Source organism: Urocampus carinirostris, chromosome 3 (assembly GCF_059441175.1).
Source record: "Urocampus carinirostris isolate Australia breed hairy pipefish chromosome 3, RoL_Ucar_1.0, whole genome shotgun sequence".
NCBI lineage: Eukaryota > Metazoa > Chordata > Actinopteri > Syngnathiformes > Syngnathidae > Urocampus > Urocampus carinirostris.
Window position 1 is genome coordinate 37,959,346 of NC_142351.1, and position 72,089 is coordinate 38,031,434.

Consider the following 72,089-nt stretch of genomic DNA (forward strand, 5'->3'; position numbering starts at 1 on the left):
AATTTACGAGACGTCTTTATTTGCGCTTTACAAGGACTTTAAATATCTCCCCCCCTTCCCTTTGTTAGCACTCCGATTAGCATATGAAAGAAAGCCCAACGGGACGTCCTTTGCATATTTACATCTGATTTTGGACGTTAAATGAACATATCAAAAAGAGCTGCCGTGGGTAGCCGGTTTGTATAATTAGCAGTGGGGACATGTAACGTCGCCAAACTAACAAAATAAATTCAAACGGCTTTCATCTGTTGCCGTTCCTTCAAAAATGGCCTCCAGACCTCAACGTTAGCTAAATGATAGCTCCCTTTGAACGCTAAAGACAAAAATATGTATCGTAGCTATGCGCTAACACTTCTTAGCCGCCAGTGACACGAGGTCTCCTGAAATTCCATCTCTTTCACATCTGAAGCCGGTTGCATATTTTTAGTACGGATTTTAGGTTCAAGGTTTTCTTTTGTTGAAAAAAAAAAAATCTTTCGTCTTAACCTCAAAGTGGCGCTACGCTAAAAGCTAACTGTCATTCTAGCTGACAGCTAAACGTCTGCCAGTTGAGATCATCTAAAAGCAAATTTAGACTTATTATTGTCACATGTTGATGAGGGGAGGACTTGGCGATGCTTTTTTTTTCTGACATGTTGATGTGACGCGTTTTTCTTTTTACTAGTTTTGTCTCCCTGCTGTCAAACTAGACCAAATTTGGGATTTTTTCTTGAAGTCACCGTTTGGCGTTAGGATTTTCCCGTTGCGATCAATTGTTTCCCATTAGCTGCTAGCATCACTTTTTGTAATTGTAATGTGGTCATTGCGGCTATCATAGCTGCTAGCCACATTAGTGAATAGCATTGCTTTGTCATAGCTGCTTGCATAATTTTTATTTATTTAATGCTAAATAATTAAGCCGCTAACAACAGTGTCATTGACCTTAACTATTTGTGCTAGCATTGTTGAAATGGCTGTTAACGGAAGGGCTAGCCACATAAGCAAATAGTATTGTTTTGGTGGCTAGTTTCACATTAGCGGCTTGCGTCACTTTTGTAGTTAGTTCCAAGTAATTTAGTGGCTCTAATGCCAGTGTTTTGGACCTCAACTATTAATGCTAACATTATTGAGATGGCTGCTAACAGAGCTTCTAGCCACATAAGATAACAGCATTGTTTCAGTGGCTAGCTTTCCTTTAGCTGCTAGAATCCCTGTCTCTGGCCGATCAACTATCGCCTTTAAAAAATATAAATTAAAAAGGGAAGCTCTGTTTAACTCAATGGATGACTTTAAATAATCTTGAGTTTTATGCCAAGACCATATTGAAGACTGGCAAGCATCTCTTATGGCCATCTGCAAGCAGAGACAAGTTTTTAGGCTCTGTGCCAGCCACATTTGAGCAAAGGACAACAAGGTCGATTGAAGGTTGATCAAATATGCAAAAGAAGCTCCCAGCTTGTGGGCTGCACGCACGTGCTTGCTTGCTTTTAATAGTCGACTTTAAATCGCTGACAACTGCTCAACTTGTTGGTTGCCTGACAGCAAGCCAGGCCATGGACCTTCACCTACGCTGTAATTTTAATGTTTTTTGTGTGGTTACCAAATACCACCTCGTGAACAGTTGTCGACAAGAATCGATTATAGTCGACAATTAATTCCTTTGTCAACTATTGTCAAGTCAAGTCTCAAAGGACTGCTCAGGTTACAATTACACCAACCCCTGATCTTAAACCATCATGCGGGCAAGGAAAAACTCAAAACCTCAACACGGGCAAAATACGAAACCTTGAGAAGGGGCCTCACAAGTGGTACAGACGCTCCCCTACTTAAGACAATTCGACTTAAATAAAATGGTTGATACAATTTTTTTTTCGGGATGTCGAAAAATATCAGGACATGGCTGTAAGTTAGATTTTGTATTGTGTGCACTTTTTTTCCGAGTACAAGACAGTACTGTAGTGCCGCTACCGGAATGTGGCGCTGTGAGAGGTCACCCAGTATCCACCTGGAAGTAAAAAAAAAATCTGCTTCCTCTTCCTAGTCTTTTTGTAAAAATTCTATACTGTCTATGTCTACACTATCTTCAGCGCGGCAAGAACTTTGACATTTTTATTGTTTAATATCTCGTGCATCCATTCAATATGGTTGGTGTAAAGTGTAAAGAAGAGGCGAGCTGTTTCTTTTTAAATGAAAGTGCAATAAGAAAGCTTGATGTGGTTGAGAAAATGGTTGGATCGCTTTTTTTTCGTCCACTTTTTACCAAAGAGGAGGACCTCTCGAAGTGCATCTTCCAAAACCTTATTTATCTTTGTAGAGCATATTATTATAGTAAATGTTTTTTTTTAGTACAAAACAATACAGGTTACTTATACAAGCCTTAAACATACTTATATGTTCAATCCAACCATTTACCTATGTAGTAAGTATATCCATGCGATTTTGTGGTATTAGACACAAGAGGAAAGAAGGATTTGTAAAATGTATTTAATAGGGAAGATAAAGGGGTAGGGAAAATAAGCATCTTCTTCTGACTACCCCTTTTCGAACATGTTATGTGACATTATTTTGTTGTTGACTCATTGTTTTTGTCCTGTTTTTATTTTAATGTTCGAAATAAAGTTTTCATTCATTTTCATTCATATATAAACCTTAAATATACAAATATAGCACTGAAGCAACTTAAGAAATAATTAAACTTACGAACAATCGTCCGCTCGTCTCGTTCGTAAGTAGTGCAGCGTCTGTAAGTCCCCCTTCCAGGATGACCATTTAGCATTGTCACCAGCAGGGTTGGTAGAAAAATGAAAATAAGATGCTGTTTAGTAACGTAATCCAAATACCATTATATTAAAGTAATGTTACTTGATTACTTTAAATTAGTTTTGGATTACTCAAATACCAAATAAGCTAATAAAAAAACAAACCATAATTAAAATTGATAAACTTTGTTTATGATAGTGAACAATTCTACCTTGAAAAATAAATGATGGAAACCAAGGTCAGGTTGTTGCCTAAAAAAATAAAACAAAATTAAGGTTCTAGAGTGGCCTAATGAAAGTGTGAGATGTGGTGTGACCTTAAAAGAGTACTTCATGCCAGAAAACCCTCCAATATGGCAGATTTGAAATTATTTTGCCAAGAAGAGTGAGCCAAAATGACATCACTGTGTTCTGAAAGACACATGAGCAATTATCATAAATGTTTGATTTCTGGTATCGCTGCTATTAGGTTCAGGGGCAATCACATACTCTGTAGGATATTAGAATTGGTTAGATGATCTGAAACTTTTGATACATATGCAAAAATACAAAAATCAGGAAGGGGGCAAATACATTTTCCCGGCACTGTACTGTATGGTTCATACAGTTGCTTGAAATCCGTAAAAATGCTTAAATTTTAATATTGTGTTTTCAAGGTTCGAAATGTGCTTGAATTTTGGGTGAAGTGCATGTAAATGCTTCAAATTGTTGCCATGTTTCTCGGCAGTCTGGCTCGATAGACCACACATTAAATGAAAAACAATAAAAGGTGTTTGCTTATAAATTAAAGATGAAGAAGGAAGAGAATATTCGAGCGCATCTAAGAAATGCACGTACTTGCACAATGCACATGCATCATATTAGCTACCTGAGGCTGAAATGACGACAAAAGCCAGGAGATGGCGGCGTTAGGATCAAAGTTCAAAATTCCGTACAGCTCCCTTTAAACTTTATAAAAATTGACTTTCCTTGGCTTGCCAAACCTTATATAGATTGTCAATGTTGGTGGGATCAATGATATTAATAATTGGTAACAGCAAATAATCAATAATCAACATCCGTCCATCCATCCATTATCCGGACTGCTTATCCTCAGTAGGGTTGCGGGGGTGCTGGAGCCCATCCCAGCTATCTTCGGGCAGTGGACAGGGGACACCCTGAACTGGTTGCCAGCCAGTCGCAGGGCACACAGGGACAGACAATTCGCTCGCTCATTCATACCTAGGGACAATTTGGACCGGCCAATTAACCTAACATGCATGTTTTTGGAATGTGGGAGGAAACCGGAGTGCCCGGGGGAAACCCACGCAAGTACGGGGAGAACATGCAAACTCCACACAGGAGGTTCGATCTCATGAATCGATAATCAACAATCAACAATGATACAATAAAAGCATAATGTATTATATATTCTTTGAAGGGTACTGGTGAAATTGTAAAATTGGCATTAACTTAAAAAGTGCTTGAATTTGGCCATAAAAAGTGTGTGTACTGTTTATATTTATGTGTGTAATATTTAGTGCCTTCTCGTGGTAAAAAAAAACACAAATTTCGAAACTAGGCAAAAATAAATGAACTGCCATACCAATGTTAATTTTATCAAAAATTATTGATTGAGAAATTTGTATTTCTCTTACACTGTGGAATCTCCACCTAAGTTTGTCTGGTATCTGATTGTGATGCTTTGCCATGTAACCCTGAGCTTCGCTCAAACCAGACAGCTCAATGCCATCTAGTGGTCAAATATAAAACAGTGGGGCTTTAATGTTTGTCATATTTCTCCTCCTACAGAAACCCTATTATTTTCCGTTATCAAACATTTTTGAAAAAGCACCAGGGAGCCACAAGAGAGTGCCAAAGAGCCGAATGCGGCTCCAGAACCATTTGTTGCTGATCTCGGTTGAGCCGAATGCAGAACACGATGTGCAATTAAAATCCACAAAGTAGCAAAACTGCAAAAATTAAACCAGGGTACAGTGAATATAAAGACCACTTGCAAAATTGCAAAGCAAACCTTGCATATCACGGCAGTACCTTGGTGATTCAAGAACATTCAAAGATAAAGATATTGGCGAGTTGAACGAAATGGAGTCTGACTTGCCTCAGTAAGATTCAAGTTACGTTCAAACCAAAACGGTTTTGATGACATGCATTGTACACTTTATTACGCGTATATTTCACCTTAAAAGGGTTAGAGCGTTATGCCAGACTGTGCCTGACAAATCTATTGAAATTAAATATATGCATTCCTAAGAACAAACCTCACCCTAACGTTAAAAACAACAAACTGTTTGATTTCAAACTGTTGAGAATGCACCTCACAAAATGCAAATCGTATTTGTTTTATCTACTGTTCTACTGCTGCTAATGTGCCTCTTAGTTCACGGGGATAAATAATGTTTACGTGATTTCGATTTATTATTTGTCAGTACTGACAGAGCACTGAGCCTAATTGGTTTCAGATAGGGCAGTTTTAGTGAATTTTCGTATGAATCGGAAGAATGTTCAATAAAAGATGTATTTTTCATTGTACCCTTTCTTGTGTTATCATTCGCCACATTAATACATGAATTTCATGCCTAATTCAAATATATATTTTTAATCCGATTATTCAACTAATCACTTCAATAGTCGGTGACTAGTTGACTGTCAAAACAGTTGTTAGTTGCAGCCTTAATATAAGGTAGAATGGGTGAGGTTTTTATGTTTATGTGTACATACTTTGATTTTTGCAGTTGTGCGTTTGCCTTCAGGCTCCTCCAGGCGTGTAAAGGGAGCAGGTAGAGGGCACCTGCCATCTGAGTTTCCTTTTCACACCCCTGGAGCCAAACAATGGTTTTGTGATTTCATCATAAAGACTCTTGTCGATGCCAACGACGCGAGCGGCCGACGCATGCTGCAGTGAATTTATCTTAAGACTTTTGCTAATAATGAGTAAGATCCACTGAACGTGTCTCCAAACGGTTAAATGACACTCCTAGTTAAAACAGAAGCGAATAAAAAACTGCCCAAACAAAGGTTACACTAGCTTAATGCTAATTAGCATCCGTTACTGTGATGGCAACTTAACTTCATTACTGTTAAAAAAAGTTTGAGTCACAATGTGTTGGATACTAGTTATTTTTTAACTATTAAAGACAATTGCACGGCAAAACACACCCAAAGAAAAACCTTGCTAGCTTAATGGAATGCTAATTAGCATCTAATTCAGTGAAGACGAGCAACCTCCGCTAGAATAAAATGCTAATTTACCTAACGATACATCAGATTTGAGTTGTTTTTTTAAATGAAAGGGTACTACAAGGGAGAAATATTCAAAGAAAGGTGTTACCAGCTTTGTTATCATGATCATTAGCATAGTTTACTGTGAAACAAGTAACGGCTGTAAAAGTATAAGAAATATTTGTATTGATTCTCAAAACATAATGTTACTTCATTTTAAATCAAAGATTTCTGCAAAGAAGGGAAAAAGTTGTTTTTTGAAAAGGGATATAACAACAAGAAGAAATAAGAAAATCAGGCAAAAAGGGACTAAAAGGAAAAGTACGGGGAGAGAAAGCAAAAAGAAAGAGAAAAACAAAGAAAAGAGAAAGAAAGAAAATAAATGAACTAAAGAGAAAAAGACAAAAACAAAAATACGCAATTATCTCTTTTTTTTTCCCTTTTCCTTTTTTATTTTTCGCTATTGTTTTCATTTATTTTTATTTTCCTTTGTTTCCTGAGCATTACTTTTTGTCTTTTTAATGTTTCTCCTTTCTTCTTGTCCTATCTTGGTTTCAAAAGTTCTAAGGTGGGCAGCAAGGCGGCGCAGTGGTTAGCACGTGTGCGGCACAGTTCTAAGGTCTTGGGAACCTCCTGTGTGGGTTCAAATCCAGCTACCGGACTTACTGTGCGGAGTTTGTATGTTCTCCCCGTGCTTGCGTGGGTTTCCTCCAGGAACTCCGGTTTCCTCCCACATTCCAAAAACATTTGCATTTCAGGTGAATTGGCCGGTCCAAATTGTCCCTAGGTGTGAACGAGCGAGCGAGTTGTCTGTCCCTGTGTGCCCTGCGATTGGCTGGCAACCAGTTCAGGGTGTCCCCTGCCCACTGCCCGATGATTGCTGGGATGGGCTCCAGCACCCCCGCGACCCTACTGAGGATAGGCGGTGCAGCTAATGAGATGAGATGAGATGGGAAGTTCTAAGGTGGTCACTTTGATTCTCCGTATTTTTTTCTTCCGATGTGTTTTTAGCCCCTGTTTTCGGTGGCACGACAGAATACAGCGACATGTTGAGGGAAGAATACAGGTATACACACTGTCCCATTATCTTCCATATTAAGGCGGGGGCCTCCAACTGTCATCTGGGGGCAGTGAGACCCCTGTGCTAACCTCTATTGTATACGGTAACCTATTGTCTTTGTTCCTAAACATCCTTTTTCAAGCAAAGATTTGATTAGAAAATATAACTTGGTATTATTTTTGAAATATAGGAAGTCATTCTAGTACCTGTGTTATACCTGTAAATAAAACAATGTTTTTTTAGGTTTATAGTGCGAATAAAACTAACCAATCACAGACTGCCCAGTCCAAATGTGTGACTGGATAGATGCTGATTATTCGCTCGAGCGCTAAAAGGCGCTAACAGATGCTAACGGAAGCTCACAAGGGACCAACACAAGCTCGCTGAAGGACGCTATTTTAGTTACTCGGGTTTTTAAAATTCAGGTCAGCAACGAAAAGTAGAAAAAGGAAGCTTCACATTTCAAATTTTGCTGACTGTGAGTTTAACACTTTTGTTGTTTTTACGAGTAAAGTTACAGTGTGTATTATATTGTGACCCCTAGTGGTGTAAAATTTACTTCATTTAATAATAATAATAATATAATAATAATAATTTCCTTGTATTGTCATTCTGTGTAACAATGTACACAGAACGAAATGTCGATTGCACCTGACCCGTTGTAGCGAGCCGATGCAGCCGCAGCCAACAGAGGGCGCCGCCGACCACTTTTTAAGTTAACACTGTTGATTTAAATATTGAGTAAAAACTCCTGTACTATCTTTTAAGCAACTTTTTGAAGTCTTGTTAATTTATAAATGTGTTATTGTATTACACAACTTACATTTTTGTCCGGAAAGTGCATGACAGCAACGACGCAGCTTCCCATCTCTGCCAGCTGGTCAATGCAGGCGTTGAATGCTTCGGGGAAGTTGTTATTCAGTTTTGCATGGCCGAGCAAGCGAACTTCGCTGAGTCCGTCATCCAGGCGAGCGGGGCTTTGTTTCCCAATGTTTCCTTCTCTAGCCACTCATGATAGTCATTTGCTACAAGCAACTATAGTTATTGTTAGCTGCTCTTGCTCTATTTAGTGTCCCTTTTCTTCCCCAGGTTATGCAAGCGAATGTTGTTAAGTCCAGTGATTCATAAAACTGGTGGCTGCCATCCTGGAGCTTTTTTCACAGTTTCCTTCTCTAGCATGTCACCTAAGCTCTGGCTCACCGTGAGGGAAGTTTGTGAAATGAAATCCCTTGATTTCTATGGTGTGTCTTCATTGAATGCACATGTTTCTGTTTAATTGTATGCTACTTCAACCTCTAGTAGTGAATTATTACACTGTCACTTTAAAACAATCAAAATGCACCTAATTCGAAGTATTTGTTCTTTTTAATACTGACTTACTAGTCCGGAGACGCTATATTGTCTTCAGGTTTCTGTACCGAAAACAATATAACACAGCTCATGACTTCTTTTGTCGCGTCTGTATGTTCTTCATTTCTCAAAATATTAATCATAAAGACGCGCATCACAAGTCTACCAAGGGACCACTTTGCGTTTCTGATATTTGAACTGCGGAGACAGAGACATGACTTCATGTATCTTGTGATGTAAGTATTACAGATTCAAACACTCAAACGTCCATTTGAACGTTGAGATGTCGCCCGAGAGAATAATGGCCCATTTAATGGCCGTCACCTCATCAAGGACCCCCTTAAAAACGAGTGGGAAACTCACAAGAATGGGTGTAGCTCATAAAAAAAACACAACAGAAATACAGCTATTAATATTTAAGCAGATATCTTTCTAATTTAGGGGGAAATCTATTGCTTGTTTTTTTTTTTTTTTTTTTCAAAACAAAATTACAATCTGGATTTTTGTCATACTTTCAACATTACCACAAAATAGTATATTTTGGACGATTTTCCTTTCATGTTTTACTATTTTACTACAAGGAAAAATCCAAAACCTTTTAACAATTTTTTTACAATAATTTATACAAAGACACCAGAATTAGCGACTATCTTCTGTGCACACAATGCTAACATCAAAAAATAAGGACAGTGACAACCGCAGTATCTGTAAAATTATTTGTCATTAACTACAAAAATAATGCTAGCTGCTAAAACGAAGCTAGCTGCCAAGGTGATGCTATTAATCGATTTGGCTGGTGTTAGAATACTACAATGTGTCACTGAGTAGGTTGTCACTCTCACATGAGTTTTTAGCTATATTAGTTTTAATATCTAATCAGCACATCATTACTTTAACAATCGCATTATCAATTCAGTTGTCATAAATCCACCTTATGTTTATCCACATATTTTACTTCTTGTGTTCACTTGATATTTTACGGATTCCATTAATTGAGGACTTTCCCAGCCATCTTTTAAGTGTCTTGGAGTCTGCCATAAGTTATCAGAACACCTGCGAAAGCCAGTTAGAGCCAGCCTTAACTAAGTTCTGTTTGTGAAAATGTGACTTCTTCTCTTTGCCGTTTAAGTTTGAGTTTCCATTTGTCAAATCCACGCCTTTTTCCTATAAAACAGGGGGAGAAACATTCTTGCATGCCTTTTGAAAGAAGAACGTTCTCCTGAACAATTGGTCCGGAGTGCTCATTGTTTTATTTTATTTTGTAACTTTGTAACAAAAGCCCCCAACTAAATCGCGGTCTTCAGCGTTATTTTCTCTTCATTCAAATACTCTGTCAATTCCCAGAAGTTGAACACGCGCCGTGACACTACCTAGCAGTTGTGTTGGCAGCCATTTCTACAACGCTAGCAATAATAGTGAAGATCTGTGACTCGTATTAGAGAATCAGTTGTTTAGTATTTAGAACGTGAGCGATGCTAGCCACCAAAGAGATGATATTCACTAATGCAGCTAGCACCTATGTTTCCAGCTGTTTCAACAATACTAAAATTAATAATTAACATCTATGAAGTTGGCAATAGCGGATACATTGTCATGTATTTACTTTCTGCTAAAATGATGCAAGCAACTAAGCTAAGCTAGGCAATTAATGATACTATTCTCTGATTTAATTACAGTTTGGGAGACAGCCGTCTCTACAATGCTAGTATTAATATTTAAGAGTTGTGACGCTGGCATTAGCTGATAAAATGTTTAGTATTTTCTTTTTAAGTGATGCCAGCCACCAAAGCAATGTTATTTAGATCCGTGACATTGGTATTACCCGCCAGATTGTATTTACAGCTAAATTGATGCTAGCTGTTAATGGAAGATTAGCCGCCAAAACAATGTTATTCACTAATGCAGCTAACAGCTATGTTGGCAGCCGTTTCAACAATTCTAACATTAATAGTTGAGTGCTATGAAAAATACATTAGCTGCATTAGCTGCTGAACTGCTTAGTATTTACTGCTAAAGTGATGCTAGTGATGCTAATGCGAAAATAACTACCAAAGTAATGCTATCCGCCAATGCGGCTATCGGATGTGTCAGCATAAATACGTGCTAATTCCAAGCGATGGAAATGCTAGACCAAAATAAAAAAAGGCCCTTCTCTTTCAATTTTTAGACATTATGAATTCCCTAATTTCTTCTATGGAAATTAAAAAATGACCTGTGATGAGTTTGCTTGTTAAAATATAACCAGCGTCTGGAATCTGAATTTTGCATGAGTGTCCAAACATACGCTGTCCCAATAGTGCTGTTTGGAGCTGCTTCCTCAGGGCATCTTTTTCTGTTCACATTGCGAATACAAAAAAGGCGCCGCTCTCGTTATACAAGCCGGCCGCAACACAATAAAGTGCAGAGGTCAGGACGTGCGGACATACATTACTTCTCAGCTGCAGGGAACAAATAGAAAGCTTAGTCCTGAAGGAGAGAATATATTCATGCTTGAATGAAATTGAGGAAAATATTTTCTCCAGAAAGTCAACAAAAAATATTTACATGTCATTAAATAGCTGCTAAATTTTTAAGCATGTACGACAACTAGACAGTCTGTCGGTTGGTCTGTCGGTCTTCCGTTTGGGTCAGTTGGTCTGTCGGTCTTCCGTTTGGGTCAGTTGGTCTGCCGGTCTGTCAGTCCCTCTTTGGTGCCCCCAGAACACAGAAACCAAACCTCAGCCGCAATGGGTGCTAGTTCGGCGCAGGGCTTTAAAGTCACAAAAATAGGTTTTCACTGTTGCCTGGGTTTTCCAGTTAAGATAGACGATTATCCCCAGTTGAGGTCAATGCTAATGACTCCACGATAAGAAAGACACTGGCGAAAAATGGTATCCACGAGACAGTTAGCAGACGAAAACCACTGCACCTCACATTTGCCAAAAAAGCAGATTGATTATCTTCAAGACCTTTGGAGAGGCATTCTGTAGACTGATGAGTCAAAACCTTCGGAAGGTGTACAGCCCAGCGTAAAAATGACACAGCATTTTACAGAAAGAACATGATGCCAACAGTAATACAGGTATATGGTGGCGGCAGTGTGTGGTGGCAGGTCTGGGGCTGTTTTTTTTTTACCTCAGGACCGGGATAGCTTTCTGTGGATGACAGAAAAATTTATTCTGGTGTTTACTGGAAGATCCGAAAGAAAACATCTGGCCATCGGTTTGTAACCTTAAATTCAAGTGGTCTTGAAACATGGAGCAAGACAACGATCCAAAACACACCAGCAAGTCCACCTCTGAATGGCTTGAAACATAAAAAAATGAAGGTTGTCGAGTGGCTAAGTAAATGTATGCATTTAAATCTAATTGATATTCTGTGGTGTGACCTTAAACGGGCAATTCATGCTAGAAAACACTCCACTAAGACAGATTTGGGAAAAAAAAGTTGCAAAGTAGAGTGGGCCAAAATTTCTCCATAGCATTAGACTCATTATCAATTATCGTAAACATTTAATATCTGTTTTGCTGCCAAATGTGGTCAAGCTTGCATTTAGGTTCAGGGGGCAATTTTCACATAGAGCCAAATAGGTTTTGATTATTTTGCGCGTTAAAAAACAAATCAACATTGCAAAACGGCATTGTGTATTTCCATTGGTTTTCATTGTATGAAATTAAAATTGGTTTTATACTGTATATGAACCCTTTGTGAGTGACCAAATGCAAAAAACACAGAAATCAAGAAGATACACTTTTTTCACAGCACAACAGATATATTTATATATATATATATATATATATATATATATATATATATATATATACAGACAGACAGACAGACAGACAGACAGACAGACAGAGAGCAGTGTGTTATAGTGATAGTAGGCTAGCCAAGGTAGATTAATACCTGGGATGCTAAAAAAGCTAGCTTTCTTACCCAATTACTGCATTCAAGGGCGATAATGAGGCACTCTACCAGAATTTCTAAAAGCTTTTAAAATTATTTATTCTTCATGCTTTAGTTTTCTCAACAAAATAATATCCTATTCACTTTAATCATACATCAGAGAAGGAAATGAAAAAAAAAGAAACGCGTTTTGTTCATCACCAAAGAAATTGAGTCTATTGTAGGCTTATCCATTCTCTTTTTATGCGTCGACCGTCTACACTCTACACACAATTTTATCGATGTTATGTTTGATGTCTTTACTGAGATCAAGGGGCGAGGTTAAGTGATTACAATGATTTTAGATGACAAGAAATAACATCAGAAGAAATAGCTTTAAAGACGGAATAAAATTGATTTGTACCAGTCAGGATAATGCTCTTCATTGTTTTTAAATCCATGTCATTGTACCTAAATATGAGACAATCTTCGTTAGAATTAAAAAGATGTAGTTCAAGGGTCATCAACCTTTTTAACCTTAGAGCAACTTTTTCTGAGAGCTTCTTCAGTATGCATTTATAAATAACTTATAATTTTATAACTGTGCTGTTAGTATTTTATTTGTATGTTATTACTATGTTATCACCAGGTTGTAGTCATTAGAAGTAGAGTTAAAATAGGGTCATTATCATGCTAGTTCGAAATCAAATTTCCTAGAAAATCACAATGGCCCTTTAGTGGTGAGCAACATTTTTAAAGCTGAGAGCTAATTTTTTCAGGAGTTACTTCAATTTGATGTATGTTTCTTAAACTACAACTTATATTATTACAATATTGTTCCTATGTTACTACTCTGTTATTGGTTAGTTGGTTAGTTTGTTGGTTGGTTGGATCCCTCAACAACTTGGGTTGTCTGGGCACCGTTTCTTCTGGTTTGTCTTGGGCAAGTACAGCCGAGTGGCGTCCATCCCTCTCCAGGACAGGTTGTAATTATTAGAACATTGAATATTGACTGATTTAATTATGCTCCTATTGGGATTTTATAGTTATTATTAATGTGTATATTGGGTTACCAAATGGCTATTGGGTTTCTATCTATATTTATTCTGAAAATGTATGTTTTTTTTTTTTTGTGAAATAATGACTTGATGCTCCAAACGAAGTTTCGTTGTTCTTTCACAATACATTTTCTGAACTTCGAACTTTTAGAAGTAGGGTTATACTTCCTACTGATGTCTGTGCAGTTTCCATCCATCCATTCCATCCATTATCTGCACCGCTTATCCTCAGTAGGGTTACGAAAGTGCTGGAGCCCATCCCAGCTATTTTCAGGCAGTGGGCAGGGGACACCCTGAACCGGTTGCCACCCAGTCGCAGGGCACACAGAGACTGTCATGATTACTGATGCGGGGCACCTGTGTCTGCTTCGTTGGAGCCAACAGCCGTGGACGCTGATTGGCTGCTTCCTCTTTTTAATCCCCCGCCTTCCTGATAACACTCGTCGGATCGTTTTGTGAACCTACGCTACTCGCTAGGCAAACTTTTGTGACTCCTGACTCTATCCTGCCCTGTTCTCTGTCTGATTCATGTTGCCGATGTTTTTCTGGACCCGTTTATGTGTTTGCTCCTCCGCCCCGGCCATCGACCTGTTTTTATCGCTGTCAACGACTACCCCCGCTCAACACTATTTTTGTAGCATTGTGCAGTATTTCTGCAGGAGGACTTTTGTAGCATTTCCACAGGAGCTTTTTTGTAGAAGTTTCTGTAGTATTTTTGTGGTATTTCCATTGTAGATTTTATTTAGTATATCAAGAGTATTTTGTAGTATTACTGTAGTGTTCTTTTATTACTATTTCTTAATTATTTTTTAATTTTAGCGTAGTTGTATCTTTATAGCATTTCTGTTGTAATATATTCGTAGTAGTTTCAATTTATTATTTTAATACTGTATTATTATTTTTGTAGTACTATCGAGGTATTTCTTGTTTATAACTTGCATATGGTCCCTATTTTGAGCACTGACTTTGATATTTTGTTTTGTAGTATTAAAGGAGTTGTACGTTTGAGTTTTTTGTAATATTTCTACAGCCTGTTTTTTTAATATTGTAGTAATATCTGTTGTATTGTTATAATAGTACTCTAGTTTTATTTTTCCGTTTTTTTCTCTAGTATTCCTGTAGTATTTCCATAATATATCTTTGTTGTGTATATGTAGTACTTTTATCGTATTATTAGTTGTATTTTTGTATTTCTGTCATAATCATCCCGTAGTCTAATTTTAGTATTACTGTAGTATTATTTGTAGTATTTCTGTAGATGTATTTTGAAGTATTTCCAAAGTTGTATTACTTTAGTAGTTTCGTAGTATTACTGGAGTGGTATTTTTACAGTATTTCTGTTGTAATATTTGTGCAGTAGTGTTTTTACATTATAATAGTACCGTAGTCGCTTTTTGTACTATTTATGTTTTTAGTACTTTATTTAATGTTATATGTATTGTTATTATATTTTCACAATTTCCCTTTGGCAGGCCGATTGAAAAAAACTGAAGGGCCGTACGTGGCCCGTAGCTTGCCCAACACTGGTTTACTGCGGTACTAAAGAATTAATAATACCGTTAATTAAAAAAAGTCGTGCAGGCTACGTGTGCGCATGCGTAGCAGGACTGGTGTGGCGTCGGTCAGTGAGAGCAGCATCTGTTGGAACAAGTGCTGCCTCCGCCGCCGCCACCGCCGAGATTCGACATGGCAGTGGCGGCTGTGGTTTGGTTCGAACGCTCGAAAAGGATGATTAGCCCGGAACTGACTCGAAAAAGCGAACATTTCTTGCCTCCAAAGCTGTCCTAGAACGGAAAGCGGTCCGTTCCTCCCCGCCCCTTCACCCTTAATCTACGTTTGTTCATGGTGGATCTGTGGCCAAAATACAAGGTAAGATAATTTAGGGGTTGGTGAGTTATTTATTTCCCTCATTAAAAAAACCCCAACAATATTACTTTCATTATTATACTTGAGTGTTTTTGATTCGATTCAAAACGACCACTTTCAGTAAAATAACTTACACGCGAAAGTGAGATTTACGAGTGGGCGTGAACGCAACGCAAATTTCCCTTTTCAAACACCGTTCTCAAGTTGGCACCAGTTGATATTAAAAAAATAATTAATAATCGTATTTTTTTCCTGTCCACTTCGAACGAGAAAATGTCTACATATTTCATTCATCTTGCTCCCTTGTATCTTTTCCAGTGCGACATGATCAGCAGCAGTAGCAACAGCAATAGCGTCTATGGTAAGCTTAATATGCTTTTCTTCCCTCGTCACATTTGTAAGACATCTTCGTTATTATTATGTAAACACAGATCAAAATAGAAAAGTATGTATATATATGGTAAAACTTTCATGTAATGGGATCGCTACGTATTGTAGGGCCACGCATTAATTGGACGTATAATTCAAATCTGAGCAAATGAGGCAGTTCAACCTTTTGCCTCACCTATGTTTTTAGGACACTTTTTGTCAACACAACGCTGAAGTAATAATAAATCGCGGTATAAATTTTATACATTTGAATTAAGCGGTATATAAGATTCACATTCACATTCCTTCTTATTGTTTTCCGTGGCAAAATGATTACGTTTACGAAAACTGTTGTTATTCTGTAACCAAAGACCAAAATTAAACTACATTCATTTATACAAACTTAGAACTGATTTAGATTTCTAAGTTTTGTACTCTGATGCTTGAATTTGCTCTATGATTTAAAACTATACAAATAAGGAATTCACCCTTCGCCTTTTTAGGACAGTTTTGTCAACACGCTGCTCAAATTATTAACAAATCACAATATACGTTTTTACGATTAACTAAAGCGATATAGAACATTCCATCAAATTTCTTTTCAGTTGCAAAATATTTAGTTTTACAAAAGCTATTTATATTCTGTCACCATTCTCCAACCATAACAGGAAATTAATAATAAGGATATATATATATATATATATATATATATATATATATATATATATATATATATATATATTAGATAAACGCTCAAATGATCAATTATTAGCGTTATACTGTATTGTCATAGATTGGATTCAAACGTTCCCATTCCCGCTAATTTTATTTCTGTATCAAATGTATTAATTAAAAAATAAGCTATTCATTTCAAAAACATAACACTTCTCATTATTTTTGTTACATTTATGTAATATAAACACACAAATTACCAATAAAATGCACTACCTTGTTTTACATTTGACTCAAGCATTATAGCACATTCCTTCTAATTAGTTTCAGTAGCAAAATCATTATTAAAAACTTTTAATTTCAGAAACATTTACATTTATATTGACATTGTTAACTCAATGCTAAATCATTAAATATCACACTGTTATTACCAGAGTTCCTCTCACTGTGTCAATTAAATATCTTCCACATTTTGATTGTAAAACCAAAAATATAATAAATGCTGATAAAATTGAAGGTGATCAGCTGGAACAGTTGCTGCATTGAAATGGTTGTTGGATTTTTCGTGAAGTCCCATTACTTGCACTCGGTAGTGTCATTTTATCCTGAAACATATTTCCAAGAGGTAATTGTTGCAATGTTTGTATTGGAAAAGCACAGCTCTCGCCTTTTACTGCTGAAATGCCGAAGCAATCCCCTGAGTGTTGTTTGATATTGTATTTGTAATGTTTTTCTTTTATTCAGTTAATTTGTGTTTGCCAGTGGCTATAAAATGCCGTTCCTCATACTGTTGCAATATTTATATATTTAATCTTGCGCTCTCACAAGTCTGCTAAACGGCAAGTAAAATCCGACGGGAAAAGTGTTGTAGAAAAAGCTCTGCTGCGCCTGTTTTATTCCTTGAGAAGATCAGCCAAGGTGTTAACGGGACTCCCAGTGGGGCTATATAGATAAATTATGCTGACACTTTCTATCAGTCTGTAATGTTTACCATTAAAAGCTGTTTTATCATCTGTGCTTCTGCCTTCCCACGGGACCCCTGACAGATGTAAAGCAGTGCATGTGCATTATTTTGTTTTGGTTTGTACTCGCGGCCTTAAATGAAAATTCTTCTGGTCTTAGGAAAATATAAATGACTGTTAGAGAGGATACTTTCGCATCCTGTAACCTGCAAGAAGGCCAGCTTGAATGCAAATTTAGAAGTCTCTCTCGGTCTTGTAGTGATCCTCTTTATTTCCTGCTCATGTTACATTTGGCCAAAAACAAGCTGGTCTTCAGTGGAGCTTGCTTTTGTCGTCTTCATATGCTGTGCATGAACGGGTTTTGCACATCTTAAGGGTGTGACATCCTGATACCCTAGCAAGTACCAACCAGATGCATTGTTTTTATTTTATTTTTGATGCAGAAGGTTTTCACTTAAGATGCACCAAATGAAAATTTTGACCCTAAGGTAAAGGTATATCGCCTCCTGAACACAATTGCAAAGTATTGGTTGAGCCAGTGTTGTGGCTGTGAGGGAGCTCTTAACCACTAACACCAGGGATATGGATAACATTCTAAAGGCATCACGTTTAATCAATTATCACACTATTCTTAGTCACAGTACCAGAGACAAGTGTCAGAGAATGGTGAAAACCAAAAGTTGTCCTGAGAGATATAGATAAACACAAAAAAGCAAGACGAAGGAAACAATTTTATTATGTATTTGAGAATTGGATTTTGAATGACATTATACAATTACATTGTAAATTTTGTGTTAGCATTGTGTTTATAGTTTTCGTTGACAATTAGTGATTTTAATCATGGCTACACATATTGAACATTTGTCACTTACAATGCTTAATTTGTGATGAGAAAAAGTGAAACTTTTTTTGGTCAAAAATTAGGTGTGTGGTTACACTCGAGTGTGCGTTTCACACAAATAGATATAGTACGTGTTTACAAATTGTAACTGCTCAACTGCATATAGTAAGTCTGGTTTTGTTATGTAAACACACATCCAGCTGGGGGCTGAAAAACTTTGAAGCAGAGGGGCACACAAACTTTTGAAAAAATGAATAAAAAATAAATAAGCAGCTGCCTCGTGCACAAACTCGCCCCCAAGTAAAGCCAGCTTCGAATAGCTCGCTTCACTTTAACCATGACGTCATCACAACCTCGTTCTTTCGGAAGCCTTTTTTTTCCTGAAATTTATTTTCGGTGCCTCCCAAAATTAGATTTAACAAAAAAATAGTAACAAAAATAAAATTATAATATGCAGGAACTTCTGATTCTTAGAATATCTGTAGAACGTAGGAAAGTTGTTTTGTTTTTGTGTTGTTTAACGGGAACTAATGTGATGAATTGACATAAGGAAAATTGACTTGGTTTGTGACTTGGTTCATGTTTCCGTAGTATAAGTTTTTCTCCCGGAGGCCAAGCAAGAGTGCAGATTTGTAACCGCAAGACGGAGACATGCACAAGCCCGTCCTCTTGCACCCTTCTCCCCTATATGATGCATTAATCATGAGCAAGGAGGAGGATTCACGCATGGTATTGACTTTTGAGTAGGTGTATGCTTGTCCACTTGCCACAGTGTTATAGCAGAGGTCACAAGAGCTGCAAGAGTTGCAGCTATAAGATTGTTTTTCAATGTTAACAGCCAAAGCTTTTCGAATAATTACATTCTCTAAACTCTTGATCTGCCTTAAATTGATATTTACCAGGCATAAAAGAGAATCTTGTTTATTACAAAATGTCCACAATACAGTATTTCCACTTCAGATTTCGGCAAGAATCTGTAATGCATGAATATAATATTACAAAATACCCATTCAAATTGTGTTTTAATTGAGGCAATCAATTGTTTGTTTGGAAAAATGCCCACTTAGAATTAGAATTGTCTTTATTGTCATTGATTACAACATCGTGTACATTCGTTACAATGAGATTAGATGTGGTACTCTACGATAAACATGTAACAAAAGAGTTTAAAGAAGAAAATGATATAAAAAAAAATAGATTGGCGAATTTTCAAGTTAGTGCTTGCTTAAGTTGTAAATGTGAAAATAGTTCGACGAGATTTAAGGATCAAGTATAAGATAACTATAAATGTTTCCATACATAGCCAAGAAATCCTTTCTCACCGTTTTGTGTGCTTGTTCAGGGCAATTATGGCTCTTGGGAAGACACAGCCTGTTTGTCTTTTGTTTTAAAGAGTCTGTAGTTTGATGCCTCAAAGCACTCTGGACTTAATAAAAAGACAAATAGTCAATGCAAATTCCAGCTTACTCACAAAAACCCTCATGTGTATTGGTTGATTTCTCAAGGACATTTTCAATTTCATTTTCTGCCCATATGGAGAAAATCCCCACAGTTGTGTTCATCAATATATAGTGTAAGTCTATGCTTCTGGCAAACTCTGTACAAGCACACAGACAGGACACTGCCAGGAAGCACACTTTTTGACCGAGGAGCAAACAAGCGTTACATGAATGAAATGATTTTTTTAAATGTCAAAGGTTAGATACAGAAATCTGACATCACTCGTTCTTGCACCCCTGATCAGGTTGTTCGCAAGCAGCCTGTACGCGGGGTTATTCCTTTGTCTATCAACATATAAATGATTTGTTTCTATTGTGCCCAAGAAACATCAGGCAGTTTTAAGTGTGAAGGCACTTGTAAAGTAACGGGGTATTTCGGCAAAGTATGCATTTATCCATAGAACCCATTACCGTAAGTTCTCGTTTACAAAGCGCACCCAAGGATAAGCTCCGTTAAAATTTCGATGCAATTTGAAGTCATGTTGGTTGTATTGACATTTTTATTTATTTAATGAAAAAAGAACATCTGGCTGCTATTTAAGTTTTTATGTACCTTTTATACGAGTTGCTGCTAAGCCCATTTTTATTTCCTGCACTTTTTTGGTCTAAGTAAAATATTAGTTATGTTAGTTGTGTTGAAATTCAAAGTTATGTACTCTACAAGGTTTCAGAGAGCTATTGAAGTTTTAGTTGAATTCCTAAAAAAAAATATTTGTTTCTTTTTGGATTTTTAAAATTTTCTTACACGATATTTTTAAGATTTCACAGTAAATGAATATCGGCTATAAATATCAGTTATTGGCCTCCTCTCAATAATCTGTATCGGTCTGAAAAACCCATATTGGTTGATCCCTAGTCATCATGGTGTTTTGTATTTAAAGCTCATGCGTTGTCAAAAAAAACAGCCCGCCTTTTCCTTGGTATCATCTCAGAAAAAATAGAATAAGTGGCAGCGTATTTAAGGCCGCAGTGTTTAAAATGTAAGGAAAAAAATAAAGTAGCGACTTGTGGTCCTAAATTAATGTTCATTAAAAAAAAAATCTGCGATGCACCACAAAATCGAATAACATTTGGGAAAAAGCTGTTTCCAAGTCATCTGTATATTTATATTAATAAAGAAATAATCCATGGTGATCAGTAGCATCTTGCTAAAGGGACTCATCTCTGTGGTCACTAACATATATTTATCCTCTTCACACCACATTCCTTAAGGCCACTCGCTTGGCTGCTCGGGAGTCCAGATGACATGCTTACTAATGCGGGCTTTGTCCTCCCAGCCTCACAAAGCACGTTTACGATCAGCCCCATTGTGGCCGCGCTCGCGTCAAATGCTCAATTCTGAGAGAAGCTTAGTATGTGCTTCCAGGGGAAGTGTCAAGTGCCCAGGCATTGAAAATGTTTAGGGGAGGGGGATGAGGAGGCTGTTTGATGACAGGGAGAGAAACTAGGTGGCCGCTGTCAAGCAAATCCATTGAGCCGTGTGAATAGCTCATTCATATTTTTCGGACAATTGCACAGATGCCATATTGTTGCCTCAAAAATGGGATTGTCGCAGCTCCTTGAATCGAGCCAGTGTGGAGATAGTCTCGCAGAGTGCACACAGGGGACGCAACGGGACAGTTGGCTTTTTAAACGTTACGGTGCATACAAGATCATTTTGATCTCGTTTTCATGTTCTCTGAATGATGTCGTGCCCTTTACCCTCATCCCTACAAATTCTGAAATGTCATTATTACAGAATAAACTCTACTCCATCGGCTTCTATTTCAAGCGAGGTTGCTGATAGTTTGCCATGGGACTCACTGGCAACAGGAATGTGAACATAACATAAAAAAGAGCCTTGGGCATTCATATTGTCAAATTTGGTCTGTTGAGAGACAATTACCTAATTACGATTTTTCAGACCTGTATTGCAATTTTGATGCGATTTTCGAATACAACACAAGTGCATTTCTGAGCTTTTTTTGTTTTTTGGTGAGAACTTAAACATAGTGACGTCCGAGTTTACTTTGAGATGATGTCCTTAGAGGCTGAAAGAATACGACTATAAAAAAATAACTATAGATCTACAAATAAAAACAGAGTTGCAGTTCAATAAATAGTCTTTATTGTCATTATACAGTACAACAAAATTGGAGGGGCTACTCCTTCAGTGAAAGAAAACGATTTAGAGAGAGGCTAGCCAGCTGCACGCTAGCGTCGACCTCCCGACTCTTCTGCACGGTCTTTGTGAAGATTAAATTACAAATGTCACAAATGTACTGGTTTTCCACAAGTAGTCGCCCGCTTCGTGGGTCATGGATCTGGTGTTGGTGACTACCCGTGTTTTGCAATGGTGGCTTAAGAGTTGTTAGCCTCGCTGTTAGCTTTCCCTTCTGATGCCACCACAGTTATTCCCGGATGCGATACAAATCCAGGCAGCACCTGGTGGTAAACACTTTTTCTTTGTGCTTTTCTTTGCACTTTTCTGACTTTCTTCAGATGTAATTAATTACTTTATTGTCGATGTAACGAGGTACTAAAGCTTTGGTATTTGTTTTGCTGCCCAGTTGCGCAAGAGCTGTTTGACTGGCATCTTACACCCCTCTATTAAAGCCGTGCAATTACGTCTTGCAAACTTTGCCTCACCTTTATTGGTTGGTGACATTAAAACCTGCTTCTGAATTGGCCGGCACTGTTAAATCCCGAAATGTGACAATTTTTGTTGGCCAAACACTCTATCACTCATATAACACACTGGAACACTGAATCCTTACAAAAAAATGCAGTGTTTTGCGATTACACTATCACACAACGTCACACCGCGATATTGATTTGATTTCAGTTAATCGTGCAGCTCCATTTCACACTATAAGGCGCACAAGATTTTAAGCCTTTTGTGATGCATTTTTTATATATACATAGCTGCCCTACTTACCAACGAGGTTCCGGATGATTCTTTGTAAGTTGAATTTGTTTGTAAATTGCTTCAGTGCTATATTTTGTATGTTTAAGGTTTATATAAGTATGTTTAAGACTTGTATAACTAACCTGTATGGTTTTGTACTAAAAAATAAACATTTAATGAAATGATATGCTCCTTAAAGATAAATAAAGTTGAGCTTAACTTACTTTTGGAAGATGCGCTTCAAAAGGTCTTCCCCCGATGTAAAAAGTGGTCGAAAAAAAGCGTCCCGACCCTTTTCTCAACCGCATCAAACTTTTTTATTCCACTTTCATTTCAAAAGAAACGACTTGCCTCTTTTTTACACTTTACACCAATCATATGGAATGGATTCATGAGAAATTAAACAATAATAACGTCAAAGTTCTGAGCGTGTTGGAGATTCAGTACACGTAGCACTTTATGTGTATACACGAACTAGGAAGTAGAAGTCGGATTTCTTCTTTGGAGTGGATGCTGTGTGATCTCTCACAGCGCCACCACACGCCAGTAGCGGCAGAAAGAAGCACTACAGTAATATTTTGTCCTCGGAAAAAAGTGCATTCAATACAAAATTTAACAGCGATGTCCTGATATTTTTTGACATCCCGAAAAAAATGTTTATGTCTACCGTTTTACGTAAGTCGAATGGTCGTAAGTAGGGGAGCATCTCTATGGCACATTGAACTAATAAGGAGCATGGAATTAAATCTACAGTAAGAGATAGGGTTGCATACAAATAAAAAATAGATTTACATTAAAATAATTTTATGAACATGACATCAGGTTTTACCACTCAAATTAATTTAAGCTACAAACAATTAACATGTTTACCACAAGAATGCACTCGAAGACCACTCCATATGTTCCTCAAAGAACACTTACCATATGCATTAACATTTATAAACAATTCTAACAAGAGTACGTCAATTTGTCCAAAACATGACCATAAAAAAAATCATTATTCAAGTAATCACAATATGTTTCATACTTATAGGGAATTATTCTACAAATCAACAACAAAATAGTATTTGCAATAAGCTTTTTGAAAAATGGCGTCCTAGCTAACGTCCATGTTGGGCTCCTCTTTTGTTTCCTTTTAGAAACAAGGAATTAACATGTTAATTAACACAAGGACACTCAAAAACACTCTGTATGATTCTCAAAGGCAGAACAGTTACTATATGCCGTATTATTTAATTTTAATAATGTATTTCCTATTTTTGTCAGTGTAGCTTCTGGTATATAGGGCTCCCTGGAATGTGAGCCACCCTTTAAAATTTCTGGCCAAATTTGGGTCTTTAGGTGCGGCTCATAGTCCAGAAAATATGGTACCTTCATACGAGTAGTTAAGAAACTGCAAAAATCAAGGGAATACTGTCTGAGATTCTTTGCAAGTGCATACTTGTGAAGTTGATCTGAGAAAATTGGATAATTAAGGGAGAAAAGCTTGATTTGTGTTTGCAACCCAACTTTTGATATGGTGGGAATTTATGTAGCATTAGAATTCAAATTTAGAATTTCAACAATTACCTAGCCAGCACATTTGATTTTTTAATTCAAATTATTACAGACACTTTAATATTTTCCCATAAAAACATAAATGACTACTTATTTATACTAGAAGTAGATATGTGTTGAGTATTGTGATCACTCAGGACTGTGCACCATTGTCTATTCATTGTAATTGTTAGCATGTCTATGGTGATCTCCTTTGTATGTTAGCATTAAGTAAGCATGGAAATCCCAAGGGCAAAAATGATTCATGGTTATCTATACAAGACATTGAAGAGCTATGTTTTCATTTTGATGTTTGCCAATCAAGGAACAAAGTAAAAAGTTTTTTAATGATTGTTTTTTACTGTATTGTTTCTGTTAGAAGAACGGACAATCAGCATTATGCAAAATAAAAATAATCATATAACTATCAACAATGACCTTTTATTCTCCAGTTGATGGCATAGTCAAATTTTAACAAGGGGGTAAAGGGAACCTAAGCAGGATCTCCTCATTTAACCTTCTAAACATAAATTACGACCATGAGATAGAATAATTTTCCTTAAACATTTTCTTCATAACGAGATGGTTTTCTATGGTCTAGTGACAAGAATTCCGACACATACCTCTTCACCTGTTAAGAGCATCAATAGAAGTACAGCCAAAATCCCTTTTGATGTGTTTATTACATATTAGCCCAGCTAGCTAGCACCTTCAATGGTAAATGCACCAGCAAGGTCCAACTGCTGATTGTCCTTCTCTAGAGATCAGGTTGCAGCGCAGAGGCTGATCAATACCATTTGTTCACTACACTGCAGGCCCAGGAATCCATTAAATTGTGCCTTTTATTGAGTAATTAAACGGCTATTAGTGTCCCGTGCAGCCAAACAATAAATGCGATCAGCCTCTTAACAGGGAAAATAATCCAGATGGTTTAAATTTACAGCATGCGAGGATACTTTGCTAAATTCTGAAGAAGGATTATGGAAACCGAGAAGTTCCGAGTACATATTTCTTTTACCCAGCAGCCTTAACAATGATGCAGCCATTTTTTTATAAGGATTTACTTTCTTATTTTTGCTTCTTTTTAACTCACACAAAAAATGGCTTGTTACTCGTGAATCATTTGCTGAACCTTTTGTTAAAGCGTCAACTTTTCCTGTTCACCTGAAATATTTTTACGTATTTTGTATTCATTCGTATAACAGGGTTCCTGGGGATCCTTGAAAAGTATTAAAATGCATTGAGTTCATTATTCTAAAACCAAGGCCTTAATGTGTACAAGGCACCATGTATTGTGCGCAAGAACTATTTTTGTTTTGCCTGTTTCAATTTTGTGGGTTTTTTTGTTTACCTGGTCTTAAAGTTGATTTCAAATAGCATTAAAAACATTCTTAAAAGTCTTGAATTGAACCTGCCTTAATCTGTAGGAACCCTGTATAGAGCACAATTTTGTATCACGCGCACCCCTAATCTTTTTCATACATATGGGTATGAAATGTTTGTTTACTTTTGGGTAGCTCACATGCTAAGCATTGGGAGTGACAAACATTGCTGATTACGTGTGCCCATAATAAAAATTATTTAGCGAAATCGTAAACTATGAAGAACACTATGTTGGTTGGTTGGATCCCTTAACCATTAGGGTTGTAGGGGCCACCATTCCCTGTGGTGTGTCTTGGGCAAGTACAGCCTGGTATACCAACATGAAATTTACAATCTATTTATTTAATGTCCTTCAATATCTGATTAATCATCAGATACACCAAAGAGTTGGTGTATCTGCTCATGCTTTTTTTACGTTTTTGTCTTTCAGAACGACTTTGTGTTTTCTCCATTCTCTAACATTTGTCTTTGGTACTGTTGCATCCAATTTTTTGCGACTGTGGTCAATGACTGATCAATCATTGCACAAATACAACAATGTACTTCTGTACAAAAAACAAACTTGAAGTTCTCTTTTTAGGGTGACAAAAATATGAGCCATATACTTGAAAAAATTCAGTAATTGCACAATAGTTGACACGCACCCTCATCATACATAAATCGCGTCATGTCAATTAAAAAATGGCACCGGCAGGGATTCTTGGTGAACGTAAAAATGAAAACGCAAATATCAAATTCAGACTCAAGAATTAAGTTACCGTATTTAAAATATTGACCACTTTTGGACTGGAGCGCATCGGCACTTTTCTGCAACAGGCGGGAACTAATTATTTTAGAATTATGTATATGATGTCGGCTGACACATAATTAATTGATTAGCTGTTTTGCTAAGCACATCAGTTGTTAAACAGATTAATTTAAGAGCTTGAAGTCTGGACATGACAAAATGGAGCCCACTTAAAATCCAATTTATGTAATCTGTACAAAGTAAATGTTTATTGTTTTATTAATAACTGTAAATAACTCCTAGTTCATTAGGATTATCAAAGCTCGGCCAGCTTTGCAGTCTAAAATTCAATCTTGTAATCCTTTCTTGTTGAATTGTTTTAGCACGGATTTACACTGATCAATTAATACCTTTTTCCCTGGAATTTTTTGATTCATCTGTTCCATTACCAATTGCGGAGTTGTGATCCATTTTAACCGCAATAAACGGAGGATTTTTTTTGTGTTATGCTATTTTGTATATAAAATATATATAATCACTTTGTCACGAGATCGGACCAGAACGGAGGCAGGAGGCAGGAAGGGAGAACTCATTTGTGTTGACGATCAGAACTTTTTTTTAGCAAAATAAAAGTCGTTCAACTCTCAAGGACAAAACAAAACAAAAACAGGCTTACAGGCAAACAGGAACTTAGTCTAGGAATACTAACAAATAAAGCTTTTACTCAAAACGTGCAAACACAGGTTTCCTCTGACTCAAACAAAACAGGACAGAGCAAAACAGAACAGAAAATGTAGACAGAAAATGCAATGAGCCAGCACCTGCAAAACCCAAAACCCCCCTTAAGAAGCAAACGCGCAAATTAGGCGATCTGCTTCAGCTGGTGCCCAGGGGGCGGGGCCAGTCGGTCGCCATGGCGACCATGCTGGACACAACAGAGCCCCCCCTTTAAGGGACAGCTCCTGAAGTCCCAAAAAGAAAAATTATTACCTCGCACCCCGGAATAGTTCGACGCTCTCGATTGGGGCAACCCCGCTTCCTCCTCCGAAGACGCAGGAACGGGGAGAGGCAGGCGCCATCGGCGTCGGACGGATCGGACTCGGCACTCGGCAGGGGGGGGTCGGACAGGCGATCGGCAGCGGAGTCGGAATGGGTCAACGCTCTTGATTGAGGCAAGCCCGCTCCCTCCTCCGAACACGCAGGAACGGGGAGAGGCAGGCGCCATCGGCGTCGGACGACCGGACTCGGCGCTCGGCAGGCAAACAGGACAGGCGAAATCAGACGGGCCAACAGGACAGGCGAAATCAGACGGGCCAACTGGACAGGCGAAATCAGACGGGCCAACAGGACAGGCGAAATCAGACGGGCCAACAGGACAGGGGAAATCAGATGGGCAAACAGGACAGGCGAAATCAGACGGGCAAACAAGACAGGCGAAATCAGACGGGCAAACAGGACAGGCGAAATCAGACGGGCAAACAGGACACGCGAAATCAGACGGGCAAACAGGACAGGCGAAATCAGACAGGCAAACAGGACAGGCGAAATCAGACGGGCAGGCAGGGGAGTCGGACTGGCAGGCAGGGGAGTCGAACAGGCAGGCAGGAGAGTCGAACAGGCAGACAGGGGAGTCGAACAGGCAGGCAGGGGAGTCGAACAGGCAGGCAGGGGAGTTGGAGAGGATCGTCCGCTGAGTTCATTTCTTGGCTGGTTCATTCTGTCACAAGATCGGACCAGAACGGAGGCAGGAGGCAGGAAGGGAGAACTCATTTGTGTTGACGATCAGATCTTTTATTTAGCAAAATAAAAGTCGTCCAACTCTCAAGGACAAAACAAAACAAAAACAGGCTTACAGGCAAACAGGAACTTAGACTAGGAATACTAACAAAACAAGCTTTTACTCAAAACGTGCAAACATAGGTTTCCTCTGACTCAAACAAAACAGGACAGAGAGAAACAGAACAGAAAATGTAGACAGAAAATGCAATGAGCCAGCACCCTCAAAACCCAAAACCCCCCTTAAGAAGCAAACGTGCAAATTAGGCGATCTGCTTCAGCTGGTGCCCAGGGGGCGGGGCCAGCCGGTCGCCACGGCGACCATGCTGGACACGACACACTTGTTTTAAGAGGAGTCGGCGAAACGAACTCGCGAGCCGACTTCACCTGCCCGGTGTTTTTATGCCTCTGCGGCCCGGTCACAGCTTACAGAGGTACAGCTTCCCACTCCACTGTAAAAGAAGCACCGCCCAGGGCGAATTGCTACGGAAAAAAAGATGACCAGCCTCACCAGTTCTCACCAATGAGCGACGCCTATACACACACTGCCTCGGTTCAATGGCCACTTGTAACTCCCACGTTTAATCCAAAACAGCCCCCAAATAGAATGCCCGGCAATGCCAGTCCATCTTTATCAATTTTTGTTGGTATTTATTAGGGGTGTCTGGACGCAAAACATAGCTATGGACAGCTTAAATTAGATAGATTAGATTTAGTTTTAGATATTAAATGATCTACCAATGCCATGACTGCAGCAGCCGAATGAAAAAAAAAAGCTCAATATCCGGTCTTTTGTGCTTTATATTTCCTAATACATTTATGTGAGTGAGTCGCACAGCTGAAGCTTTTTGAGTTTGTGAAGTTCTAAAGTTATGTAGGAAATCTTAGCGGGGCATAACTGCAAATTCTTTCTCAATACCTTTTTCTGGCTTAAAATTTACACAAGCATAATGGTCCGAGCTTTTTGTTGCTGGGAATTCTACCTGAGCGAGGTGTTAGGAGCCGTGGTTTGTGGAAAAAGCGACTGGGAGCCACTAGGGAGGCCCAAAGAGCAGTATTACCGCATGCAGCTGCACAGCATTTTGTAGACGAAAGCAGATGTTTATCAATTTTGTTGGTATTTTTTGGGGTTGCCCTGACACGAAACCTAGCTATTTAAGATATTTCAAGAAGCCTAAAGTGCTACTGTGTAAGTTTTGATTAAAATATGTTTGGCCACATACAAACACACGCAGGCGAATCAGGATTTATACAATGGTCTAGATCAGGGATCTCCAACCTTTTTGGAGTTGAGAGCTATTTTTTGTTGCTCATTAGCTCATTAGCGCAAAGGGCACCTTGTTAGATACAAATTGGTAAATTAAAGACTTATCATGTAATTACTATGTTGTTACTATGTTATTGACAGGCTAATTATTGGAAGTAGGGAAACATAGACTGCGTAAACCACACACAAAAAAATAATTTTACTAGAAAATAAAAATAAAAAAACAATACCAGTATGTGAGATACTTTCAGAAGTGATCGACAGACACCCCAAGTGTCGACAGGGGGCCCCCTGCTGCGTTGGAGACACTTGGTCTAGATACAGTAATTTCTAAGAAATCTTGATTTCTCAACCAAAATAACATTCATAAATGGTTATCACATGTAGAAATATTTTATTGTATTATTATGAATTTCGGATTTTATTTACTGTATTTTTGGATTATAAGGCGCGTTTTGTTATTTCTGGTAACTTTTTGTTTTTAGATGCCCTTATAGTCAGATAACACGATAATTAATACAAAATCTATGATGCACCGACGAATCGAAAGTTGAACTGCAAAATAGCGAGGGAATAGTGTAGAGTCAACTAAAACAAGATCAAGACCCACTATTTTTTTTCTTTAAACTATGTATACTCACCATAATATAAGTAAAAAGCAGGCCCGCTCTGTGTTCTTAACATTTTTCCTCTGGTGTCTCTTTGTGATCCAGTCTCTCTTGATGTGCACATCAAATGAATGGCGGCTTTTTTAGTGAAGGCTCAAGTCACTTTTGGTGGCTTTGTGGACAAGAATCGGGCCTTGTAAAGGGACAATAAAAGCCACATTGTCCAGTGACGAGCGTGTACAGTTTCTTTTATTTGTCCATAAATGGATTTTCATGCTCATCAAGAATGAATAACTGGCCAATGTGGAATAAGCGTCTTGTCACACAAAAGTTTGTATGGTCTATTGAGGGTGCTGCTGTATTTTCTTTTCATACAACCATTTTTTTCCAATTATGAATTACCATAGGTAATAAGTACACATTCAAAATCTATTTAATCTATTCTAGTTTAACTCAGGCATGATTGACTTTCCACCAGAAGCCTTAAAGTTTAGATTGGATTCTTTCGTCTGATTATATATTTAAAATGCTTCATTGAGTTGTGTTGTATGGAGAGTAAAACAGAAAAAAAATACACAAAGAAAATTAGTTTTCATCTGAATATTTTGTTGTGTTTAGGCCCACTAGTGCATCATCTGTGATAATTGTTGAGTACAATAAATCCTAGGAAACATGTGACCAAATTACAGCCAAGGGACCGTTTGCAGCTCTCTGACCATTTTTTAGTACATGCCCAAGACACACAACAGAAAATGGTGCCCCTCCGACCCTAGGGGTCAAAGGGTTCAACTGACCAACCAAAAACTAACCAACCAAACAACCAATCCCTCGATTATATCGGTTAATGGGGACCAGAACTGGCGTTGGTAAAATAAAGGCTCCACAGGGGTAGCTTGTGAGGGTTGTTATGTAGCTTAGCCATAGCAGTAGGTCAGCCTCGCTATTCCCTTCTCTCCCGATGTCGCCTCAGTCCCTTCCCGGACCCCTTAACAATCCACTGAGCACCTACTGGTGAACACCAATTCTTTGCGCTCTTCTGACCTTCTCCTGAGTTTGATTTGGTTGAAGAATTTATTTTCAATGTAACAATCCGCTTAAAGCTAGCTGTCGCTGTGATTCCCAGTTTGATTTGGTAGACACATTGACTTGTGCGCCCCCCTACTGTTTGACTGACAGCATACATTAGGCTAACACAATATTGCACACAGGCACTCACACCCATCCAAAACACACACACACACACACACACACACACACACACACACACACACACACACACACACACACACACACACACACACACACACACACACACACACATAAAACCTGCCCTCCTGATAGCATTCTCTGCGTGCTGTCTGCTCAGAACATAATGCACAATACGTTGATATCAATAACAATAAAGACAATTCAATTTAAATAAAAATCCGCAAAGCAGTGAACCAGTGATAACAGAAGCGCGAAATAGTGAGGGATTACTGTATTTTGAAAATAGATGGCTCTTGACAAGGTCATCAAAGTTCTGACTGGGCCACATACATACGAAGTCTGCAACAGTTGTTACCTCGGTTAGTTAGTGACTATTATAGATTATCTCCAACAGTTGGTGTCAAACCAGAAAAGGTATTTCAACCCTCGCATTCGTTTACCAACGGTAGATGTGATTACAATCGATGCTAAGACGATGACACCATGTGGATAGCTAACACCGGAGGAGAGATTTTGTATGTGCATCCAGATGCTAGGTAGCGAGGGTGTGTGGTAATGCGAGATCAGACGTAGCCTGTTAGTCGCGGCCTGGCATCTGCTGTCAGACGCTCGCTCTAACTCCGTTAAGGATGTTATTGATTGCTCATTACGGGCCCGTTCCCTGAAAGACGAGCGTCCCTTATGATCACATTAAAACCCCCCCACCATCCGACCCCCTCCTGAGATACCTTATGCTCATCAGCTCACATCAAGTTTCTCCTCAGAGATCTAATATCAAGCAGCCTGACACCCTTTTTTTCCTTTCCCTTTTTGATTTACTCCAAAATAAATCATTTTTTATTTGAAAACGCACATGGTAATTGATGTGTTTTTGGTCTCTGGTATGTAAATTAGTCAACACGAATAACACTAAAAATATAACCCCTTTCATATTTATCTGTCTGATAAGAAGTTTAATGTTTGTGATCTGTGTTTTGTTGACTGCGGTACGAACAAAGAGGCGATAAGAAGCAAGACATTTTTCAGACACTTGTCGTTGTTTCTTTTAATCAGTGGTAATAGACTAGTAACTTATAGCAATGCAAATATTAGAAAAAAAACATATTTATGTATAACAAGCATTTTTTTTTAATGTTCGGGAACGTTTGTGGTCTAGTGGTTAGGATCAGTGGTTGGCAACCACCTGGCCGTAGACCTGTACTGTGCTGTGGGTTGTTGGTTCTGATTCACACAGAAAAATATTAACCTGCCTTAGTTTTGCTCTTACTGTATTTATTCACGTATACACTCATTTTCCTATGCCCACAATAATCTCGAAGTTTGGGTACACGTTACACCGAGGTTTTACAGTAGTATATTGTTGTATTTGAGAAATAACAAATCAGTCAACTAATATTGTGACCTTATATGCTCAGCATTGCATTCAACGAAAAGGAACCCATATTGCGGCTATAAGAGCCCCAAATGGCCCGAGCCACAAGCACACCAGGAATTATTATTTTCACTCATGCCCCCGTTGTAAAGAAACATTATACGAAATAGTTCAGCCAAAACAACGTTGTACAACATGGTACTGTGAGTAAAAATAGTGTGATCATGAGATAAAATCTAAATCTTTTTCCTTTGCCATCTAGATCCTCAGTGGTATAGTGTCACACAGTGGACTGTGGCTTATTATTATTATTATTATTATTGTTGTTGTTGTTGTTGTTGTTATCCATCCATCCATCCATCATCTGCACTGCTTATCCTCAGTAGGGTCGCGGGGGTGCCAGAGCCCATCCCAGCTATCTTCGGGCAGTGGGCAGGGGACACCCTGAACTGGTTGCCAGTCAGTCGCAGGGCATATGATTATTATTATTATTATTATTATTATTGTTATTATTGTTCCTGTTATAATTGTTGTTGTTGTTGTTGAGCCGGGCCGCAAGAATATATTCATAATTGTACCGGTCAGTAGTACAAAAAAGTTTGCCTCCCACTGATATAGGTGATGTATGAAAATACATTAGATTTTATCTCCTGATCAAACTCTTTTTAATAACGGTACCAGAGAGAAATGGAGAACACTGAAAGTCGTCCTCAAAAGATATAAATATGCGTGAAAAAAACAAACAGTAGCAACAACTTTTTGGTGTACTTTGTAGATTGTAAATGTTATGTTGGTATTGTGTTCATAGTTTATGTTGTCAATAAATGATTTTAATCAGGTTTATAAAGTACAGTACATTATTTCTTTAAACAATTACTGTAAAGTAGGTTTGTTCTTTGGGTTCAATGTATCATAGAGTATTAGAGTAAATAAAGTTTTCTACTTTGCGAGTTTTGACTATTGCGGGACTTCTTTGGAACGTAATCCCCTCGAAAGTGATAACTTCATAAATATCCGTTGACAGTCTGTAAGGCAATAATCATCCACTCACGTTTACAGCACCATTGTTCATGATGTGCTTTCAACTCCCGACAACCAAAACGTGAAAGGGGGGTCGCTGAGTGACCCCCGGAATGGTTGTTTTGGATAAATCTCATCCAACACTTCTCTCCAAGTCGCCAATAGATTGCTACTTCCAGAAATGAGTCACGGCTCACCGGGCCGCCGTCGCCATACAGTGTATGATAATGGATAACCATTACAACCCACACTCCACGCACACAATATGGCATCACTTGAAATATGATGAACGCAGTACGCTTAGCGAGCACTTAATGTCCAAAAGAAGCACATTTTCCGAGATTTACAAGATGGGGGACAGTGAGGTGACGGTGCCATGAAGGTGGGGTTAAAAACGACAATGCGTCAATAATTATCTCATTTTATTTACAGCGATTAATAACTCCGGATGAGGTTATTAAGGGGCTTTCTCTATTATCCGCTTTCATCCGTTCTTTTTTTAGAAGACGCAGAATCAATCTAAATTCTTCAAGGATTAGGCTTGCGCTCATAAAATCTATTTTAATTAGCCAACACGCCGGTAAACAAAGTGGTTCCCAGGTATGGATTTGGCCATTGGTGAGAGTATTGGCAGTTTGTGCCCTCTCTCTGACTGACCCTTAGGTCACACTGAAAAAAAACAGTTATTAGCATTTTTTTTGTATGGGTTGGCAGAAGTTGGAAAGTGATTTGGAATCATTAGCGGAAGGTCATCAGTTCTGGTTGTATTGATTTTAAAAAAATGTTTTATTTCTAATTAATTTTTTCAGGTTTTACAGATATGGTTGTATTGATCAGCAGTTTTTCATAGTCTAATTTGTGTTTAAATATAAAAACTTGACGGGATAGAAAACCAAGATCCTGATGTTGACCATCTTATCTATGACTTCATTTACATGCAGGGAATAGTTTGACCAGGATCCGAAATTGGACTTTCAGAACAAACAAATAACCCTGTTTACATGGCGTTTGCAAGTATTCCGATTACTAGGGTGAAGCGAAAGCAACATCTTAATGCAATAGACTTTTTTTTTGCATTTAATTTTTTTACAACAAAGAAAGGATAATTTTATTCATGTCACTCACCAAAAACAAAGAAGTACAGTGCTTGTTTGCTCCAAAAGTGTGGTCCATTGCTCATACATTGTTTGCCTGAAACAGGGACCTACAATATATATGGGTGGCTACAACTGTGACATACACTATATGTGAACTGGAACCTTTTCACTGTGGGGCCAGAAAATAAAACTGAAGTGTCCTGTTGAAATCAACCAATACACATAAGGCTTTTTAAGAAAGTAAGCTGAAGTTTGTGTGTATCAATTGTCTCTTTACCTCAAGTTCCTTAATACTTTTGGGCATAAGAATATCGCGGATTACGGAAACGGTGCGTGCGCACAAAAAAATTGGATTACTCGAATGCTGAGTCATGCATGAATATTTGAGAACAAAGGACTTAGCCAACCAATGCAACCAGAATACTTACAGACTGACTGAGAACTTAATTGGATTTACGTGTGTGTTTACGTGGCTCTATAGAATCAGAATACTGGAAATACTCCATTTCCAATCTGAGATCCTATGACATTCAGGAGCCAAATAAGTTTTGTAGTACATGGCGCTTACATGTTCAACCATGAAGACGTATGGCACAGGGGGAAAAAAAAGAACTTAATATGGTTCAAACGCACCTTCCACCATTAGCCTTTCTTTTGCTCTTGGGACCAAAACAAAAGCAATAAGAAATGCCCTTGGTGTTTTTATAGCGTCATAATTCTAGCTTGCTTTTATTTTACTACCTGCCGGCAATGTCCACTCTCTAAAGAACCGGTTAATAATGGATTTACCAAAACAGAAAAAAAATATATGTATGATATTTACTATATATATATATATATATATATATATATATATATATATATATATATATATATATATATATATATATATATATATATATACTGTATGTGTTTATTTTCTATTCATTCGTTTTGTATACAGACATTATTCCCCCTAAAGCCTTGAAAATGCCAATTGGTGCTTTTTATTCAATTGAATGTCAAGCAAATAGATGGAGAAATGGATGTATGCACTAGTTTGTTAACATTTCATTGCTTTCAAGATGAATAGCAATACAAAAGTGTTTTAACACTGAATTCCAAAACAGATTTGATTTCAATTTGCAAGAGTAAAATTCAATCCCATCTCCAGTTTTGGGTGATTCACTTCAATTTGTCCAATATTGATCGATAGACATGTATCCATTTATTATATTCATCCTATTTACAATACAGAGAGAAAAAACATCAGATATTTCATTACTACTATTTGAACTTGAACAATAGAAATCAATAAACGCAAGTGCTATATGCATTTACTTTAAAATCACTGTGAACAGCAAATTCAAGAAAATATCAAGATTAAAAAAAATGCTCCTTTTAACAAAGCGTTTTTGATTGTATGTATTATAGAATACACATTTAGATTACAATTGACCCCCGGGAGACAACATTAACCTGTTCTGGTGGGGATCGCAAACTGAAATTGTCTTATAGCGTGGCATAGAAAACCTATGGTAATGCATAGGTAATGCATTCCAAAACTCCAGCACCTCAGGTAAAAACATTAAAATAAAGAAATAGTTAATAGAACCTACTAATCTGTTATACACGTGTATATGATTAAACAAGGGCAGCATGGTGGCGCAGTGGTTAGCGCGTGTGCGGCACAGTTCTGAGGTCATGAAATCAAACCTCCCGTGTGGAGTTTGCATGTTCTCCCCGTGCTTATGTGGGTTTCCTCCGGGCACTCCGGTTTCCTCCTACATTCCAAAAACATGCATGTCAGGTTAATTTGTCCGTTGATGTGAATGAATGAGTGAGTTGTCTGTCCCTGTGTGCCCTTTGACTGGCTGGCAACCAGTTCAGGGTGTCCCCTGCCCACTGCCCGAAGATAGGGATGGGCTCCAGCACCCCCGCGAACCACTGAATGAATGATTAAACAATCTTATTAAAAAACATACATGTAAAGAAAAATAACACTCTATCGACCTTTGTTGTGATGTGAATTGACCTGGAAAAGTGTAGTTAGTCAGTGGATGCAGAGGGGAAAGGAGAAGACGGATTTTCATGTCTTTAGAAAACGTTGTTGCTTGAATCTCATCATTATTTTAAATAATGGTCACGATTGTAAATTTTTTACAGCCATATTCCTCAATAGGGGTAATGATTTGTGTGGCTCCTTGGTATTTCTTGATAATCGCAAGCTTCGTTTCCATGTCTGATAACATTTTTGATTCTTCCTTCAGCATAACCGTAAGTCTTGGTACCCGTAGCTAATGCATACACTACGAAAATATTTTATGTGGTACAAACTCGTGATTACGGAACAAACAAGATTTTGAACTGAATGAAGGAAGAGAAAAGCATTGTGGGAGGTCGTTCAGCCAAAAGCATATCTGCATTTTCATAATGCTGTGATGCAAACCAATAGCAGACAAACATTTCATACAACGTCAAACAATTGATAGGCATTATAGAGACGTAAGCCAATATGAGCGCACAAAAGAATTTGTTGCTGATGTAGGAAAATCCACTACAAAGGGGCTGAAAAAACATCGTAAAATAAAAACCTCAAGTCAATTCATGTATATTTTTATAGCCCTCAAACACAAGAAGTTTCAAAGGGCTGACAGACTACAGACTATTATTACACTGATGATCTAAACCTGATCTAAAACCTACATGAGGGCAGGAAAAAACTCAACCTCAGTAAGCCGGGGGTCTACCATACAAAGTTTTTTTAATCAATTAGACTATGAAAATAATTCAATAACAAAATATTCGTCTTTTTACGCAGCTCTTCTGCACGGGGTTTGTACAGGTGCTTGGAATCATTGAAAATGCTTGAATTTTAATGTGTGTGTTTTCAAGGCTCAAAAGGTGTTTGAATTTTGAGTGAAGTGCTTGTAGATGCTTAAAATTATTGCCATGTTTCTCAACAAGTCTGCTTAAAAATAACGCCTACCATGCTCTCAAGAGGCTTCACTTTGCCATTGTATTGTTTGTCTCGTGATTAACGGCAGCTGGCATTAGTTTGCATGGCATCATTGAGTCGCACCCAAGAGCCTATAGGGGGCATGATACACATAAACAGTGAAATGAGGCGCACCGGGTTATAGGGCGCACCCCGAAAAAACAGTTTTTGGTCCTATATTTGACATACATAAGGCGCACCGGATTATAAGGCGCTATAATGGGAAAGTCGACAAAACAGTCAGATACTTCAGTGAAACTTATTACCCCCTTAACATTCCGAAAGCTTGCAAAGACGCAAATACGTGTGGGGAACACGTGCGGATGCGGTGTCCGTACGATGTCACTCAAATGCATCATTCCATCATTCGGAAGGTTAAAGTCTTGGGATTCAAGAAATGCCAACCATTCCTTAGTTTCTATTTTCTTTTTCACTCGCAACTTTACTGTGCATATGACAATAAACACTTAGAATTGAGTTTAATTTAAAAATAGACACTCCATTCCATCCATTATCTGCACCGCTTATCACAGAATCATCGAGTTCAGTCTGAAACAAGATACAGGGAAAATATATAGCCAGAGTAGCTCACCGAAGTCGTTGTGTTCAATAATAATGTGCAGCCATGGTCCTCTTATATCCGTGAGTTTAGTAAATCCAGGAGAATAAAATATTTACAAATACAGAATACCGGTAGTAAAAAATGCTTTCTGTATGCCGTCAACCACGTGCTATACACATTCATCTTTTTTGGCCAATTGCAGGCTTTGTTTTGCCGCTTCAGCCTATGCCAGCCTGTAAATGATAAAAAGGATCCGCCCCTTGACCTCCGAATAACTTTAGCCAATAGTGATCGATTCAACTGATGATTGACACATCTTTTTCGGCCAATTGCAGGCTTTGTTTTGCAGCTTAAGCCTATGCCAGCCTGTAAATGATAAAAAGGATCCGCCCCTTGACCTCCGAATAACTTTAGCCAATAGTGATAATGATGATTGACACATTGGTTAGCCAATGAAACGCTGGTAAATAAAATCCCAGCATACACCGCGGACTACTTGGCGTTCAGGGGAAAATCTAGTCGGCGGCTGCAAATTAGTTGGAAGACTTTGCGACTTAATATTGATCCATAAATAAGGCGCACTGTATTATAAGGCGCATGGTCAGCTTTTGAATTAAATAAAGGCTTTTAGGTGCGCCTTATAGTGCGGAAAATACGGTAATTATGAGCCATGCTAAAATTTAAGGTAGTGTTTCCCAGTGGTAAATTGTAATCAGAAGAACTTCCTTCAACTAAAAGTTTAAGCCACTGTACATATTGCTGTCATTATTATCCAACACCTATAGTGGGAGGGGATTTGTCTCAAAAACAAATATATTCAGGATTTACTCAAGATCTAAAAATTATGTCATGATAAAAGCACACACAAGATTAAAAAATGCACATGAAAATTGCGGATATACTTGTGGCTCTGGAAGAAAAATGATTCACAACGTTTTTTTTATTTAAATGTTACTGGAGAAATGGGAATAACCGGCTTTGAGAATCCTGACTGCTTGAATTTGGCCATGAAAACAATGTACACTTGTATACGACGTACGCCTGTATATACATCCCAAATAACTATGCATTATAGCAGAGATGTTTATTATTTAACTAATTTTTGTGCTCCAGCAAGCAAATATTCCCAGGGTCTGAGGTTCTGTAATTTTGCTGGTTATTCTCAAACCATGCTGCGCTATTTGCAATAAAAGGAAAAAACTGGACAGGACACCACCCCTCCCTCTCTTTCCATCTACTATTTACACTCATAGACACACATGCCCGCTCACAAATACACACTCTTAAGCTCCAGTTCCTCTCTGTCTCGTCTTGTAATGCCAAACAAAGCCGTGCACAATTTTCTTGATCCGGAGCATTTGCTTAACTGCGCCCTCTCCGTTTAACCCACCCACTCACGTTGTCTGTCCCGTCCAAGCAAATTTACCTCATTGGTGTCTTAAATCTTTTGTTGTGGTTCTGAGGCTGCCGGCGATTGACAGTTATAGTGTTTTAATCACGTTTGGGTTTAAAAATAGAAGTGCGCCTCTTTTTAAAAGCGTTAAATAAAGTCGAGTATTATTGAAAGTGACACCAATTTGTTCAAATATTTGTATGCTAATTTGGAGCCTAGAGAAACTCCAAAGTAATGCATTGGGGAAAATAGAAAGTTCATCTAGCCATACTTGTTTTGTCAAAAGGAGAAAATTCACACAAGAATTGGTATTTTTTATTTTTTTATTTTGTTGTCAATGATTTCACAACCAGTTTAACTAGATCTTTATTAATTTTTTGCATATGTACCATGAATTCTGAACTTTAAGCCGCTACTTTTTTGCTACATTTTAAACACTGTGGCTCTGAATATGGTGCGTCTTATTCTTTTTTTTTGTCCTTGGTGGCACAGAGGAAACAACGAGCTGCTCTTTTCCACAACGCACATGCTCTCAATACAAAACACTGGTGATGTCTGGAAACATTTATGACGTCCTTCAAGAAAGGAGTCCATGTTTTTGCTAACATTCGTCATATAATATATAAAGGTAAAACAGGAGATTTACCAGTACTTTATTCAATGTGTGCAAGATACTCCCAATATTCAACTTTTTTATCCACTATTTAAGTCCTCAAATTATATATCCGTATTGACCAGCAGCAGTTATCTATCAAAAAACGCTACACTTCTCTTTCTGCATCACTGGCACCACTGTGAAGTTGCTGAAATGTTCCTGTAATCCTCGAGGAACGATGACAAGCGAATGCAATTTGGTCCACTATGGCGGCAACCACAAATGACAACGACACAAAAAGACACATCTATGTTGCAATATGGCACTATTCTCCAAAGTGAGCTTGCCCTGGCGCTGTCATCCGGAAATTATTTATGTAACACAGCCATTATTATTCTTTTGTTGCAGTAGTAAAACCGTGCTTGTCTTTGCAATCGTCATCTTATATGGTCAAATGATCTGAAAACATGACGTACAGTGCATCCGGAAAGTATTCACAGCGCTTCACTTTTTCCACATTTTGTTATGTTACAGCCTCATTCCAAATTGTATTAATTCAATATCTTATCTCAAAATTCTACACAAAATACTCTATTATGACAATGTGAAAAAGTTGTTTTTCTACTTGTTTTGAATTTATTGAAAATAGAAAACTAAGAGATCACATTTACATAAGTATTCACAGCCTTTGCAATGAAGCTCAAAATTAAGCTCAGGTGCATCTTTCTACAGCTTAATTGGAGTCCACCTGCAGTAAATTCAGTTGATTGGACATGATTTGGAAAGGCACACACCTGTCCATATAAGGTCCCACAGTTGAGTGTACATGTCAGAGCACAAACACCAAGCATGAAGTCAAAAGAACTGTCTGTAGACCTGCGAGACAGGATTGTCTTGAGGCACAAATCTGGGGAAGGATACAGGATTTTTTTTGCTGCTTTGAAGGTCCCAAGAGTACAGGGGCCTCCATTATTCGTAAATGGAAGACATTTGGAACCACCAGACTCTTCCTAGAGCTGGCCGGCCTTCTAAACTGAGCAATCGGGGAAGAAGGGCCTTAGTCAGGGAGGTGACCAAGAACCCGATGGTCACTCTGTCAGAGCTCCAGCGTTCCTCTGTGGAGAGAGAAGAGCCTTCCAGAAGGACAACCATCTCTGCAGCAATCCGCCAATCAGGCCTGTATGGTAGAGTGGCCAGACGAAAGCCACTCCTTAGTAAAAGGAACATGAAAGCCCGTCTGAAATTTGCCAAAAAGCACCTGAATGACTCTCAGACCATGAGAAACAAAATTCTCTGGTCTGATGAGACAAAGATTGAACTCTTTGGTGTGAATGCCAGGCGCCATGTTTGGAAGAAACCAGGCACCGCTCATCACCAGGCCAATACCATCCCTACAGTGAAGCATGGTGGTGGCAGCATCATGCTGTGGGGATGTTTTTCAGCAGCAGGAACTGGCAGACTAGTCAGGATAGAAGGAAAAATGAATGCAGCAATATATAGAGATATCCTGGATGAAAACCTGCTCCAGAGCGCTCTTGACCTCAGGCTGGGGCGAAGATTCATTTTTCAGCAGGACAACGACCCAAAGCACACAGCCAAGATCTCAAAAGATTGGCTTCAGAACCACTCCGTGAATGTCCTGGAGTGGCCCAGCCAGAGTCCAGACTTGAATCTGATCGAACATCTCTGGAGAGATCTGAAAATGGGCTGTGCACAAACGTCTCCCATCCAACCTGATTGAGCTTGAGACTTATTGCAAAGAAGAATGGGCAAAACTGCCTAAAGAAAGGTGTGCTAAACTTGTGGGATCATATTCAAAAAGACTTGAGGCTGTATTTGCTGCCAAAGGTGGATCAACAAAGTATTAAGCAAAGGCTGTCAACACTTATGTAAATGTGATTTCTTAGTTTTTAATTTTTAATAAATTCAAAAAAAGTTAAAAAAAAAACTTTTTCACATTGTCATAATGGAGTATTTTGTGTAGAATTTTGAGATAAGAGATTAAATTAATACAATTTGGAATGAGGCTGTAACATAACAAAATGTGGAAAAAGTGAAGCGCTGTGAATACTTTCCGGATGCACTGTATACAGGACAAAGACGACCCTAAAATGACGCAGATGAATACAGCGTCAAGTGTGTTGGAGCACGGTGTCGTTGGCGTCCTGTAGCCAAAGGCGCCGATGCAAAATTCCCCACACGGTTGGCGCCAGGTGTGCACCAGGATTAAAATGTAAGAAATGCACGTGAATTAATTCATTTCTATGGCTTTTTAAGCCTTTTGCTTAAAATATGATTGTAGAAATTGAGTTTCGTTCTCAAATTAAAGTATGTGGCTTTCAATCAGGTGTGCTCTGTAGTCCGGGATTTATGGTACTTGGATATGAGATAAAGAATAAAGAAGTATGCTTTTTATATGGGTTGCCTTTGTTTTCATATGTAAATTTTATTTTTGAATGCCCAGAAAATATGGAAACTTATGGCCTTGTAAATGGTAAATGGTCTGCATTTATATAGCGCTTTTCAAGTCAATGAAGACCTCCCAAAGCGCTTTACAATGTGCTTCACACTTACCCATTCACACACACTCACACACCAATAGGGAGTCAGCCATGCAAGGCGCCTACCTGCTTATTAGGGGCATTAGAGATTCAGTGTCTTGCCCAAGGACACATTGTTTACCCCCTTGTACATTTCTGGGGAATCGAGACTACTGAACTGAAAACACATAAGAAAATTAGATACTTGTGAAAATTTCCTTTCAGATTTTCAATATACGTCTTAGTTTCAACTGTAGTGTTAATATGTGAATCCAATGAAAAAGTAATGGCATTTATTCATTGCCTTTGTCAGTTGATTTTCATTTGTGACTATTTGTTGCTCAGTATCTAGCAAAAAAAAACATTTAAAGATTTAAAAAAAAAAAAAGCTCACATTGTGCTTTTTTTTATTGTGCTCATCTGCACATGTACATTTATAAATGCAGATTACAATAAGCATCTTAATACGATGGCAATTGGGAAAATTAAGATAACATTATATCAAAACTATAAACCAAAAATATTACAATATTATAGTTTTAGCACAAACGTTAAATTTGCCCCATTTAGCGTTAGTAAATTTATCCTATTTAATTTAGCAACTAATGTGCACAGCTCAGATAATGCCGCTTGATGTGAATGAGTCAACGCCAAATTGGCCAGAAATGTGAAATTGCGCCTTATAAACCAGCGTGCATTATATGCCAGAGAATACAGTGGCTAACATTGGAAATGCATAGTTACAGTTAAATGATACTCCATCCGGTAACTGTTCTGCCTTAGAGAAACACCGAGTGTCTTCGAGTGACCTCTTGTGGTTAACATTTGAGTTTAAATGTATCTCTGAAAATGATTTATACAACCTTAACTCTGACTATAGTTTTAATTCCACGCGCCTTAAATGTGCATGGTTCGTACGGGTACTTGAAATTCTTGAAAATGCTTGAATTTTAATGTTGTGTTTTCAAGAGTTGAAAATATTTTGGAGTTTGCGTGAAGTGCTTGTAGATGCTTGAAATTGCTGCTATGTTTCTCAACAAGTCTGCTTTACAATGACGCTGACACTGCTTTCTGGTGGTTTCTTCTTCCTTCGTGATTAACAGCAGCCGACATGAGTTTGTACAGCATTGTCCTATGAAGTGTCATCACCACCTATATGTCACGCCTAAGATGACAGGTACATGCTACACCTAAACACGGCACTACAAAATGTGTGTTAGAGCAAGGATTACGTATCAGTTATGGATATTTATTATGGGCCATGCAAAAATTTAAGGTTGTGCTCCAGTGGTCAATTGGAACAGGAGGAACTTCCTGCAACTGAAAATGTTGGGTACTTATTACCATAATTTTCCCAACACCTATATGGGGGGAGAACAAATATATCTGCGATTTACTCAAGATCTGAGAATAATATGTCATGATAAATGCGCACGCAAGATTAAAAATCACACGAGTAAATCTGCAAAATACATTATTCACACCAGGTTTGGCTTTGAAAGTCCTTAAAAGTGCCTGAATTTGTCTATGACAAAGGTCTATGAAACCTGTATACACATCAGTACATTGTATGTGAAAAATGGATCACAAAGGACTTTACTTATAGAAAATATGGTCATCGTAAACAAAAGTAGTCAAAAATAGAAATTTGGGATTTTGCATGTTTTTCTATTTTTTTCTCCAAATATACCATGCAGTAAAAAAAAAAAGTTATCGGTTATTTATATTATTGGTTATTGGTATTGGTAGGAAACAAGACACTTTTTATGCATCCCTAGTTTTTTCAATGCTGCTTCTAAGTGTAATTGTGTGAAATCTACTGTATATTTCTGTCCCTGCTGTTCATATAAACACATTTTCTGGGAGATTTAACCAGAATGTCAATGACATTTTCCACCTGACAGCAAAGGAGGGAAGTAAAAAAAAACAGTTTAGTGAGTTTGACTAAATTTAGCAACACGGTTAACAAAAGCGTTGTGGATCGTCTAATGATATTTTAGATTTGTTTAGAGCCAGTAAAGCTGTCAAAGCTAATCCTCTGATGCTGTTGCTGATTGCAGTTTGATGGTCACACCCTGATGCCAAAGAGCACCGATCACCATGAAGATTTGGTTTTTTTTTTCCTTAAAAGATGCTGACATGTGTCAAGTATCTTTCTACTGCCAAGGCGAGCTGTCATCTTTTACAGCAGCCGAGCTCCAGCAGCCCTCACTGTCTTTGAATTAGTGACAGCTCATTTCTTCGGGTCAGCGCTCCGTCGTCGGAGACTTTGAACTCACGTTGTTTACTTCCCTCATTTGTTGTTGTTTTTGCTTTTGACAGACTACTTGTCATCATTCCCGCTTCAAAGTGCATTTGGATTCCGCTTTGGTTTTGTTTGGGAGGAAACTGATGTACGGGTAGTCATTTTATAGACATTTAGGAGCTCTGAAATTGAATACTCTGGGATTTTTAGTTGTCTTCACTGGAAACATAATGTCAGACAAAAACAATTGTCAAAACTCCAACCCCTGTTTGAATCTTACACTGGGGGCACTAACAGGGAAAAAAGGATTTTGAAATATTACAGTTGTGTGTCAAGCCCAAGTGTGCATGTGCTACCGCATGGACAGGCACCAGATAGCCCCCTTAGGACACCTAAGTAGCCCGAGGTTCCGGTTCTGAAAATAACTTATAAATGATGGGTCATTGGGATTTTTTAGTGAATTTGTTTTATAACTCGCATAAGAAAATCATTGACATTATCAGTGTCTTTAAGGACGAGATCAATTCTTCCAAAATGATTGTTTATATAATTTAATATATATATATATGTAAATCCCTCAGCACACAAATGCAAGACAGAAATTTTAGCTTATATTCATTCATGTATAACACGCATTTTTTTATTATTTGTTTTAAAAGGACTTCGAAGTTTGGGTGCGTGTTATGCATGTAATTTGTTAAAGTATTTGTGCAATGATTGATCAGTAGAAGAATATTACTGACCACAATCACAAAACATTAGATGCAACAGGAATTGGACCTGGGTTGCCGGGGTGAGAGCACCAAATCCTAACCACTAAACCACCATTAATATAGATGACAAATTAAAAGGCATTTGATTTTATCTCATTATCACACTATTTTTATTCACCGTACCAGAGACGAATGTTAGAAAATGGAGAAAATCGAAATTCTTCCTGAAATATATAAATGAAAAAAAGTACGACAAGGGAAAGAAGTGTTTAATGTATTTGATGGTGAATCAGACATTGAAGGTCATTAAATTATCTTCATCATTGCTGCACATATTGAACAATGTTTGTTTCTTACAATGCTTAAATTTAGCTGACTACACATAAAAACTTCAAACAAGGTGATTGTTATTTTTTTTTTTTTGCTAATAAATTATACGTACAGTGGGACCTCGCTACTTCGCGTTTCCACGTTCGCGGGTTCAGAGCTTCGAGGGTCAAAAAAATAAAAATAAAATTACATATATATATATGTATATATTAATGTATATGTGTGTGTATATGTATATATATGTGTATATGTATATATATATATATACATATATATATATATATATATGATTGCTGGGATGGGCTCCAGCACCCCCGCGACCCTACTGAGGATAAGCGGTGCAGCTAATGAGATGAGATGAGATGAGATATATATATATATATATGTATATATATTTATTTATTTATTCTTTTAAAGCATTTTTGACGGGGCGTCGCTACTTCGCAGATTTTCACTTTTTGCGGGTGGTTTTGGTCACCATTAACCGGGTCTAAAAAAAATGATAATAAAATAAAAAAAAGAAGTAAAAATTAAAAAATATTTTATTTATTTATTTATTTTTTTTTTTTCTGAAAAGCAGTCCACCTTGCTGCCAGAAGGTGGTTTTGGTCCCCATTAACCGCGATAACCGAGGGATTACTGTATATAATTTTTTTCATTTCCTAACACTACTGTTAGATTGAATTTGTATCATTTTTGCCTTATGGGCACGAAATACAGGGAAATGTCACTGAGCAATCAACTAATACACTTGAGGCTTTTTAAGCGAGTAAGAGAATTTGCATGTATCATTTGTCTCTGTACTACAAGTCCCACAGAGCTTTTTGGCATAAAAATATCCCTGATGAAGGAACTGCAGGTACGCACAAAAAATCGGATGGATCAAATGCGTATACTTACATTTTTTTTTTTTTTTTTTGGTTTGAACAAATTTATTGACACTAATAACAGAAAAAACAATCATGACAATCTCAACAGCAATTAAGCACATTCACAATATTATATTTCAATATGACTTTTTTAACAGCAAGCACAATGTGAGGTTTGAACAACCCTTCTCGAAAATCTTAATAGCAATCAAGCATATTCACAATTTCATTATATAACATCTTTGTTAGTGTCAATAGATCTGTCCAGGCCAAAGTCGATGTGGTTTTTTTGGTCTGAACAAATTTATTGACACCAAAAACAGAAAACAATCATGACAATCTCAACAGCAATTAAGCACATTCACAATATTATATTCCAATATTACGTTTTTAACAGCAAACACAAAGTGAGGTTTGAACAAACCTTCTCGAAAATCTTATTAGCAATCAAACATATTCACAATTTCATTATATAACATCTTTGTTAGTGTCAATAGATCCGTCCAGGCCAATGAGTTATGTTAAGGAGTAATTACAATCCATTGCAATCGAAATACTCTCAGTTGGACTTTTAATCGGATTTCTGTGCGCGTTTACATCAGGGTTCCCGTGGATCCTTGAAAACTCCTAAAAGGCATTGAATACATTATTATAAAAATAAGGCCTTAATTGGCATTAAAACACCTTAAATCCAAATTTTGAAAGTCTTAAAAACTTGAATACAAACATTTTGTAATATTTATAAATTGTCCACATCAAGGAAAGTACAAAGTGTTTGTGTTTTTATGATGCTACACTCAAAATGTGTCATGAATATTCAGTAGCAGTGTTATATTTTTCTAAAATGTTTGGCACTTGACCAAAAAGTTATTTTTCACTTGATAAAAATGCGTTACGGATGTAGCAAAAGAGTTCTTTGAACTCAGTAGTTATTTGCCAGTGTTGACTGAGGATCCATCAAGTACTGTAAACATTCTTTTTACTTAGTGTTTTCCATGTCTAAAACTTTGGAGGGTTCTGTTTTTCAGACTGAAAATTTTCAACTGGACCAAAATATGTCTTTAAAAAATAGTTTTGTTTCAAATTGCCTCTAATTCATGTGGCTTTTTTTTGTTTTGTTTATTTCAATTGTGCTTTTTTTGTTGATTTGGTATTAAATTTGATTTAAAATGGCATTACAAAAGTCTTAAAAACTCTGGAATTTACTTGCCTTAAGTTGTCGGGACCCTGTACTTGGGTTTATATAATCGTAATAATTGCAGTAGTCTGTTTCCAATTGCATTATTACCTGCATGTAAAAGTACCCAATTTCTATTTTTGAAATAGTAAAACTTTTGATTTTAAACAAAAAACTCTTAAACAAGAAAACGTGCTTTCAAAAAATGAATACAGGATAAAGATGCATCCTGCGTCACTATACCTTTTCAATTCCATACACTTTATAGAAAATGTCTCTAGGGAGAACACTGCGAAAATTGCTGTTTTTGCTGCTTTCATAAGATCAACTGCAAAAACTGGCTGTTTACCAATCTGGGTACATATTAGTGTTGAGGGAGATAGCAGACATGTAAGGCATCAGCACCACACTGAGCGTCTGACAGGCTTGCTGGCCCCTGCCAGACTCCTCTTGGCTGAAATGTTAGAAATGAATCCAATTAGCAAATTACCAATGTGCTAATTAGCCACTTGCGGCTGCAATGAGATGTTTGGAGAGGAGAGTCGCAAAGGAGAAAATAGTCTGGGGACTTATGATTGCTGTCCTGAACTGTTGCTAAACATACTAGAGAATGTGGCATTATATTTTTAATTTGCTGAAATTTAAGTGAATCAGTGGTCCCTCAGAATTGTTTCACAGTTGTCCCCCGCAGTAAAACAATAAAACATGATTCCGTTTTTAAGTGGGTGTAATATTTCCCGTGTAGCAGTGGATCTACCTATGGTAATTAGCTCCGAACCCCCACCACCCCAGATAAAAACATTATTACTGTATCTTTTATTACTATTTTATTTCATAATAATAATAATAATATTTGGAATAATAATTTTATAATAAAAGTAATACTATTTTATTACTATTTAATACATTATTACTGTATCTCAGTCTTTACAAAGCACACTCGATTCTGAACTGAATAAGGGACAAGGCATTGTAGATGAAAGTTCAGCCAATGATTTATCTGCATTTTCATGAAGCGTAATGCAAACCAATAGCAAACCATTATTTTATATGACGTCAACCAAACGCAGGCTGGCGTTTTAGAGATAAAACCCTTAAGACACACGGGTACGACAAAGTTTGAATTTTTCCAAGTAACCAAAGTTTGAAGGCACACTACATAATTTGTTGTTGATAGTGTATAGGAGTAAAAATGCTGTAAAGATGGGCCTAAAACATCTTATTCCACTGAAAACATAGTAAAGTAGGGTTGCTGTAGCCTGGGGGTCTACTGTATCTTTACTGTACTCAAGGTTGAAATCTGCTTTGATTTATTTCCACAGCCTTTGATTGTCTGATTCTTCAGACCGACTCGGTGGCAGTGTGTCCATGTTTACAGATGGTGCTGGCTGGGATTAAAGGAAACGGTCCCTCACCAACCTTTCCCGAGGCAATAAAAAGGGCCATGAGGGAGCAGGTGAAAGTAGCCGGAGATGAGATAGAGCAGAGGGAAGGTGGGGAAGGGTGAGTAAATAAGAAAGGTGCGGGCGATGGCTATGAATTGAGATTAGAAGGGCTGAAAATGAAAACTGTACTTATTGTCAGAGTAAAATGGGCTTATTAGGAATACATTTAGATTTAAAATGTATCAGTTAAAGTTGGGTGTGGCCAACTGACGGCATTTAAATGAGGTGTAAAAAGGCAGCAATGGTAGCAAGGCAGACAGGAGGTATGACAAAGAGGTCAAGGTTGTTCTATGCAGTAAAGAACCGAAGCTTTCAGACACGATGGTTTGTGATTCATAACCTGCCGCTTCTCTTTGTTTGTCTGGGTCAGTGAACGAGAGATAGCTTATGTGTGATTACGTGTTTGAAGAAAGACCATCTCCAGCCACTTGATGACCATTAGAGCGTGATCCTTTCAGGGCCAGGGTTTAATTGGTCTAGCCAGTGTGTGTTTAGGAGCCATAGTCCTTTTAGCTGGAAGATTATAACCCAGAAGATTATAACTATTTGTGGGAACCTGCGAGGTACCTGCTATTAGTTTTCTACTTTAGTGGAAATTCACATAATAAAGGTTGTTATGGAACGGATTAACTGTAAAACATTTAGGAAACACTACACTTGTGAATTTGAATCTATAGACCAGCATTTTCAAGTTTTCAGTTTTTTTCAAAAGTGGAGGTTCACTATATGTGTAAGAGACCACACAGTATATTTACTCATTAAAAGAGCCAAATATGGCTCTGAGTTCAAATAGAAATTGTGCAATATATGAATGTTGAGCTGATTGTCAGTGTTGTGAATTCGAAACATTACTGTTGACTTCTGACGGGGTTCGGTTCAGTACTTATAGGAAAAAAAATTCACTCCAGTGGAGTCAAGATGTCAAACCAGATACCTCGTTTTGGCTTTAAATCGCGAAATCATTTTGTACATGAAACCTCACTGAGACTTCTATGTTCATTGTTCAGACACTTTATAATTAAAAACCACACAGCAAATTTTAAGTACCAAAAAGCTCTAGCAAGACACCTAGAGCATTTTAAATAGGTGAGTGGTAGAAATGGACGGAGCAATACACAGGATAGGAAATGCGCATTCCTTCTTCTTGCTCAGCGCTGTGGTATCGTTGTTTTCAGTATTTCGTGACATTTTTACCAAATAACTACTTACACCTTGTTTTGAAACCATTATTTATGAGAAAAATGACGGTCAGCCACAACACTCGTAAGTAACTGCTGGGGGAAGAGATTTTGAGTGATATATTTATATTGATATGGGTCACAGGCTCTGGTATTATTTTATGAAATCATCAAACGTCACACTATCCATCTATATACATCACACAGTGAAATAAAATCTGCTGAAGAATAAGATTTTGTCTTTAACTCGGGTTTGGAGGTTTTTTGAACTTTGTCTCAAAATGTATTGTGTAGCTCTTTAAAAACACAAAAACATTTTTGCTTTTATGACTCTTTACGTCAAAAAGGTTCCCGACCCCTAGTCTATACCATGATTTGTTTGTGTACGCTGCTCGTAGGCTTAGTCTAACTCGTGTTAACTGTATTTCTCTTTATGTTCTTTCTTTTTTCCAAGGGTTGAAGATGCAGTGGCAAACTGAGCAAAGCCAGTGGGCCGAACAGCATTTTGATATTTCATCGACCACATGCTCCCCTGCCCACAAGGCAGAGCCATACCGTGTAGTACCAGGCCACCTACAGTGCTCTGCCGCCTACCAGTATGCCTGGGCAAACGATGACATCTCGGCCCTCACCGCCTCTAACATGCTCAAGAAATATGCAGAGAAATATTCTGGCATCCTCGAGCTACCCGTCTCTTATCCTGAAGCCTCGACTGTTCCAGGTGGGATGAGTGGACGGAAGGGTGAATCTGAACCCTGGCAGGACGTTGTCTATCCTATGAGTTGCATTCCTCAAGGGGTTCCTATCCGTAAGGGGGGTGTTGCAGCGGCTTCGGAGGTTGTATCCGGCTTGTGTAGCTCTCCTGGTCTTGCCTCCAGCACTCTGAGTGAGCCCAGCTACTCCAGCAGCAGCTGTGGAAGCCACACTGACAGCATACTCCACGCATCCTCAATGCCTTCTCACGAATTTGACGTCACTTACAGCAGTTCCTACTTACAAAGTTGTTACAGTTCCCAGTCCGTCCCTGCTCCTGCACATCCTTCTGGACTCCTGCAACCGCCCCCACCACCATCTCACCCCACATTACTACCAACATACAACAGAGCCCCAGCAAACCTGTCTAATTATAACTACACCCCAACAGTATACCCTGCCCAGAACTCAGCCGGGCATGGATACAGCGCTGGAGGGGTGGCCCGACCGGCCTCGTACCTCCCCTCAGGCATTGCTGCACCAACACCCCTTCCCCCTTATTCATACCCTAACCATAATTTGACCCCAATCACCCCAGGTCCTCTAAGTAGTTGCTCCTCCAACTTGCTGAAGAGGAACGCCTTCTACGTGACAGGCCAGGGGGATATTGACTCCTCTTATGCAAACTTTGGCTATGACCAGACTCGAAGCTCAGCTGAAAGCCCGATGTACAGAGTGGCTGACAGTAGCAGCACAAACAGAAGCTGTAATAGTCCCATCGGTAGAGGTTTCAGTAGAAGTTCTGAAAAGCAGTTCACCTTGCTGCCAGAAGAGCAGCAGACACAACAGAGAAAATTCAACAGCCAGGCAACTCCCAACCCACTATCTAAATCAGCCTATGTCTCCTCTTCACTTGGAGCTTCTCGCATGGCAGACTCAGTTATAAACTTTATATCCCCAACCCTCAGTGAGCCAAGTACTGAAGAACAACGTACCTGTCACTCCCATTCAGCTGCTCTCGCCTCTTCAACCATGTCCTCCTTGGGCTCTGCCGAAGAGCTACTAAAAACCTGCGACCCACATATTTTGGACATGGTGACCTCTGAAATTGTTCAGCAGATGCCTCCGATGGACTGGAGTGACATTGCAGGCTTAGAACTGGCCAAAGCAACTCTGAAAGAAGAGATTCTTTGGCCCATTTTACGCCCTGACATGTTCAGAAGTGTTGGACCAAGCCCGCATTGTGTGCTGCTATTTGGCCCAAGAGGTAGTGGCAGGACGTTGCTCTGCTGTTGCTTGGCTGTCCAGCTAGGGGCGTCATTACTTCGGCTCAACGGATCGACTTTAGTCACCAAGTGGCTTACAAATGGAGCAGACATTATCAGAGCATCCTTTTTGGTAGCCCGGTGCCGTCAACCCTTGGTACTGTTCATTAGTGAGGTGGACATGCTGCTTTCAACAGAACTAACTGAAGAAAGTCCCATTATCGGACTAAAGAGGGCACTGCTTTCCCAGCTGGACTCACTTCTGACTGGCTCAGGTGTGGACGGAAGACAGCATGTTTTAGTGGTTTGTTCCACGAGTAGACCCCAGGACCTAGATGAAGGGTTGCATAAATACTTTGTTCGGCGGATTTTGGTTTCTCTGCCTGATAATGTAGCCAGGCACCAGATTCTCAATCAGCTCCTTAGCCAATCCCATCATAAATACTGTATGAGTGAGGAGGAGGTGGCGCTGCTTGCCCAACGCACTGAAGGATTTTCGAGACATGACCTGTCCAGGCTTTGCCATGAAGCCTACGTGGCTCAGTTACACATATCCACCACCCAAGGCTTGGAAGTGACCAATAGGATTCGGCCACTAACATACCAGGACTTTGAGAGGGTCTTTTGTAAATTTAATTCCAGTGTATCACAAACGGAGATTGATCTGCACACAGAGTGGAACAAAATGTATGGGTGCAGACAATGATAGGACATAACAGTATTTTATGGCAAAATGACAGCTTTATCAGCTAGACAAACAACAAAAACAGCAAGGCCTCACCACCAGTATTGGAAATTTGTATTTATTCTGTATGTATATGCACCAGGGCTATTGTCTACATGCATTCAATTGTGTATTTTTTGTACAAAATATTGGGTAGGGGTCAGGGATGCAGCAAATTTTGTGCACCCACAATTTCTCTGTCTATAACATAAAAAAGAATACTTTTTCGGTTTTGGCCGAACGAAAGATATAAAAACAAACAAAGGCTTCCAATAAAACATTATTGTCGTGCGGTCACGTCTAAAGTGAGGCATGGCTGCTTTTCAGTCGTGTACATGACCCAGCTGCTAATTTTTCATTTTGCGCATCAATCCAAGTTTAGCTAGTGCCTAATGATAACAAAGAAGCAAAAGAACACACACTTTAAAAAAAAAGTTTTATTAAAAACTCGGCAAAGCTCCTGTTTTGACGTTTGTCTCTGTGTTTCTTATGTGCAAAAAGTAGCCGCAGCGTGCACAGACTCCGCCCTGATTGAAAGCCAGCTTCGTATGGCTCTCCTTACCTTAGACGTGATGTCATCTCAATCAACATTGTTCTCTTGGAAACCTTTTGTCGCTATTTTTCCTTTTGATGCCAAGAGTTGGCTGTGTCCCCTGGACACCTATTTAAATTTCATGACCCCAACGTTGTTTAAGCCTTCAATGCCTTTTCATTCGTTTGTCTGTAGGTAAGTAGTGTTTGAGCTACCGCCAATCAAGTAAAAATATCGCTTTTTTCTGATTGCTTTAAAAAAGGTATTGAAGAGTTTTCATCTTTCAAAAATCAATTGACTCACTGACCTTTGTGAAGTTTGCATGTAGGAGACAAATTTTATTACACGTAAAAGAATTTCCCTTTTTGGTCTTGAAAAAAAAAAGATTGGTGCTTGGCAAGCTTCGGAAGGTGTCAGTGAATGTACAGCACTTAAAATGTTTTGGAGTTATGATTTAATTTCAATACTGGCACATCTTTTTTCACCTTTGGGGCAGGGGAAGGTGAGCAGAGGAGGAGTGGCTACGTTTGAAAGTCTAGTTTTTGTGTAAAAAAGATCTTCATTTGACACAGTACAGTGAATTTTTTTAATAATTATCAAAATATGAAATTAAATAGGGATCCTTCGAATTGTTTATTGTTAATTAAGTAGCTCTCAGCTTGTACATTTTTTTGATACTGATTTTCAATATTTGCACGGTATTGTATGTAGAAACACATTTTTAAATTAACTTCCTTGGGTCTTTTTTATTGCAAACTGTATATCCATTTAATGTTGTTTGCATATTTTAGATGTATTGCCTACCCCAAAACACACTTAGGGTATTATATTTGTATAATTTTGAGTGTAAAAGTGCACAAATTAAATGACGTAATCCAGTATTCCCTCGCCGTTTCGCAGGTCAATGTTTTTGTCCTCGATGCGTCACAGATCTTTTTCTATTTTTCGAGTTAGAGAATAACTCTGCTACAAAACAGCTCTCACCGGCTACTCTTACTCAGTTTATATATATTTAAACCACCGATTAAAAAAATAAGATAATAACGATATCCGTCAAGTTCCCAAATATGAAGGCCGACAATCAGTCGACTTCGACACGTGACAAAAAAATACACGCATATACATGCCATTTGAGAGCAATCTGATTGGCGGGCCAAAACCGGACAACTTCATCAAGCAACTAGACGATGTTTCCATGTTTAAATTTTGACACTAAATAAAGGATAATAACATTCATGTCACCTACCAAAAACAAACGACAGTGCGCGCTTGTTTGCCCCAGAATTGTGGGTTTTTTCCCTGTGTCCTGTCTTTACAAGTTGTGCTTGTACATGGCTTGCCAGAACCATAGATTTACACTACAAATAGATAAAAACTATACTACTGTGGCATCCACTACAGTATATATGTGAACGGGTATAAATGCATTTTCTCAGTGGAAATGTCAAGTCAAGTCACATTTATTTGTATAGCCCTTAATCACAAAAATGTCTCAAAGGACTGCACAGGATTACAACTACACCATCGTCTGATCTTAAACCAACATGCGGGCAAGGAAAAACTCAAAACCTCAGCGTGAGGAAAAAGGAAACCTTGAGAAGGGGCCTTACAAGTGGTAATCCTCCTTCCAGGATTACCAGGGTGGAATAGATTAAGAATTGGGTAACAGTACACAAACATAGTAAACATCAATAAAAGAGAACACACGAGGTAACGTGTTGAAATTTGTCCGGAAAGTGCATGACAGCAAATGTCTTGGTGAATCAACTAATACACATTAGGCTTTTTTAGCAAGCAAGCCGGAACCTGCCTGGACCATTCGTTTTTGTACCACAAGTCGTGAGTGCTTTGCGGCATAAAAATATTCCGAATGAGGAAAACAGCAGACGAATTGTGTTACGCTATAATTTTTAAATATTTGTGAAAATTCACTTAACACGGTGGTTAGGAATAGATTACCTATGAAAATCGAGGGAATGCTATAGATGGACTACAACATGAAAATAACATCAGTTTTTTTGTGTCACTGAAATGTAAAAAAGGTAGTATTATCACCTCGTTTGGTTGATGGCTTACATCATTGTTATATTGCCATCCGTTCTTTTGTTTTATTGATATTAATTATCGATCCAAGAATAATCAATATCTCACAGAAGCAAGCCATCGTACGAGACACCAGCAGCATCACATCAAGCTGCAGGGTACGTTACATTTTATGGCCGGCAAAGACAATAAGGGGGAGTGGAATGGGAGAGAGAAATAAAGCGTGGTCGAAAAATAAATGGATAAAAAGGTTCTACCTCAAGGCTAAGGATATCCTCATAGTGGTTACAGTATTTCTTTACAAGGGGAAGCAGATTGCAAATCATCAATGAAGATCATATGCATTAAGTTAAAAACCTATTATGTATTGAACTGATGCGTGCACAGAAACACCTGCAATTGTTTAATCAATGCAATCTTTTGTCAGTTACCTTGGTAAATGTGTATATACCTGAGCACTTTTTTGAGTTGTATTTACATATTTCCGTGTTTTGAACCCCGTGTGCATCATGTCGGTTGTAAATACCTGCAAATCGAAAATGTGCACGTGTGAGTTTTCACACCCTTCCATTCTAGGTGCCAGTTAATGTACTTTATTGTAATCGAAGGCAGCAAACATCATTAAAAGACAGCTGACAATTTTCTTGGTGGTAAATCTTGAATGCTGTTTTTACGTACATATTTATTGCCTCCTTTGATTAAAATTTGGGTGAAAACCATGTTTGTATTAGTACATTAAATAGCAACGTGGATGTTCCAGTTCTGCTGAATATTTACACAATAGTTTCCCTCAATACAAGAATAATCCGTTCTGAGGTAGGGGTTGTAAAGGGAAATTGATTTAAGGCTGGGGATGGAAACGTATACTATTTTGCTAAAGCTTTCCCAACTAATACATCCGATATCATATTCCAGTGCAAGATTTTGTGTCTTAAAGTACAATATAAATAAAAGAAATGTGATCAAACAGAATTTTTCAGGAATTTTCAGACTGATAAAAAGAATAAACGTAACCAGGTAAAGAAAAAATTTACGCGCAATTTTCTAATATAAATTACAGTGAAATCATCAAATGTCACACTATCCATCTATATACATCACACAGTGAAATAAAATGCGCTGAAGAATAAGCTTTTGTCTGTTACTCAGGTTTGAAGGTTTTGTTGAATTTTGTCTCAAAATGTATCGTGTGGCTCTTTAAAAACAGAAACATTTTTGCTTTTATGACTCTACGTCAAAAAGGTTCCCGACCCCTTTTTTTCCCGACAACACTTTTTTATATACTGTTTTTAAAAGCAAAAAATAAAGATTTACCTTTCTTCAAGTCGGACTAGTGCAATGGGTTTGATGATTTACTTTTTGTTGAGTGGTTATTAAGCTCACCATTTGCATCATTTTTGCTTAAAAGTAGCAAGCGTGCCTACTGAATAAATACATAAAACAAAATTATAAGATTAGTATTATTTTGTGGGGTTGAACTATTTAATATAGTTAAGGAGGTTGATAGAGTTGCCTACTTTGTTGTCCGCTAGCTAGCTCAATCCTAAAAACAGGGCTGCCGTAAACAGTTAACAAAACAGAAACATTTAACACAAGAGGCAGCAATAGGACACAGTCACTAACTTGTTGACAACTTTCTCTGAGAAATCAGGTAAGTAGGCCGTTTCCTATTAGAAGTGACTTTTACTAGCTATTGCTAATCTGTGCTATTGATAATTTGTGCTAGCTCTAATTACTCATCCCAGATTCGATTCACGTTTTGAATTAGTCATGGAGGCAGTTTGAGGCCATTCCTTTTTGGCGTTGTATAAGAATAAGTAGGAATAAAAAATGTTTAGTACTATTTATGGGTATTACACTTTCTAAGATCGCTGAAAAGGTACACAAAAATGGAACATCTAACACAAAATCACCACAAAAGTGTAGACAACGTTCTCCAAACAATTAGCTAAGTATGCTACTTTTTATCAGAAGCTAATGTTACATGCTATTGCTAATTTGTGCTATAGCTAATTACTTAATCCAGATCATTCTCATGTTTTAAATTTGTTATACAGATCCTGTGTCTTCAATTCTTACGTGGTACGTGGTCTTAACAAGAGTATTTTTACCCCTATATAAAGTAGTATCGTAAGTAGTAGTATTTATGGGTATTACCATTTCTAACATAGATGAAAATGTGCTTTGCGGTTAGTTAGGTAGTTTGACTGTCGCTGTTACCTCAACTCATAGTGCGGGTGCTCCAAAAAGTACACAAAGAGGAACATTTAGCACAAAATCCACACTAACGTGTTGACAATCTGAGAAATTAGATATGTAGGCTACGTCTTATCAGAAGCTAATTTTAAAGCTATCACTAGTTTGTGCTATCGCTAATTACTGTGGGGATTTTACTCCCGTTTTGAATTTGTTATGGATTCCTTTTGTTTTCAAAATGTGCCCTCACAAAAACCAATTTGAACCCTAAACAAATCAATTAAATAAAATAGCTTAGTATTGTTTTGAGGTAAACTGCTAACTAAGCTTAAAAAGTTGCATGCTTCTAGCTTAACTCACAGTAGTTCTTTTGCTTCGAAAAATGACCAAAGAAGAAACAATTGACCCATGGAAGAGGCAGACAAAATTTCTAACAAGTTGACAACTTTCACTGAGAAATAAGGTAAGTCGGCTACTGCTTATCAGAAGCTAATGTAACAAGCTTTTTCTAATTTCTGCTCTCGTTAATTACTCAACTAAGATTCCACTTACACTTATAATTTGTTATGTTGTATCTTTATGCCTTTGCATTATTATTATTATCATTTGGCACGATTTTCCTTTCTTGAAGCCATGAAGTCTGACTTCTAGAATCTATATGAGGCGAATACATAATTTCACCTAGTCGAGAGAACATTTTTACCTAATTTTTCACATGACCCCTGTCTCAGTCTATCTATTGTTTTTTTTTTCTTTACGTTTTTGTTTTGAGTAAACTATAAAAGGATGTGTTGCAATTTCTTGATTTTTTTGTAGGTATTTACAATAACCATCTTTTTGTATTTAGTTTTTCTGTTCCAGTTGTCTCATCTCATCTCATCAGCTGCACCGCTTATCCTCAGTAGGGTCGCGGGGGTGCTGGAGCCCATCCCAGCGATCATCGGGCAGTGGGCAGGGGACACCCTGAACTGGTTGCCAGCCAATCGCAGGGCACACAGGGACAGACAACTCACTCGCTCATTCACACCTAGGGACAATTTGGACCGGCCAATTCACCTCAAATGCATGTTTTTGGAATGTGGGAGGAAACCGGAGTGCCCGGAGGAAACCCACGCAAGCACGGGGAGAACATACAAACTCCACACAGGAAGTCTGGAGCTGGATTTGAACCCACGCAGGAGGTTCCCATGACTTGAACTGTGCCGCACATGCGCTAACCACTGCGCCGCCGTGCTGCCTGTTCCAGTTGTCTTTGCCCAAAATGTAACCACATTTCAACCCAAAAGATTTTTCAGAACATTTTTTCTTTTTATTGTTGTGACTAAGTTCAAGTCCAAATATTGAAAAGGAAAATAATGTTTTTAAAGAAAGCTGTGCATGGTATCAAAAATGCAATGTTTAGTATACAGTACTGAGGTTTCAAAATTGTATTTAGAATTATTTTTAGAAATTTGACAGGGCAGCACGGCGGGGCAGTGGTTAGCGCGTGTGTGGCACAGTTCTGAGGTCTCGAGATCAAACCTCCTGTGTAGAGTTTGCTTGTTCTCCCCGTACTTGCGTGGGTTTCCTCCAGGCACTCCGGTTTCCTCCCACGTTCCCAAAAATCTGCATGTAAGGTTAATTGGCCGGTCCAAATTGTCCGTAGGTGTGAATGAGAGCGTGAGTTGTCTGTCTCTGTGTGCCCTTTGACTGTCTGGCAACCAGTTCAGGGTGTCCTCTGCCCACTTCCCGAAGATAGCTGGGATGGGCTCCAGCACCCCCGCGACCCTACTGGGGATAAGCGGTGCAGATGATGGATGGATGGGTTTTAAATTGGGCTGCGTGGTTTGAGGTGTACTTAAGAAGTTTAAAATCAATTATTTTCTCTATTACGTATGTATAATCAATGACGAAGTGAGGTCAAAGAGCCATTATATATATATATATATATATATATATATATATATATATATATATATATATATATATATATATATATATATATATATAAATAATTATTATTATTATTTTTAATTTTCTTTTTTTCAATGAGCTTTCTGCTTTTACTTTTATCATTGGTGTTTCAGCCGCACATTACATTAAGTAGGAAGAAAGCAGTCAGGGAAGAGGCGGGATAAAGAGTGATTCAACCTATGTGCTGGTTGTTTTTATTTATTCTATGATAAAAAATGGTGAAAGTAAGAGAAGGACTGTTTCAAGTATTGTCCAAATCCCAACCCAAACCCCAAAAAGATTAATAAAGAGTTTATTCCTGCAAGTATAAGAGAGACACGTATGTGGTCGTTCCACACCTGACGTCAGCAAGTAGAATCTTTTTTTAGGTTACGGACACATCCTTTAACGTAGCCATAGTTACCTAATGATTTAGTCCTGCTAAAAATATTGCATAGAGAAAATTGATAATATGTTATAATCCAGCAAGACAAACCCCCCAAAAAATGTAATACTAGAGAAAAAATATGTGTCAATATATGTTGCTAATCCATTTGCAATCAAAAGTTGGTTGCCTTTATATGTTGTATGTATTTTTGCTTATTATTTAAATGAATATTTTTTTGTTTTATTCTAGGAGGCGCTACATAATGCACACTGTCCTTTTTACAAACCTGTAGCGTCTGCCAGAGGGCAGCCGATCAAAGGTGGTGGCCAGGGTGAGGGGTCCATAAAATTGTTGTTGACTCTGCTGACGTACCCTACGGCAATATCCTCCAGACTGGGCAGAGAACAGCTGATGATTTTCTGGGCTGTGTTGATGAGTCTCTTCAGGTACACCTGTCTGCTGCCGTGAAGCTGCTTTTTCATTACGATTTTTATTCTTGGAACATCATACTTATACGAGATATCAATACAGAGAACAATTTATGGAAAGAAGCAATAACAGACTATTTATTTATTTCACTCGAAGTCATACCAGCCTTTATAGAAAATTTGGCTTCTGCCCTTACATAAGCACCTTTATTGTGTTTTTTTTATTTTCCACTCACGACAACAACATCATTATTGCGTCTTGTCTTATGAATTACACATTATTGGAATCAACATCTTTTCTTGACGCGCTTGACCTTCCCCTTGTCTGCAGTAAACGTCCAACTGCAGAGAAGAATTCTTAACGAGAAAAATATATGCTAAGTGCCTTGGCTTTGTTTCATCAGAGACCCGATACGTCTCTCCTGATGTTGTTCTTTTGAATTGATGTTTATGATCCTCTGTGAGATCGCATCATTGAAAACAACAGATTATTTTGCATGTTTTTTAGATGCTGTTATAAATAACATAATAAACATAATAAAGAATACCCAGCTTGAGAGGAGTGAACAAAATGCAATTACTGCATTTTCCAGATTATAAGGCGCACCTAAAAACCCTAAATCAGCCGGAAATTTTAAAGTGTGATGGATAATCCAGTGCGCCTTAATCATCGGAAAATATAGTAGTATAAATTGGAAAGGCATAGTTACAATGTAATGATACTGCATAAGGTAACTGTTCTGTCTTTGGGAAGCATATCAAGGGGTTGTTTTAAAAGTTTTATTAACGGGAAACCAAGTAATTTAGTAAAATAAAATAACAATAAAAGCATATAATTTTCTGTTGTATGATTTGAATTGTTGATATAGTTGACCATTTCAAACATTAATTTAGAATTACCGTATTTTCCGCACTATAAGGCGCACCGGGTTATAGGGCGCACCCCGAAAAAATAGTTTTTGGTCCTATTTTTGACATACATAAGACGCACCGGATTATAAGGCGCTACAATGGGAACGTGGACAAAACAGTCAGATAGTTCAGTCCAACTTATTACCCCCTTAACATTCCCAAAGCTTGCAAAGACGCAAATACGTGTCGAGAACACGTGCGGATGCGGTGTCCGTAAGATGTCACTCAAATGCATCGTTCCATCATTCGGAAGGTTAAAGTCTTGGGATTCAATAAATGATAACCATTCCTTCGTATCTATTTTCTTTTTCGCTCGCAACTTTACTGTGCATATGACAATAAACACTTGGAATTGAGTTGAATTTAAAAATAGACACTGCATTCCATCCATTATCTGCACCGCTTATCACAGAAACATCGAGTTCAGTCTGAAACAAGATACAGGGATAATATAGAAAGCCGGAGTAGCTCACCGAAGTCGTTGTGTTCATAATAATGTGCAGGCAATGTCCTCTTATATCCGTGAGGGTAGTAAATCCAGGAAAATAAAATATTTACAAATACAGAATAGAAAAAAATGCTTTCTCTATGCCGTCAGCCACATGCTATACGCATACGTATTTTCGGCCAATTGCAGGCTTTGTTTCGCTGTTTAAGCCAATGGCAGCCTGTAAATTATAAAAAGGATCCGCCACTTGACCTCCGAATAACTTTAGCCAATAGTGATCGTTTCAACTGATGATTGACACGTCTTGTTCGGCCAATTGCAGGCTTTGTTTGCCGTTTGAGCCAATGGCAGTCTGTAAATGATAAAAAGGATCCGCCTCTTGACCTCCGAATAACTTTAGCCAATAGTGATCGATTCAACTGATGACTGACACGTCTTTTTTGGCCAATTGCAGGCTTTGTTTACCGTTTGAGCCAATGGCAGTCTGTAAATGATAAAAAGGATCCGCTTTTTGACCTCCGAATAACTTTAGCCAATAGTGATCGATTCAAATGATGATTGACACGTCTTTTTCGGCCAATTGCAGGCTTTGTTTGCCGTTTGAGCCAATGGCAGTCTGTAAATGATAAAAAGGATCCGCCTCTTGACCTCTGAATAACTTTAGCCAATAAAGATCAATTCAAATGATGATTGACACATTGGTTAGCCAATGAAACGCCGGTAAATAAATCCCAGCATCCACCGCGTACTACTTGGCGTTCGGGGGAAAATCGAGTCGGCGGCTGCAAGTTAGTTGGAAAACTTAATGTTGATCCATAAATAAGGCGCACTGTATTATAAGGCGCATGGTCAGCTTTTGAAAAAAATAAAGGCTTTTAGGTGCACCTTATAGTGCGGAAAATACGGTAGTTTACGACAAAAAATGGTCAGTGTTAACGTGTTTTCATACTATTTTTAAACTGCCATAATTTCACTCATTTTTGTTACTAGTTTTCCTATAGTATTTTTACAAAATTTTTCCCTTTTTTGGAGATGAGAGTTCTAGCCCTTTTAAAAAAAAACTTTTTATTTATGCAGGCCTTTGGAACTCTTGTGATTTAGGGCAAGAGAAATAAATTAAACTTGACTTGTTTTAATACCATGCGCCTATGTCATGATTACTGATGCGGGGCACCTGAGTCTGCTCCTTTGGCGCCAACTGACTCAGACGCTGATTGGCTGCCTGTCACCTTTTAAACCCCTGTCTTCCTGTCACCGGTTGTCAGTCCGTCTGCGAACCTCAGCTCACGCTAGGCAAGCTTTTTGACCCTGACTCTCTCCTGTTCTGATTCCCGGCTGTTTCCCGGCTCCGACCCATTTTCTAAACTTGACTACGACTTTTGCTCCCCCGTCCCGGCCACAGATAGTTTTTTTCCCGATCTCGACACTGCCTTCGCTCGCCACGGAAATACCACTTCCGCGTCCGAGCAACCCGCTGCCCCGCGACCAGCGATCTACGGATCGTGTGTACTATCCTTTCCCTTCTTCCAAATAAAACTAAGAGAAAACGCTCGCAAGTGGGCCCTGTCTTCATTCTGGTCCCGCCGACAGCCTTATGTGTAAAAAATATATCATCCTATAGCGCAAAAAATACAGTAGTTGAATTTGAATCATCTCCCTGTTTCTGGCTTTTAAACGGTTCACAGAATGTCAGTCAGATCTTTTAAAATAATATCAAGTGGCATTGGAAATAGATTTCAACAAATAATAATTAAACCTATCCATAAACCACTAACAGCCGATAAAGCTGTTGCCATGGCAAATTCAGAGATATGATTTTCATCCTAGTATGCCGGTGTGGACTCAAAATAAGAAACTTGTGGAGGACATTCTGCTTGTATTCCTCACTCATCAGTCAGACAGCATTTTTTTTCACTGCAACCCTGGTTCAATTGCCCTAACCTCCCACCCCAATCCTCAGTGTCCTAAACACGGCACGTGGCTTTTGCCCCCATCCAACTGACAGCTGTTGATTTAGATTGTTCCTTTGCGAGCCCGATCAAGAAAGATTCATTCACTGACAATTTTATTCCATTCTTAAACCCCCCCCAAAAAATCTGATTCACAGCGTTCCCAATTCTCTAAAGGCCACCGTAATTGAGTCGTAACAGTGCAGATGATTGGGTGGGATTTTTAAGCTCTACATCTTATTTAATGGGTTGAAAATAGTTGTTGGTCGCCGTCTTATTGTACATTTATTAGGGCTGCAATTAACGACTATTTTGAATAGTTGTCTTGTGACCAACTTTTGAAAAGATTGGTCGAATAATTTGATTTTTTTTTCTTAAATTTACCATAAAGTTCATTTAACCATGTAGCAAATGATAATAAACGCAAGACAATTTGCTACAATGAAAAATACATCTTTTATGGAACAAAAACTGGATTCGTACAAAAACCAAATAAAAATGCCCTATTTACCAATTAGGCACAGTACTTGGGCAGTAGAGACATAGACCCATAAATAAACCTCTTTCCGTTTTTTATGGACAGACAACTAAATAATAAATTCAAATCAAGTAAACATTTCTTTCCCCACAAAAAAGCACAGGCTCATTAGCAAAAACAGAACAGCAAATAAAACAAATATTTGCATTTTGTAAAGTACTTTCAGTAGGCATTTGCTACTTAATTATTCTCCACAGTTTGAAATCCAACAGTTTTCATAACTGACGTATGTCATTTTTAACGTTTCAACAACTTCAAATAGGTTTGTTACACACATTTTGGCATAACGTTCAAGCTCTCTTTTAAAGCAAAATACAGTATACACATGGGAAATGTAAAGTGCATGTTATCAAGATTATTGGCTTGAATCTTATTTAAAGCTCACTGTGGCGAGTCAGAGAGAGCTTCATTCAATTGTTCAACTTGCTTCTTTTTAAATGTTCATGCATCACAGAGGTACTGCCATGATATACAAGGTCTGCTTTTGAAACTTTGCAAGTAGTCTTTTTTATTTCACCTTATGTTGGCTAAAAGGCCCCCAAACTTTCGGAGTTTAAGTATGCATACTTGATGTTGTAGGCAGAAACTGTAAATAACAATGCAAATACTGACATGATATGACAAATAGGTGCAGTGCAAATTTGAATTGAGTATTGTGTAATAAAACAGCATTGTTTTTTTGCATTTGTGTATTTTTTAACAGGATTTTCAACTAAACTAAGAAAAATAATACTCAAAATGAACAAAGACACATTGCAGAAAATATAATATTTTTATATATGATTTGACTTGCTTGAAATAACTAATAATTATGTATTTGAAGTATGGCGGCACGACAGCTGAGTGGTTAGTACGTCACAAAAGAATCAGCAAGATAACAAGCAAATGGTCAATGAACGACAAAACTATCCAAACCAGAAAACCAAAGCGAAACCTCAGAAACAAACATAACATGAAAAAGGTGATGGTGGTATGAATGGTGAAAAATAAATGATACTGTAAGTAAAAAATGAAAACGACCCAACCATAAATGTCCTTATGGAGGGTCAGGCTAATTGGGGACAGGTCTGGGGTTATTGGACACAACTGTCTTGATTACAAACTGATTAGGTGCTCTCTGGTAGACGGAGGGCCAGACCCTAACAGAAACCAACATAATTTGGGGTAAAATTGACCAGGAATTTGGGTTTAATCAACATAAATATGAGTAAACATGAACATGCATTTCAGGTGAATTGGCCGGTCCAAATTGTCCATAGGTGTGAATGAGCGAATGAGTTGTCTGTCCCTGTGTGCCCTGCGATTGGCTGGCAACCAGTTCAGGGTGTCCCCTGCCCACTGCCCGGAGATGGCTGGGATGGGCTCCAGCCCCCCCGCGACCCTAATGAGGATAAGCGGTATGGCTAATGAGATGAGATGAGATGAGATGATTCTTTATGGTACTTTAAAGTAATCTAAAGGACTAAAGTAGCAGAGCTTTCAGATCTGCAGTAAATATCTCATTTTGACTATCATATGTGTGCCACATCTGTAAGTTATTTCCCTAAAGATATGACTTTTTACGTATACTGACATTGTCAGAGATTCAGGCTGATAAAGAAATATGTCTTGCCTCATTATTGTATTCATTTAGGTTCATAGAGATCATTTCAATTAGGAGCCGTGTTTGCATTTGCTTCTCCTTCAGGGTGTTATCTATCCATTTGGGACTGTTCCATCGCCATTGTTTCTGGCTTGATTAATTAGTCATAGATGATTATTAAATTCCATTTAGCACACATGACTAATTAAGGTGGTCATGTGTAGCTTCAAAAGATCCCCTTAATTTATATGTTTTTGACAGTGTTAAAGATTTTGAAATCCTGCTTACAAATCTATATAGGTTAAAGGTGAGGTCTGAAGTTTGAGGTGTCCTGTAAGAGTTGAAAATCAAAACGTTCCTGTGAAATTTGCCTAAAATCCCAATCCAAGACACAACCAAGGAAATTAAATGCTGTTCTTGAACCAGCACTTTTGGGTGAGCTTTCCTGTTTTTATAGTTTTTGGTTGTTGTGAGGGTCAAACAGAGTTCCCGAATGTTTGATCTTACATTACACAGTCCAGCGTTTTTCCGAATTGCTCAGTCCACAATTAGTAGATTTGGGAGTCCACAATTGAAAGGATTTGGGAGTACAGTCAATAAACATGCCCGATTAAAGTCGCCGTCGACGATAAAGCTCCGTTGGGGTAGTGCAAGCTGATGTTTAGCAGCGGGCAGGAGATATAGCGCTATGCGAACGTTAGCATCTGGTGAAACTGTTAGCGGTGGAAAGTATTCAGCAAACACAAAGACCACAGTTAACTCTCCCGGTACATAGCTAGAAACTCCATATCGAGTGAGCATTGTGTATCAATGGTTCCGCTATTATTGTAGCGCGTAGTCTCCAACCCCTGTTTTTACCGGAGTCTTCGTCTCGTTCGAGCCGGTGATGTAATGCGGCGTCGGGAAAGCCAAGACTCTGTGATGGCAAAAAAAAGTCCTCCAATTCCGGACGTTGTTGGTGGCGATCCGCAGCTCAATTCACTCATTGTGGACGGATGGATCTGGCGTTGGTTGAACATGCTTGGGAGCGCTGGTCTGTGTGGTCGCCTTCTTAGCTTAGCTCAGCCTTTTCTCCGTCGTTGTCATTGTCGGCAGGCGGCAAATCTTCCAGGGAGATCCGGTGGTCTCTGTATATCCCTCGGGATGTAGTGGATATTATTGTAAGTGCGAAGGGAGTCGAAGGGAAAATAAGAGGGATCAGGGGACACTGAAAAACAAAAGACGAACTGGAGCCCGAGCCGCAGCGTCTAGTAGACGCGCCGCCATCTTCACTATGATGATGAGATGAGACATTCTAACAATGCCCTACTGAGTTCAAAGAGCCCTTATACTTTAGTTTCCATTGCGCCTCTCTGCTTTTATTTTACTTTTGTCAGGCCGAACAAACCGCTGAAAAGTTGCAAAAAGACGACTATATTCGAGTATGTCCAAGACGCAAAATATGTGTTACTCTGCCACCACCTTCTGACTTAAAGTCATGATTGCAGGCTTAAGTTTTCAAATGACGCACCCCAACTTTAACTATAGCGTACAGTACACCCTGCTCTACTTATGAACGAGATAGGTTACAGACGATCGTTTGTCAGTTGAATTTGTTCGTAAGTTGCTTCAGTGTTATATTTTGTATGTTTAATGTTTATATAAATATGTTTAAGGATTTTAACTGAGACAAAAATAACCTGTATTGTTTTTCTAAAAATTGAACACTTAATAAAATAATATGCTCTATAAAGATAAGATAAAGTTAAGTTCAACTTACTTCTGGAAGATGAGCTTCAACAGTTAGGCAGCTTCCTCCTCTATGGTAAAAATTGGCTGAAAAAAAAGCGATCCAACCATTTTCTCAACTGCATCAAGCTTCCATGCTCCACTTTGATTTCAAATGAAACGGCTCGCCTCTTCCTTGCACTTCACACCAAACATATTGAATGGATGCACGAGATATCAAACAATAAAAATGTCAAGATTCTTAGCACGCTCGAGATACAGTATAGAATGTTTACACACAAACTAGGAAGAGGAAGCGTATTTCTTCTTCGAAGTGGATGATGGGTTACCTCTCACAGCTCTACACGCCAGAGGCGGCAGAAAGGAGCACTACAGGAATGTCCTGTACTCGGAAGAAGGTGCATACAAAACAAAATCTAACTCACAGCAATGTTCGGATATTTTTCAACATCCCGAAAAAAATGTTCGTATCTACCGTTTTTCTCAAGTCAAATGGTCGTAAGCAGGGGGGCGTCTGTATACTGAAAATGATAGTTGCTAATAAAATTATTACCGTATTTTCACTTACATTTCCGAAAAGAAATCAACATTATGACATTTGATTTCATCACAAAAAATAATTTATTTATCAATAAATGCTCTGCTGTGCTCTCTCCAAAGTATACCCCTTTTCGACAGTTATATAACTAGTGAACAAAGACGCAAATAACCAGACTTTTTTCCTTTAGTTGCGACCATTACCCTTATAAGGTCGCTGTAAAATTAAAAACAAAGTACAAAAAGTCTTGCTGGCTAACTATACAGTTACATTCTAAGCTAAGCTAAGACATGCTAACAACAATTCAAGCTAAAATACATAATTTTCTTCGAAAAGGTATTATAAACAGAAATCTGCATTTAAGTAGTCACAATACATTTCATACTTGCGCACGATTATTGTCAAAGGCAATAAAACAATTATATTTGTCTTCAAAATTGGGAATCCAAGCTGCTGTCGAAGTTCTGCACTCCATTTGCTTCTTTTTAGCAATATACGACCTGTTTAACACAAGAAGGAACTCAAAGACCACGCTATGTTTCTCAAAGGCTGAACAGTTACTGTATACAGTAGCATTTAATTGTAACTATGCATTTCCAATTTGTTTGACCAAATTTTCCAAGATCATAAGGCACACTCTCAAATACATCGAGATGGGTTTTGTCAATGTTCTCTGGTTGATTAATGGTAGTCAGCTTATACAGCTACAGTAGGTGCTTTGCAAGTGGCGCCTGGCTTTGGTGACATACAAGGGACATATTTAAAACTGCAAGTCATTGTCATTGACAAGATGCAGCTCATTTTTTTCTTGTGCTTCTCTCAGCATTGTCTTGCGGGCAGCATAAAATGATCTGACTGGCCACAAGTTTGACACATGTCAAGTCAGTGCAGGTCATGTATATTTGTATAGCCCTTAACCTCAAAGTCTCAAAGGGCTGCACAGACCACAGATTATTGCAAACCACATACTATTATGACACCACCACCTGATCTAAAACCTACATGAGGGCAAATAATACACAGATATACATATATTGTCAACATAAAATATACATTATTTATATGCTATAAAATATAAGTGTGTTTTAAGCTTAGATTTAAACATTTCCACTAAGGTTGCAGAACGAATCTCAGGGGGAAGAGCATTCCACAGCACCGGGACCCGAATGGAGAACGCTCTCGAACCTGCGAATATCTTCGTGGCTCTTGGGATCACTAGTAGACCAGCATTTCCAGAGCGAAAGCTCCGGACCGGAACATAGGGGGAAATTATATCTGAAAGATATGAGGGAGCAAGTCCATGCATGATTTTGTATACTACCAACAGAACCTTAAAATCACATCTTAAGCTAACTGGGAGCCAATGCAGGTTAGCTAAAAATGTGATCAAACTTTCTTGTCTCAGTTAAAAGCCTTGCTGCAGCATTTTGTGCCAGCTGAAGGCTCTTGATTTTGGACTTCGGGAGACCGGAGAGTAGTGTTGTCATGAACCAGAACGGACTCTCGGATCCAATAGCGTTAGTTTCAGAAGAGTTTTTATTTGAAAGAGTTGTTGGAGCTGACTTGGGACGTCGGCGCTTGTTGGTCGTCAGCCTCTTCGAGCGGAATGGCAGCTCCGTGACGGGTAGACGGAAGGTGCAGCTTAGCGGGTAAGTCGGTGGCCGGGGCGGGAGAGTAGGTTGCAAAACGTGGAACGGAAACAGGTCAAAAACGGAAGGCAGGCATGAATCAGGCAAGAGGAGTCGTGGGTACCTTGTAGTCTGGAGAAACACTAAGGGATACAAAGAGTACACTCGGACGACCATCTCTGGACGCAGACCGCTTAAGTGGAGAAGTTCAGCCAATCAGGAAGTGCGCTCCAGCGCGCCAAACGATTGCCCCAGGTGACTTCACTTAGGCAATCACGACAAGTGTATTACAGTAATCGAGACGGGAGGTAACAGACGCATGAATTATAATCTCTGCATCCGACTGAGACTGCATAGGGCATTAGCTAATTACCATAGGTTTCTATCAACCGCCATACTCTGTTTTTAGTTACGATCCCCAACTCAGAACCGATTCATTTCAAATCCCGGGGGTGTATTCTATTTCAGTGAGCTTTGTGATTTACATATAGAAATGTCACGGTCGCCGTGGCGACCAGTCTGCCACGCCCCTGAACTCAAGCTGTAGCAGATCAGCTGATTGCTGGTCTGCTACTTAAGGCTGGGTTGTGGGTTTGGCGGGCGCTGGCTCATTACACATTCCCCGGTCTGTTATGCCTTGTCCTGTTTTAGTTTAAAACATTGTCCGTTCTGTTATGCCTTGTCCTGTTTAGTTGAGTTGGAAGAATCAACTGTTTGTTTTGTCATGTCCCAGAGTTTTGGACAACTTTTATTTTTGTGAATAAAAGTTTTGGATCGTTACGCAATTGAGTTCTCCCTTCCTGCCTCCTGCCTCCGTTCCGGTCCGGTCACCCCTTCCACTCCACCACGCCTCGTGACAGCCCCCTTCCACTCCGCCCCGTGACAAGAAAAAGGTATTTTGTTGGGACAACTCTGAATTGGAGCCATAAACACACTCAAATGTTTCTCATAAAATAGGCAAAGAAAGTAGTTTTTAATGGACAAAATCTGTTAATGGCCTTTGCCGCCGTTTTACTGTTTTAAATATTTGTTTTTTTTAAATCGCTTGTATGGATTGCAACAGACAGTTTTGAGAGTATGAAAAAGCCATCATGCAAAAAATCCCGATGATATCACTCAGTGTAACCCAAAAAGTCCAAATCCCATTAGCCCCCCAAATTGGAGTGAGAAACCTTCCTCCTGCCGGCAACGTATTAAGTTCCCGATCTATAATTCAATCATCTTTTCATGCAATTATGAAGTCCGTGGGGAAAAAAAGAGTCCGTTCTTTGATTCTTAGTGAATGTCAATCGATTTTGCGGAATTTGCAAGGAAAAGCATTGGGTCGGAGCCCAAAGAGCACCATTGATCTGATGAACTAAAGACCGCCGTGATGCTTGGCCTCCCTTCTGGAGGTTAAGGTAAATATTCATTTACTTTGTCGGTTTAATCCTCGGATCAGGCCTCGCAAATAATTCAGGAAACGTGAATGTAACTCAGATTTCCTTTAATTAATATATGACAAAAAAAAATCTATTATTAAAATGATTTCCAATAGTCTTCTTATCAGGTATTTATGTAAGTCATATTTCAATTAACAATTATCATAATCATAAGAATTTTTAAAATTCTTATCAGTCATTGCAAATTTTCCACTCTTGTGCGCTCAACTTGTCAATATTTGAAGTAGTGGAAAGACCAGCTGATTATACAGTATTTTCTTGAGTTTTTCAAATAATCCGTTCCATAACCATCTGTATTGAGTAAATTTCTGCAAACAGTAATATATACGGGTGTGCATAAATGAATACTCATGAATACATAGAGTAATCACTCATTTTTCATAGGGATCACATTTAAAAAATATCGTGAAATCCGTGAAGTAGCAACCTTTATTTTTTATTTTTTTCAGAATTAATTATTTCATATGATATATATATATATATATATATATATATATATATATAGAGAGAGAGAGAGAGAGAGAGAGAACTGTGGACTTGTAATACATTGACAAATGATACTCGCCATTAAAGCCTCGTGAGATTTTTTTCATTTATCCAGGACATTTCCGTTTTATTGTCTTCCCCACGTAAAAAATGCCAAAGTTGTATCCATCCATATATAGTGGAAAGCCTTGCTCCTAGTAGGACATTTACAAAGACACCTTGTAAATAGA

At 38.3% G+C, this 72,089-nt stretch overlaps 1 protein-coding gene across 1 annotated transcript; it reads left to right on the top strand.

The window, feature by feature from the left end:
• Positions 1–14,914: 14,914 nt before the first annotated feature.
• On the top strand, positions 14,915–56,982 carry LOC148369612 (fidgetin-like). Its single transcript, XM_088331708.1, has 3 exons — positions 14,915–15,161; positions 15,477–15,519; positions 50,862–56,982. Exons 1-3 carry the CDS (start codon positions 15,135–15,137, stop codon positions 53,069–53,071), a joined length of 2,280 nt encoding a protein of 759 aa, XP_088187834.1. The 5' UTR covers positions 14,915–15,134; the 3' UTR covers positions 53,072–56,982.
• Positions 56,983–72,089: the final 15,107 nt, after the last annotated feature.

Bases quoted from the DNA above. Each gene is read 5' to 3' on its own strand.
- LOC148369612 (XM_088331708.1), top strand. From the start codon at position 15,135: ATGGTGGATCTGTGGCCAAAATACAAG. The intron at 15,162-15,476 runs GTAAGATAATTT...TATCTTTTCCAG, and splicing joins ATCTGTGGCCAAAATACAAG to TGCGACATGATCAGCAGCAG. The intron at 15,520-50,861 runs GTAAGCTTAATA...CTTTTTTCCAAG, and splicing joins CAACAGCAATAGCGTCTATG to GGTTGAAGATGCAGTGGCAA.